Consider the following 72,089-nt stretch of genomic DNA (forward strand, 5'->3'; position numbering starts at 1 on the left):
AGAAGCGCATTCTTACTCCATGGAGAAGCTCGCTATCTACCAGGACAATTGAAGCACTTCTCTATACACAAAGATGGTTGCAGAAACCTATCTCTCTTGATTTCATATGTGACTATGTACCAGATGATAATGCCATCATTGAAGAAGGTAATGGAATTCTCTTCTTATTTGACTTAAAATTTATATAGTTGAATGAATCCAGTTAGAACTGTTTGTCACTTGAATGAATCCAGTTAGAGTTTCACTTGAATGAATGCAGTCACCTTTTACATATCATGATTGAATTCTTATTTGACTTAAAATTTCTATAGTTGTCATTTCTTTTGCATATCATGATTTATGGTTAGTGGAGTTGCAAACTTGCAGTCAGTTGCACTCAGTTTCATTATCTATGATTATTTAATTGCTTAGGGCTTGCATATGAAGATTAAAGAGAAAGTGGTTGATACTTGATTCTTCAAGTTGTGTGGTGCTGGTCCTTTTTATGTTACTTTTATAATCCTTTTCCTTTTTATGGTACTTTCTGTATTCACTCATTCCCTGTCCTTTTTGAACTTGGAGTTTCAAGTTGTGTGGTGTACTAGTTGTAGACACTTGACGTACATTACCCATGATGTGACGAATTTTGATCTGACTTTTGAGTTTTTTTCTTTGCAGACATTTTGGGAAAGGATGAGGATTAAGGGGATTATTGGCTTGAGAATTTGATGGATGGACTGGACTCTGGAGTCTTTTACTTGTCTTCAACTCTTCGTGCTACCTTCTTATGTTAAATTTTAAGACTATTGTGTGTATGTGTGTTTGATCTTTAGAGTTTAGACTCCTTGCTTTTGGACTTCATTATGTGTGTGACACTGTGTTTGATCTTTAGAGTTTAGACTCTTATCGAACGAACCTGTTTAATCTATTAAGTATGGTAAGCTGTTATTTCTTAAGTATGGAATGGAAGTACACTGTACAGGTGCAGGTACAAAATCTATCAGAATTTCTGACAGATTAATTTATGGTTAAAACCGAACCGAATACTATTGAGTTCGGCTACGGTTTTAAATGTGCTAACCGCACTATAAACGGTTAGTTGAACGGTTTTACAACTAACCGCACCGAACCGAACCGTGTGCAAGCCTAAGAAAGACTGATATAATTTGGAACAAAAAGTCTCGATGTACCGCACAGAAACAATGTAGGTCTTGCTTTGGCTAATTGTGAAACAAAAGGGTAGTGTTGCTCAAAGGAAGGTGAGATGAGAAATCTGTCAAGTCTGCACATAACCGGGTTTTCTGTCCATTAGACCAAGTATATCTAGCTCCTTTTAGAGGCAGATCAATAACATCGTGTTCAATAACAAACTCGTTGAACTTTTTCATGCTGCTAGTAATCTTATTGCATTTTTTCTTCTCATCACACTTGGTTATAGTATTGAAATCACCTCCGAGACACCGGGGAATATTGTTCCAGTATCTACAGATGTTGTCCAGCTCCACCCGAAATTCAGTTCTTTCAACCGGTCTATTTGGACCATATACATTTGTGAGAATCCATTTGAAGTTATCCATCTTATTAGCGCAGAGAATGGAAAGAGTGTACTCACCTACAAGAGAGTCACTTACTTCAACAAGATCTCTGTCCCAGAGGATCAACATACCATCCGAGCTTCCTATAGATTGTTGTAGAGTCCACCCAACATTTCTATACCCACATATTTGCCTTATGTCCCATGAAGAACACTGCATCATTTTCGTTTCTTGTAGAATAATTATTGGAGCTTTTATCATTTGTATCATCTTGTGAACAACCGTTCTTCTAATGTTAGAGTTTAGCCCTCTAACATTCCAAGTAAGTATCTTAAGACTCATTTGTAATCGTAACTACCCTTTGAAACAGTTTCTCTTCTAGTTCTTGCTTGTGGAGAAGTTATAACATCTACAGTGATTCCCAATCTTCTTAACTCTGTTGGATTAACTTCAACATAGAAGTCACTAACAAGCTGGTTAGGACAAGATTAGGAAACTGATGTAATCCTTAGGGAATTAGAAGTCATCTAGTTCTAAGAAAAGGAAAGACATGTAATAAGGTAATAAGATTAGGAAAAGGAATTCATAGTTCTATATATATATGATCACCGAAGTTGTGGTTGATCATACGAGCAAGATTAGAGCTTGTGTTTAGTTTTGAGAGATTTTCTAAACATCAATAAAGAGAGTTGTCTTATATAAGCTAAGTTTCATCTTGCAGTTGCCATTAAAATCATTCTTCAACTTAAGTGGAATGATAGGTTGTATGTCAGAACACGCATCATCTGCTATGTCTTCAAGTCTAGGTTCAAATCCAGGTGGATAAACCGGTGTATCCGTGTCTGTACTTGTGGTTGAAGAACAAGTAAAATCATCATTGGCAACATCCGATAGAAAAGAATCTTCAAGGCCCATTAAAGGAACTGTCCGTTGTTTTTCCTCATGTACAGACAAGATTTCCATTCCATCAATAACAATTGTTCTCTGCACAGCAAAGTCCTCATGTATCTGTTTCTTAAGTCGTAGAATAGGAATTGGCTTCAGGATGGGTCCTGTGTTGGCAATTTTGGATATTAAGAATTTTCGAGAGTGGTTTGGCATGGAGGAAAAGCCTATGCCAAGGGTGATACCAAGATCAAAGAGACGATTTACTTCCTTCCATATCCAGGGTTGGAGTGAAAAATGCAAAGGTTGCTTTCTGCAAGTTAAACTTGCGGTCTGCATAGGTGCTTGTAATTGGTAATCTGAGCTGGTAAGTTTAATAAGAGGCTGGTACGAATATGTTTCAGGTTCAGGTGATGAAATTTGTATAGAAGGAGGGACACTGGGGTTTTGGGATAGGTGATTGATTATGGATGTGATTGTAGGGTTTTCAGTGATTGTTGAGGGTGGTGCTAGCACAGGTGATTTAGGGCTTGGGATATCAATAGAATTTTCTTCAATGGAAATCCTGAAAGAGGTGCATGAACTTCTACATCAGCTTGATGACTGACTGCATCAATCTCCATGTCAGCTGCCACGCTAGCTGGATAAGTGGCAGAAGTAACGGAAGAAACCGAACAACTATCCATATTTAGTTTTTCCACACGTTGCCAAAGTTGTTGAACCGAGTTTGTTAAGGATTTGGTCTTTCTTTTTTTCCTGGGCTTCCTTTTCTTCTTCTTATTCTTCGATCCAATTCTGACATCGTCAAACTTTCTCGAACAGATATTGTTTCCCGTAGAATCTGCTGGAGAAACTGGTGATACAGTAACGGCTTTGCATGCAGCAGTATTTCTGGTAGGTTGAAGAAACTTTCCTTTCTTCGTTCTGGGGCTTTCCATCAAATTAGGCACTAGAGCTACTCTTTTAACTGCGAGATCCAAATTTATAGGTGGAATAATAAAGAAATTACTTCCAACATTTGTACACATTTCTGTAACGTTGACATGAGCCATAATCATTCGCTTGCCTGCAAAAATCTTAATTATCCTTGGAATTGAGTTGATGTCGTTCTTATTTCTAATCTTCATGCGCATTGCACGCAGATTCTGTAGCTTTAGTGTTGCAGTATCAATAACCAACAGCTCACCGCAAATGTTTCCCACAGCATGAATGACTTTAAGAGACCATAACTGGAACGGGATTCCAATGACTTCAATGTGAAAATCATAGTAATGAGATACCGGAGAGCTCCAAATATGATTATGCCATCTGAAAATAGAACAAGTGACCTTATCTATAATGAACTTGTATTCCATATCCGCATGTGATTTCTCATCCACATGAAAGATAGCTTGAGTGGAATTTATAGGAAACAATTCAAAAGGTGTCAGGATTTGGAGTTCTGTACATAATAAATTCCCAATATGCTGCCATGATTTTACCATTTTGGACGATGAGATGATGAAGGAATTTTCCCAATTACCAATATCTGCGTATGCATGCTCAAGGTTAATAAAACATCCAAATTTGGAGTTTTTTGCCTGAACAGAACATGATGCTGCATATGAATCACACAAAAATGGGGAATTGGATAGTTTTGGTATCGGTTGCAGGCTTGACACTTTGTTTTGAGAAAACAATGATTGTGCATATGATGTTCCGGGAATGGTATAGGACTGGGTAGATTGTTCGATTGGGTTTAAGGATATAGATTTGGGTTTTGTTAAAGATGATGAGAAAGCTAAGATTGATTCCATAGCAGCAGCAATGGCGAACCAGCCCTCAAAACGAGGTCCAGAGGGAATATAGAAGGAAGACGGGTAAGATTTGGGACTTGGTCTGGAAAGCGTAATATGCAAATAATACCCATTTGCATTACAGAGCTTCGTAGCACAAAACCACTGTTGATTGTCTTCATGCTTCCACAATCATTTTCCAAGATCACCATTTTTTGCAGCATCAAACAATAGATTATGTAGATTTGTGGCTAGGTTATAGGTGAAGGAACCGATTAGCTTTCCATGAGAATGAAATTCATATAGGGTAATATTTGAAGAAGGAATGGTTTTGCTGCAGGATAATCGAAAAAAATTTCTCTCAATGGACACATACCTATGCTCAGAAGACATGGATTCTAAATCTAGTGGATCTAAAGAAAACTAGGGGTTCTATGGGATCTAGGTTAAAGGAAACTAAGGATCTAATCACTAATAGGTTAAAGGAAACCAGTGGTTTGGAGAACGGAGGAAAGAGAAACTCTCATTGTTTTTTTTTTATTGTCTCAAGTTACCGCACTATCATTCAGCTCTACTATGCAAGTTATGCTGTTATTAAAAGTACCAAATCTGAGGAGGAGGATTTTTACGAGACAAGGATAACTAAGGTCAATCTTCCTCCAATAAAAGAAGACCACGTTGAACATGATGTTATAGTTGATTCTTGTAATGGTTTGCTTGGCAATTCCGCATAAAGGATCTTTTTGCGGTCCTGTCTACATCTGCTATCCTTACACAAGTGAATACACAATTCTCCCAAGAGCAAGCACCATCAAATATTGGGTTGGTGATATAGTGAGTGGATTCAGTTACCTTCCTTCAACAGAAGAATACAAAGTTGTAAGGATCTTGTATACTTACAATGTTGGGTGCAATAATCAAAAACAAGGAAAAATCAAATAAGCAAAAGTTATTGATACTTGGCTCCTTTATAATGGAAGTGATCGATTTGATGAAACGGACGAGCTCCCCATATCTCCGCAACAGCAACAAGGCAAAACTTTGGAAAAACAGAGTGAGTCACGTGTTCAACACGTTGCCCTTAAGACATTAGCGCCCGTCTACACTCAAGAATGATGCTATAGCCCTCACAAGACGGATATCTCCAGGATAAAACACCATACTACACCTACTACTAGCATATGTAGTAGATGCTCAACTTGAGCTTGGCAACTCCGAAAAAACCATAAAGGAAAATCTCGAACACTTAGAGAAAACAATATAAATGTTTTAGTATAAAAGATGGGGAAAAAGAAAGAGGTGGAGAAGGAGAAGGATTCTCTATTGATCAGTATTCACTTGGTTACATGGACATAACACATATGTATACATAGAAAGGTGAAAACCAGAAGACACCAAATCTGGACCGCACACCCATGGGCATGGGCCCTTTAACACTCCCCCTTGTGCGGTTCAATAACAAAAATTAATACATAGTGCTTCACATATAGTCCTTCAAATGTTGTTCTCGTTGATAACTTGTGCCGAAGTCCATTGCCTCATTAAAACTTTGACAAGGAAAAAAACCCAGTGGTATAAAACCTTGGTAAAACTATTCACATGTAGTACTTTACATGTAGTTCATCACATGCAATACGATTTTCAAAGATCGACGATTCTAAGTTAATGACTCGTTAAAACTTCGTCAGGAAAACCCAGAGGGACAAAAACCTGAACTAAAGAAAATAGTACAATATGAAACAAACTTAGAACATAGTTGGACTCAAATATGTTGCCTCATTAAAACCTTGACAAGAAAAACCCAGTGGGACAAAACCTTGACGAAGGGAAAAGAGTACAACGTGATAGATACAAGTAAAGGTGATCTATTGCAGTTGATCACTTTGCTTCGTTGAAGTTGATTAGCTGCTTCACAACTCCTAAGGAAGAAAATCGTTGTAGGAAAGACAATAGTCTTAGCTGGGAAATTACATTCCAGGTGTTTGTTGTTGTTTCATTAAAAACCTTGACGAGTAACAAAACCCTGTGGGATAAAAGTAACCTCGGTGAAGGAAAATGGTTCAGCACACCATTAGATGCTCCCCTTGATGTCAGACATTTTTCATTAGTCTAATGCATTCAAAAGGAGTTTATCACACTGTACCTTGGTGACTTGAAAGCTTATAAGACCATGTTGTTGATTCTGGAAGTTATGTTGCTTAATAGACTATCGCGTTTCATTTCTTTGATTCGGATATTTTCAGTAATATCAACGCGATCTTTATGCCTTCAACTTTCAACATACTTGATGTTTTAGTGTTGTCTCGCTAAAAACCTTGTCGACTAACAAAACCCTTTGGGAAAAACTATTCTCGATCGAAGGGAAAAAGAGTACAACACAACTTCAATTTCGAAGTAAAATACGCGACATCATATCCTTGGATCCTCCCCCTGATGTCGACATCTCCCCCTGATTACTTTCAGAGTTGTTCCAGATAGTTCCTTTAGTCATATACTTTTCGAAACCGAATATCGGTAATGACTTAGAAAATAGTATACTATATGTCCCCCTGATTATTTTCGTTGGAGAAAAGATTATTGTTCCTTCATAATCAACAACCTTTAGATTGCAGTTCCTTTAGCATTCCTTTTTATGTCTTTGCAGGGATAAAACAAACTCATGTCAATGCTTACTTTTAAGTACATGATTACATTCACTGTACCATTCCAATGACATTGCACTGGCGTTGAGCTATATTTAGCTAACAAGTTCCCTGAGGATGTAAAATTTAATCGAGTATATTACTATACTAAGTATACAACAATGCGTATATTGTACTTAGATATGGGAATTTCATCTCCCAATACATCTTCGTCATCTTCCTTTAGACGAAATGGTCAATTATTTATATTTGAACCTCGACTAATCGTGGGTGTGCTATCAGGATGCATGTCTTTGTTAAATTTCCTGACAACTTTAGACATATGAAAACTGGTGGAATAATATACCACAAGCTCAGTATTCAGTCGATCCTTCCCCGGATTTTTCATCTCAAATTCGGATTTCAAATAGCTTTTAAGGTCTCTTATTACATCAAGAGTACCCATAATAATATTTACCATCGACACAGATAGCTACAATTCCGAATCAAGAACTTTCTTGTGAATACGTAAGGAAAAATAACTTACTTGTCTATCCCCTCCAAATCAAATAGCCACTTAGACGGGTATACCACATCCGCCTGATTGCTTCAATCTAAAAGTGAGCGTTCTATCTAACTATAAACGCACTCTGTGGTTTAGAGTCACTTGATTTGGGAAACAAAAGGCTATCAAGTACTTTTGTAAATATCTTTTATCTCTTGATTCTTTCAGAGATACGTAACAACCACATACATATGCTACATTTCAAGTCCTTTTGCAAGCTAACTAAGTAGCGGAACACTATAAAGTTCATTATAAGAAAACAATTCCAGGGCTTTGTGAGAAACCTCGCACCACAAGGCGAGTCTTTATACTTTAAGACTGCTTTCTTATCGTTATGCTTTGTGGCAAATTAATCATGTATGTCCAATAGGCTTTACACTTGGTTGGTTAGCACTACCACACCAAATACATGTATATTTGTCAAAGAACCAAGTTCTACCTGGATTGTAAAGGCCAAATATGCTCTTCGTTGAAATTAAGCAACAAGGAGCTTGATTCGATCTCATCTTGCTCTATTTCCTTAAGCAAGTGTATATGAAATTAATCATCAATATGCTCGCATGATCTTTCCATTGACTCATGTGCATTCTCATAATCCGTCAGGATTTCATTGTTCTCGAGAATCATTTAAAACTTTGGAACGTCCTCCAGTATTGATTCATGGACATAGTCAGAGACAATCAAATGAGATGATTTCATTAATGATACAAATTAGGTTGTTCCTTACTCATCTACTTCCTTTCTAGGTGAGCACTAATCGAACCTGGTGGTCACTCCATCTTCCTTTATGGAGCCACGGCCTCAACTACACTTCCACCAAGTATAATTGTAACACCTTAGTCTATGGTTGTACCCCATATTGATGATTTCTAACCTTGCAGGAATATTTGCATCTGGTATGTGTGATCTTGTCACTTTAGCGACATCAGTGTACATTCTCAAAATTGATTATTCTTTGTCACTTCATATTTACATTTGTGGAGTACAATAATCAATATGAGACACAGTGGGAACACACCACGACAATTCATGTCGTTCCCTTAGAAAATACCTTTTATTATCTCCCCCTAACGATGGGAAGACTGTCTCATTAAAGTGATAACCTGCAAATCTAGCAGTAAGAGACCTCCTGCCAAAGGTTTTAAAATGCGAATAATTGTTGAGAGTAAATATCCAACAAAATTACTTAATCATTTTTGAAGACCCATCATAGTACAATGTGGAGTCGTAATGGCACATATATCGTGCAACCAAAAATGCGTAAGAACACAAATGTCAGGCTTAAATTCAGTTACCAACTGGTACGCAGAAAAGATTGACTAATATTGGGTTCTAAAAACGAATTAAGTGAGATGTGTGTAATATTGCATATGCCAAAAGTAATAAAAGATAGGTTGGTACGCATAACCTATTCCTTAGGCACCATCTGTAACCTTTGATGGTAGCCTCTGCGAGATCATTGGGTATAAGATGCTCTATATTGATCCTATTAAACAAGCAATATTCATCAAGTCCTTTTGATGTAAATTCTCTAGAATTAACAAGGGTGGTTAGCCTTTGCACTTTGCATTGTGTAATATGTGTTAGGAGTTTTCAAACACAAATTTCTTGGGAACTATCCATCAATCACTTTAATGGTCCGCATTCTGCGTGAATATTTTTCTAAATTTCACCTTGTTTTCTTTGTAATATGGAATTTTTTTACCATTTTCATCTTAGGATGGTCTCGATCCTGTTTTACTGAAGACTTTGTAAAAATGAGTGATATGCTTTCTTACCTAAAAGCATAATGGGTAGGGGGATTGTGCATCTAGTAATTTAGAGAACACTTATTGAGAGATATGTCGTTACTTTGCATTCTGTCAATCTTTTTCCCATTTTCGTTCACTCAAATAAAGTGATATTTGTATGAGTTCTTTCAAAACAATCATCATGTCACAACCAAACACTAGTCCAGAAAGGGTTATAAATGACGAATGGAGTCTGTTATAAAACACGATTTATCACGGTTTTCATCTGTTATTCGAACCGTTATTTATTTAGTGTGACTCTTTGTAAATGACAAACTAAAAACGTCATTAAAATTTGACAAATTAAATATGTGACTTTAAATCACAAACATATTTTGTTATTTAATACCACGGTTCTGATATGTTGAATTTAATAACAGGTGATGTTTGTCCTATGTAAATGCCGTGTCATCATTCAGACCACTAATTCAGACATACGTACTCAGATCCGGCGTATCTGAAACAAAATTTTCAACTAAAACTGGAAATAAAATATTAAATGAAAATATTTAAATTGAACAAAAACTAAATGCGATTTAAAGATGAATTTAACTTTATATTAATACCCAAAATAACATTCAAAACATAGAATTTCTGAAACCGAAAGATAGATTATAGCGACCTAAAATCGCATATTAAGCATTAAAACGGAATTCCATCTACTGATATTGTCACTCTAATATGGTAACTCTCCTACAAGATTTACATAAGTTTTTGGCCATTTAGTCATGTCACCTCTTGCAACATCTCCAAGTACTCCTTCCCTATCGCATTACACAACTTGCATCCATAATTTTATCAAACTTTTGATCATGACCTTCCTGATGAAGGCATTCTGCAATGGGAAAATGCTTGATGTACCCTTCTCAATATCCTTTTCCAATCATCTCAGGGATAAATTCTGCCACCAATTCTTTAAATCACTTGAAGAGGCCTGGTAACCATGATTTCAACCATCTTGCGACGAATCTGATAGTAAAAAGTACAGATGATACAATGATTTCCGTATTCTTACCAATAAGGGCACAAAAGAATCTTGCACACATGAATACATGAGATAATAAGAAATGTTGAAACAGAGAGACATAACTTCACCTCTCAAATCTGGCTAGATTGAGCATAACAGGTTCTCTTGACCTGTTTGTCTCGCTACTTGGTGAATCTAATGCAGAACATCCTCAAGGTGAAGTTGTATGTTGTCTTGACATCATTATGAGCTTCAATCAATGTCTGCCACTTACTTGCAAGAGATCTCAACTGTAAAATCCATTCCCTAAATATCAAACAATTATAAATATACGTATCAAAGTAAATCATGAATAAGAGATGAAATTGTAGATTGTTACTTACCCAGTTGGTAAGAAAATTCTTTCTTTGAACATCCTCAACTTTAAGTCTGAACTTCATGTACGATTGATCCTCATTTCCTCAAAGATCAGCCATGAAACCTCCAACACTTGGTGATTGAGTCCTTCAGAAGCAATCTGGAAAACAAGGAGAACAAGCATTCTATTATTGAAAAACATATATTCAAGGTTGGTAACGGGGTAAATTTATATTAACATATATATATATATATACATATATAGTTAAAATTATTAAGTAAATGAATGAGACCAATGCTCTAAACACTAGGATTTGTAACCATTAGCTTAGATCATTATTCATTGGCAGACTCGATAGTAAAAGAGAATCAGGTGAAAACAATGAAGCTATGTGTTATAGTCATCATGGGCATATCTGAAAGAACAAACGCCTCAACAAAACCACGAGCAAGTTTGCAGCAGGACTTGGTGCCAAAGATTTTAAGCATCACCATTGATTCCAACTCCAACAATGATAAACTTCTTATTACCAAGAAAATCATTTGGCGATTCAGGAATGCCATCGCAATACGAGAACTGAAATATGAGACAAGATGACACCTAAGTTTTCGATCAGATCACCCCCACATCACCACCGTCACATAACCAAAATATGGCATCTAACTTTAAAAATTTGAGAAGAATTATTCAAATATCAGGTGCTTATAAAATAATTCCATTTCGTTGATGCATTTCATCAAACACTTTGCACATATTCATCAGTTTATTCACAGCCAAATCAGATAACAAGAGTTCTACATCGGATTTCTACGTGGAAAACAGAACATATGATGAAATTAAACTTTAAAAAGCTTGATGTATTATTCCTTGTCAATGAGTAGAGGAGCATTGGAAGTGGTACCAACAGATTTGAGCAAAGAAGCCCTATCAAAATTGGTTCTCTAGAGATGGAATCCTGCATTAGGTCACTGTTAAACAAGGAAGATGAAGACCAAATATGAAAATTAAACACAATCAAATAGAGAAGTATCAGAAAGAGTAAATCATGATACGGAATTACTAATCACAAGATGTCATGGTTCCTTAAATTACCCATCTAGACTATCACCTTATCACCATGCACATAAGAACCCTAACTCCCCTCAAATTACCCATCTAGACTATCACCTTATCACCATGCACATAAGAACCCTAACTCCCAAATTTAACAATTAAGAATAAACCATTTACACATCGACCAAACACAGATCGACAACCACATACCTACACAAAAATAACGAGAGGAGACAAGTATTTCCTACTTTCAGTTGATGATTGAAATAGAGAGGGGAGAACTAATTTGGGTTTTTCCTTTTCGGATGAACCGAAGACGAGATAGAAGAAAAAGATCTGAAAAGGCGAGACTTTTTAGGATCAATTGGTTTAAGTGTTGTTGGGAAATAAAATTCTAGATTTAAGTTGATTTATCATTGAGTTTAGGGCTTGATTTACCGGGCCCTTTCCGGACCGGGTGAAAGGTGGTATACGACATATTAGACAGTGGCTTACCCAGTTCTTGAACTTATAAGAACATTGGCCTCATAAAGTGGCTAGCCACTTTTGGGGCGCAAAAAAATTACGGTACTGGGTGTGTATAAACACATTGTATATCCCGGATTCAATCCGTCATTTAAAAGTTTGATATTAAATCACGCATTCTTGTTGTTGTCACGTTTTTAAATGACAGTTCTTATGTGTTAAATAGTGGTCCCTACTGTTTTCAAGTTATATCACGGAATTCGTTTGTGATAATCTACTCACGTACTAAATCCGTCGTAAAAAAATGTGATTTATAACCCTTTCTGGACAAGTGAAAGTTTCTTTACTGTTATGCCCAAAGCTTGTATGAGTCAGCTTCCAACATTTCATCGTCGGAGTCAATATGGATTCAATAATCCAAATATTATAGTGAATTACATTGCACTAGATTGACTCATTAGTGTCTCTAAAATATATTTCCTTCCAAATATATTAGAGACTATAAAAGATGCAATCAATTATATTCTCATCATTTTGATGTTCCACATGATATCCATTTGCACGGGTTACTTGGGAATTTAACAAGGTGTGATTATCTCTTGGTACATCTAGAGATTTTGCGACGTCTTTGTTCTATCTTGAAAAAAAAATGAGCAGTGATGCGCTCGATAAGATAGTCAATTGGCCAGGCAAAGTTCTTGTTGCCATTAAAGTTGATGTGAAAGTTGGTTGTTACTATGATACACGTACACACTACATTGTATATACCAACACCTATGACCAGGTGCATTTCCAACTGTTTTATTTATGATGTGGGCTAAAATTACATTTTAGTTGATCCCATGTTCAATTGATCCCTATACTTTGGTATCATTACTGTTGGAGAAAAAAAAAATTTGTCTCATGATATATACGTCCCTTTTCACATGCTTTATATGAGTCGGTACGTCTAACCCTCATTACTTTGGGGTTATTTCCATTTTCAATTTTGCTAGATTTAGGTTAATTTGAGAAATTTCTTTATCTCAACAAGCCAAGAAAATTTCACTATACATGTCAACCATTTACATTAGGTTGAATATATTACTAAAGATCGTAAATCTCTTGTTTGCATACTTTAACATATACTGGTGCATTAGTATTACAGATGAAATAATAAAAAAAAAAAGAACAAAAAAAAAAGTATAGGGTGCCTTCATATGTATGATTGATTGCTTTTGTGTCTGCCTGCCATGCTTTGATTTTTTATCATTTGGTGCCATCTGTTTCATGTGTGTAGCACTATTTGACTATGATTTCATCATTGCTGTTTAAAAATTAATTTTCTATCAAATGCTTTGATTGTAAATATATTATTATATTTTAATCTGTGATTGATTGTGACATAGAACTATTGCACCATGATTGTATTCACTGTGTAAAATATAATAATATATTTACAATCAAAGCATTTGATAGAAAATTAATTTTTAAACAACAATGATGAAATCATAGTCAAACAGTGCTTACACGCATGAAACAGATGGCACCAAATGATAAAAAATCAAAGCATGGCAGACAGACACAAAAGCAATCAATCATACATATGAAGGCATCCTATACTTTTTTTTTTCTTTTCTTTTTTTCTGTTACAGACAAAAGAATGAACTAAAAAAAAATATGAAAGACTTAGGTATACCTTGATCTTTGTGCGGGTGATTGATTAATGAACCAATAAAAATTGAACTTCTTTATTTTAACGATTTGATGAGAACTGTAGCTTTTCCTTAACAGGTGCCGATCAACAATAGCTTTTTATATTCACATAATGTATCGGTTCTCCAGATTAAAAAACAGAGTGAACAAATATGGAGATCTGCCATCGTGATTGTTGATTTGACGATAATGAACAGAATCAAGAATCAAAGTCCAGGAGATCGCCCTCGAGTTGATTGGTAAAAAGAAAATTAGCAGGGAAGAGCTCGTGCTAATAACGTGTTTTAGTATAAAAGATAGGGAAAAAGAAATAGGTGGAGAAGGAGAAGGATTCTCTATTGATCAGTATTCACTTGGTTACATGGACATAATACATATGTATACATTAAAAGGGGAAAACCAAAAGACACCAAATCTGGACCGCACATCCATGGACATGGGCCCTTTAACAATAAAATATTTTTTTTCTTAGGGGTCCCTCTAAATATAGAGCAACCCCTTTCCCATAGATTTTACAAAAGTAGTGAATTTGTTTATATAATTGACAAATACAACTTAAGAAGAAAAACTCCCCGATGTGGGACTAAAAGGTTTATATAGTTTCTTAAAACTACTAAAAATTAGAAACTCCACAATGTGGGACTAATAAGTTTCATTCACAAAAGAAAACAATAAATTATAATTTTTATTAAAATTTTAAAAAATTATTTTTTATTAATCGTTTTCCAACAATCCCCCACGTGAATGAAAACTCAATAAAACATGAAAACACAGATAGATCTTGGTAAATCAACATCCCAACCTCACGATCCAAACAGACTGATTGTGCAAGTGTTGAAATCATACTAGTCATTTTTACGTCCTCTCCTTCACACAAAAATGTGTTGACCCCAGGGTCATACTATGGATTGCACAAATCATAATAGTAATGAGAGCTTTCATCTTTAGTTCTCACATGGTGAGACTATAGGTATCTTTCACCAAAGTGAAAAAGAATGAACTAGTGAAACCTTAGTGACCTTTAGGTCCTAAGTTCCAGTAATACCAAAACCATCAAAACGAAAATCACATAAAAAGCGCAGGAAGTACCATTTTAGGCAGAGGTGTCCATGAGGTCTTGAACCTTTGCTTAGTGAGATATTACCAGAATTACTTGCTAGAGACAATGAACTATGTCTTGAACTGCTAGCATTTGATGTAATTCGTGATAACAACCACGGGTGATATCTCCAAGGTTGCTGCCAAGCTCGTGCCGTTTTGTCCAATTTGGCCCTGGACATATCATGTTTCTCAGAATGCTCTAGAGAGTCAAAGATCATATTCTCATAGGAAGAGGCCCACTTTCTCATTCAGATAGGTGAGTTTCCATAAAGAGTGTTATTGCTACACCCCACTTCAATCTTAAATTGAAACTATAGAACTCATTAAGACTTCTTAAAAGTCATCCTTCACATGCAGTCACACTATCACCTACACCATAGGGAAGGGACGGAGAATAAAATTCTCTGATAGTGTTTATCTTTACCCACCACAAATTAGTTGTCTCATTCGAAACCTTGATCTTGGGATCTCCAATCAGCAAGGTTGAGTATCCTTCATGGAAAGTTTAATTTATGAGCTTAAGCCCCTTCCCCTCGATGCATTTCTAACTATCTCTTGGGATAAACCTTTCGTCAAAGATTGCGCAATATTCTTCTTGGACTTTATCCAATCAATTGAAATAACGCCGATTGAGATTAGTTCTTTTCATCTTTAGCTATTATAGCTTGGCTAACACAATGTATAGATATAGCTGGCACAGGACTATGCCAGAGTGGAATGTCTTCTAAAAAGCATCTTAGGCACTCGGCCCCCTCTCGTGCTTTATCTAACTCAATACTCTCAGATTCCATAATGAATTGAGCAATATATGTTTGTAAATCTTCCAAAAACAAACCCTCATGCTAGAGTGAAACATATCCTCTCGTAGACTTAGACTCCCCTGAGTCAACTATCCAGTTTACATCACAAAGTCCCTCAAGGACAGCAAGATACCTTTCATAAACCAAATAAAAGGTAATAGAGTATTTTAGGTACCATAATACTCTACTCAGTGCATCGGAATGCTATTGCTATGGACCACAATTATATCTACTTAACTTACTCACAATATAGGCAATTTCTGGACTCTTACAGTTCATTAAATTCATCAGACATCCTATAACTCTTGAGTATTCAAGTTAAGATACTCCATTACCTTTTTTTTCTTGAGTCTACAAGAATAATCGTACAGAGTACAAGCAGGCTTACAATCACATTGATTGTATCTTTTAAGCACAAATTCAACATAATGAGAATGACTAAGACTACATATGTTAGATTATTTTCTAATCCTCATCCCTAATATTACATCAACAGGAACTAAGTCTTTCAAATCAACGTTCTCATTCAGCGCATGTTTTTAGTGGAATTAGTCACATCTATGTTTGTATCAAGTATAAGCATATCATCAACATACAAGCATACAATCAAACAGGCATCCTTAACAAGTTACTTGTAAATATACTTATCAGATTCATTAACTTAAATCCACTACACATTATCACATGATCAAATTTTCCATGTCACTGTTTACGTGCTTATTTTATAAACCATACAAAATTTTGTTCAACTTACAAACTTTGTCATCATAACCTTTTACTACAAAGTCCTCAGGTTGGTCTATGTAAATTTCTTTATCTAATTCACAATTTTAGAAAAGTTGTCTTAACATCCATCTGATGTATCTCTAATTTGTTTATGACAGCAATAACAATTAGTATCTCAACGGAAGTAAATCTCGTCACATGTGAATAAGACTCAAGGAAATATACATCTTCTTTTAGTTTATAGCCTTTAGCTACCAACTTAGCCTAATATTTTTCCAAAGTTCCATATACCTAATGTTTCCTCTTAAAGACTCATTTACATCTCATGGTATTACTCTCTGGAGGTAAACTAGAAACCTCTCAAGTCAGGTTTCGACGGACTGAGTCCATTTCACTAAATGAAGCTTCTTACCAGAATGGGGTTTCAGTAGATATCAAGGATTCTTTACAATTCCAGGGCTTAGACTAAGCTAGGCATGTTATGAAGTCGGCTTCATAATAAGTCTCAAGTCTAATTGTTTTACTTCTCTTAGGATCAACCTTTACTTCATCTACCTTTAAGATAAGTTCTGATTATTTGAAAATAAATCTAGGGGATCAACAACACATCTCTAATGAGGTACAGGTTTAAGAATAAACATGTTCAAAGAACTCAGCATCCCTAGATTATGTAATAGTATTCACAACAAAGTCAGAAAAATCACACCAAAGTATGAAAAATCAGAACACACAACCAAAAATCTATATGTAGAAGTATACTCAGCATACCCTATATGAAGACACAATCAACATTTTTGGTTTCTATCTAGTTCTTTTAGGAAGAGAAATGACAATCTTAGTCAAACACCCCCACACTTTGACGCATTCATAAGAAGGTCATCTACCTTTCCATAAATCATATGGAGTTTCATCTGATCCTTAAGGGTATTATATTCAAGATATACTAGTTAAGAGGACTGCCTCCCCCCACAAGCCCGCAGGTAATCCTGAACTAATCAACATGGCAATTATCATCTTCTTAAGGATACAATTGTTATGTTCAAGGCTTCCAATTGGTTTTGATTTATACATCTTAAGGCTTCTAAGGCATCATCCTTATCCCTAAGAAAGTATACAAGATGGTACCTCGTACAATCATCCATGAAAGTTATAAACCATCTTTTACCATAGTGGTTTTGGGTTGAACTCATGTCAACTAGGACTAAATGAATTAATTCTAAGGGCTTAAAATTACTCTGAACATTTGTGCTAAAAGATTTTATAGCATATTCATTTCACTTTTTTGTTCAAGATCCAAACTAAATTTGGGTACGTAGCCTATGCTAGGCAGTTTATGCATTGACTTATAATTTTACGGTTCCAAGTCTACCATGCAAAAAATTCAAAGACACACAAAAGAAAGCATAAGAATCAACTATGTTCACTTCATCAGATTTTCCTTTAAAATTATACAGACCCTAAGTCCTATAACTGTTGCCTAAAAATCAACGCCCTTAGTTATAACAAGTTTTTCACATTTAATTAAGATCTTCAATCTTTTATCATCTTCAAGAGAACAAGATACAAGATTCTTTCATATGCTCGGAACATGAAAACTTCATTCAGTGTGAGAATATTACAGATATGAGCTTATGCTCGACCTTTCCCTTTTATGCAACTTCTGTCGCAAATGAGTTACTCATATAGAGTTTCTCGACATCCTTTATCCTCTGATAAGAGGTGAACATGTCTTTGTTTCAACAAACATACTTAGTGGCTCCAGAGTCCACCCACCAGTCTCTCACATTGGTTATTAAAATAACTTCCGACATCATGTCAATGAACTCGTTCTAATTTGTTTTAACTAAATTAGCATTAACTTTCTACTTATTAAGGTTTTTATATTGTCTATACTTTACTGCCGTATGACCAGGAACTTTACAAACATAACAATCACCCTTAATTAAAGTAATGCCGGATTCAGTTTTACGAAACATACCTTTCTTATGAAGACTACGCTTAGAGTTGTGTTTGATGTTATCGCCTTTGTCAGCTTTGAAAGACTTGTGTTCATCCACATGCGCCTGGTAGCCATGTTCCTTTTCAATTTCATGTCACAAACTTCGTTTATACTCTGACCACGGACACGGTAATTTCCCAATCACCTAATACAACACATCTCACAAACCTTAGTTCAGATAAAATATGAGTTTTGAAGATAATATCTATATTTATAAACTTCGTTTGAACCACCATATCAAAAAACTCATGGTTACCCCATAAAAACTACTTTAGTTAACAACAAAATTCTGCCCGTCAGAATTTTTCAGGAACGTTTCTCTGTTTTGTAAAATATCAAAAAAATACGTTTACAACTCCAAAAATTCTAAAATTTTACGTGGGTAACTATCAGGATGTCTACTACGTTGTATCAAAAGGGTTCATCGAAATTCCTTCTAGGTTAAGAGATAAACTTGAAAATCTACAGTTGACCAAAAATTCATTTTTGTTTTTCACTCCACAATTAACATCCATGATTCACAAACCAACCAACCATTTTCGATTATTACAAATTTTAATGTCTTAAGATTGTTGGGTGCAATAATCAAAAACAAGGAAAAATCAAATAAGCAAAAGTTATTGATACTTAGCTCCTTTATAATGGAAGTGATCGATTTGATGAAACGGACGAGCTCCCCATATCTCCGCAACAGCAACAAGGTAAAGCTTTGGGAAAACAGAGTGAGTCACGTGTTCAACACGTTGCCCTTAAGACATTAGCGCTCGGCTACACTCAAGAGTGATGCTATAGCCCTCACAGGACGGATATCTCTAGGATAAAACACCTTACTACACCTACTACTAGCATATGTAGTAGATGCTCAACTTGAGCATGGCAACTCCGAAAAAACCATAAAGGAAAATCTCAAACACTTGAGAAAACAATATAAAATATTTTTTCATTAGGGGTCCCTCTAAATATAGAGCAACCACTTTCCCATAGATTTTTTAAAAGTAGTGAATTTGTTTATATACTTGACAAATACAACTTAATAAGAAAAACTCCCCGATGTGAGACTAAAAGGTTTATATAGTTTCTTAAAACTACTAAAAATTGGAAACTCCGCAATGTGAGACTAATAAGTTTCATTCACGAAAGAAAACAATAAATTATAATTTTATTAAAATTTAAAAAATTATTTTTTATTAATCGTTTTTCAACATACAAAGGGTATAAGAGGCCAGCTTCAGGGATGACAAGATCCTGGTCCAAGTATACACTCTTGAAAAAAACAGTAGCAGTGGTTGGAGAAACATCACAGCAGTCCCTCCTGGTTTACTGCATCGTGAGGGCATTTTTGCAGATGGGAAGTACGTCAACAACAACATCAACGGGCTTGTATCTTTTGATTTGGTGGATGAAAGTTTTCAATTGCTCCCAACACCACCGTGTATCCAGTTTCCCAAGGAAAAGTATTCAGTTTATTTTCTAAAGATGTTGGGAGGGCATATGTGTCTTATAGACCATGCAGACCATGATTCAATAGACATTTGGTCGTTTCGAAAGAATAAGCAACATGCAAACGGAAGTAGTTGCGGGGACGTGATAGAACAAGAGTATTACCGCGATTGGATTTGATGCAAGGATTTTAGCGTTGAATGGGAACAAAATGGTAGATTCTATGAACCCTTCGCTCTCACAAAGAACAACCAAGTCTTGATCTGGTCCCAGACTAGTATAAGATGTTATGACCCGAGTACCAAGTCTTTGAATGTGGTTGTTGGAAGAGAGAGAGACTCATCCTTGGAGACGTTCAAAGGAATACTACACATGAACACCCTAGTTTCTCTGAAAGATCTTGGAGTGTCATCAAAGATATTGGTTGGGTTGGAGTCGAAAAAAACACAACTATCTCAAGAAAAATAATGGGAAGTCTTCTACTTGTTATTACAAATTTTCTTTAATCTTATTTGTTTCTAAAAATTTGGGTGGTGCTATTCACATCACAGAACACCACTCTACTCACAGCTCACAACATCTAAACCCTACATTTTTAAAATGGTGTATCTTTTTTTTTACTGTGGGTCCTGGCTGAATAAATTGGACCACTATTTGTGCAACACCTAGCATTTGAGTGGTGGTTAGTGCGGTGAAGAGTGCTTGGAACAGTATTTCCGTAAAATTTTTAGAGTACTAATTAAAACTTTTTTCTATTGTTTTTATTAATTTTTTTTTTTTGATATTTGGTCCTACTTTCTGGCTTTTCTCCTAGTTTTTTTTGTTTTTTTTGCCTGTTACTTTGACCAAAAAAACAGAAAACTTTAGAGAAAGCCGAAACAGAATAGGGTATTACCACGCCTATGGAAACCTGTTTTACTGTCAGAAATATGGCCATTCGTTTTAGCAATTGTGGGTTTGGTTTCTCATCATAAGCAATATGAACTTAATACCCATTTGTTATCTATTAAAACCACCATCATCACAAGTCACAACCTCATCAAACCCATTTTTTGTTTGTTATTTGTGGAGCTTTGTTTGATGACTCTTCCAATACCTAGAGTGATGCATAAATACATTTAACTCTTTTCTTATGTTTCACCGTCCGTCAGAAATCAACAACAAGACTTATTATTCCTCCTCTGGTCATCTCTTATTTCAACGGCAGCAACTCAACTTGGTTTTGTTACATATTTCACCTGGATCTACAAACCAACGATGTTTTACTTTTCTGGTTGCAAAGTCGTAAGGATGTAGAGCGGTGAGATTAAAAACCGTCTTACTTGAAGTTTTCACACAGCTTGTTGAAAACATTGTAAAGCCGGAGCAGCTGTGACTGATGCAATAGCTGGATGAGACCCCTTACAAATATGTTTATGATATGATCTACTTTTGTATAATCTAAAAGAACATGCTTATGTGTTTTCGGTTTTTCAATATGTTCAACTTGGTCTTCACATCAGGACCAGGTAACATATGTTTCATCGTACTTGTTACTGCAATTGGATGGATGATTACGACTCAACTCGGCTCCCCGGTTTGTTTTTTCACCTTGAATAGCCTCACTTGGGGCACAATCGACATTCATGTCAAACAAGGAAAAGTATGAAAAATTGTATGTTGTGGGTTCATGTAATGGTTTGGTTGTGTACTTTTCACCGTATGGTTTGAGTAGCATATGGTTGGAATGTGAACATGGCTTTTGTGACATATACGCAGGCAGAAGTGCAAGTCCATCCCTTCAAACTTGGATAAGCCCAATGTAGAAATAGCATACTCCCTATTTGGCCAGCTGGTTCAATTCTTGTTCTTGTTTCTTACTTGTGTTAATTCTTATATGTCAAGAACTATAGTAACTAATCGTCCTCATTTTCATCTACGACTGACAATGAACTTGTGAAATTTTTTGCAGAAATTGAATTCCCATTCAAGCCCTATCATGTGATTCATGGGCGGGAGGCGTTGCTTGGCAAACTGAACTGAAGTCATCATTTTAAATAAAGTAGTCCCACATTTCTCATCCAGAGAGAATCACATCTGTTTAAATGATGTAAGAAATTAACCATCGAGCAATGATATTACAAGCGCATATGTGGATAGGGTTCCCATTAACTTCAGATTCTTCTGAAGAAAATGCGCGACTATGAGCTCAGTTTTTTTGCTTTTACCTGTTTTACCTCCCCCAGCAGATGCAAATGAAAACATAAGAATGGCACAACCCATGTACTTTCACAACCACTACTAGATCTATCTTCTTCCATGAATGAATCTTTTTTTTAATTGGATCATGGATGTGCAAAGAGGGTCGGTCAATCCTTTAGAAAACAAAAACTGAATTGACACAGTGATATATTTGATACTAGATGTAGGGGATTTAGCAAGTCCCGAACCTGCGACTTTCTAAATAAAGGTGTACATTTATGGTTCACTCTCCCAAGGGGATTCAGATTCAGAAATAGCTATACCTCATTTCATTTCATTTCTTAGTCCCAGACTCCCACACCGACGACACTGCGAAACGGACTCTGGTTTATAGGGAGTGGAATTGGCAAAATGGACACGACCTTACTTGAACAGGATCTGTTCTATATAGGCTGGTACCTCTGTATCCTTGAGTTCTAAGGAGACAGGAACTTCAGTCAGTCCTGATGAACCAGGACCGCACGATCAGAGCGTGATTAATGGTTACAGGCCTATGTTGTAGGCCCTCTGTGGCTGTAGATGATCGTTCTCAGCTTGGCCTTGGCCTGCTGTGATGAGCGTGTTACTATCCACCTTTAACATTAAAGAGACGAAACAAGAGATTGGGTTTTATTTGATTTTGAATGAAATGTAAGGTAGCCAACTTTGAATTATTATCATAAACTCACACGCAACTGCATGAGGCTAGAGTCCGACTTGATGATCTCGTCAGAATGTGTTTGTTGAAAGATGTGGAATTGCATGATCATAAAGTTTTCAAACAAAAAATATTTGACGATAGTTTTCCAAATTTTTATCTTAGAATTCGGCTGTCAGATTAAGAACTAGTAAAGGCAGGAGGCGACAAAAGAAATACTCCCCAATTAGGAAAGAAAAGAAATGGGGAACTAGGAACTCTTCTACAGGAATGACTTGCCTAAGAGTTGTGTATATTCTTTTTAACCCAACCTCCGAGCCTTATCAGGAAGAATAGGACAAGTAACACGCAAATGGATGGGTGTTCTGTTTTCGGTACTCCGAGAATCTTGACCCTATGCAAGAATCTAATAACATCAAATGGATGGGTGTTCTTGGTATCTACACTGCCGGGCATTTTCTAGCATAAGGGAAGGCACTAGGCAACTATGGCTCGTCAAAAAAAAATGGATTATTAGTTTTGAAAAGTGGTGTATCTAGGGATCAGATTGGTAACAAATGGGAGTGCCCATATTGTCGTAACCAGGCTTAGGCTGGACACCCAATTCTCACATAAAATGCAAGTTTTGACCACTCATCATTTCCCATTATCGCCTGAAGGATCATACTTTGCAAATGCAATCCCCATCCTCATTTATTAGGCTCATTTTGGCATTCCCTCCTTTGGATTTGCCAATGTGGAACTATAAAATAGTTAGTGTCATGTTATCAACGATGAAGGATTAGATTTGGCCGTCTTGAGTACTACTGCAGGATTTTCTCCCACGAAAGGCTTATAATCTACTTATCTATCAAATGGTATCTTCATGTTCTGAGAATCTATTTTCTCAAAACATATGAAAGAACCTGAAAAAAGATCCTTCACACAACCACCAAGTGGTTTTAGTTTAGCCATCCTTTTCGCCATCTCCTCAATTTTTGAAAGAGAAACAACAAGATCCTCTTTTGAGCTATCGAGTTGCATCCTCAAAAATTAATCTTATGCTAGACTTTCTTCAAGTATTTTCTTGAGAAGATTATTTTGCAGGATCTTCTTCCGCGCAAGGCTTATAATCTTATTATCAAATTGCATTTTCATGTTCTAAAAATCTTTTTTCTCAAAACATATGAAAGGACCCGAAGAAAGGTCAATTTTTCTTTCTAACCACACAATAACTAGTATTCCTATCGTGGTTCCCAAAGTGGATGTAGTTCAGACATGCTTTTCTCCATCTCCTCAATTTTTTGAAAGAGAAACAACAAGATCTTCTTCTGAGCTGTCGAGTTGCATCCTTAAAGAAATTTCTTGCTTGAGACTTTCTTCAAGTCTCTCTCGAGAAGATTATTACATCGTTCTTTCGACTGAAGTAATTCATCTTAAAGACTAATTCTGTCCAAAAGCGTAGACTAAACAAGAAATCCTTTTTCAGCACTGGAATCATCAACTGCATTTGAAGGATTTGTACTAGTTTTATCATGGATGTTGATAAACTTATTATGCAATTGTCTATTAAGATATCCAGGGGAGACAATTTGTCGAATTCCCTTTAGGGAGGATACCAGATTCTCGAAGAGAGTAATCTCCTTGCCAGTTGTGTTCTTAATTTGGGTAGTCCATACAATGAGTTTTTTCTTGGAAATTAAAAACCATAGTTTGACTTATTGTTTACAGGTTTGGATCCCTATAAACAAAAACTTTTTAGGTACGAATTGAAAAGGAGAACATACCTAGTACACCACCGAATTTTCGTTCCTGAACTTGTATGGAAAATTACTTGTTACAATTAATAATTACAGGTCAACAGAAAAGACTCCTTGTACGTGATTCTAAAATAGGTTTCTTGGACGATCTCAAAAATCAATACTTAAGAACAACCTATGATGTATCCAAGATGTACATAAACCGAATTCCAAGGAGACCAAGTTTTGTGATCTATATTTCAAGATTTATAGGAATTCACAAGAACAAGTCATGTAGGTTCTATACAGTTGAGTTAAAAAAAACTGTTTAGGTTGATTAACTTACTACTTATGATATTTCTATTATAAACCTAAGCAATATAATATGGAAATAAATAACACAAGACCACCAGAAAATTTATTCACGAGAAAACTACAATCTTGTAGAAATATACCTAAACCTAGTCCAGTTAGCACCATACTGCATTAAGACGCTATAACTACTAGCCTACCGTCAAACTTCGGACTGAAATGTAGTTGAGACTGAATTGACTCTCTGAGAAATTCAACTTCAGTCGTGCTCCTTACATCTAGTGGATCCAATGTAATCCTATGCAGTTGTTTCCCCTATCTGACGTCCTTGTACAAGCCTAAAAGTCCCTGCCTCTAACAAATAACCTATTGATTTCTTTTAAAAATATATACAATCGAGATAATGGAAGTTTTTCTGCTTACGAGGGATTCCAAGGATAAGAATATATCAAACAAACCTTAACAATTAGGATAACTTACTCTCTTCAAATGGCTATAGAGATTCCTAATCAATTTCACCACACAAGATCAATCTAAGAGATATTAAACTTGTGGAATTAGAAACTCTGAGACAAATATTTGTAATTTCTATCAATCTTATTTCCTGATCGATGGTTCTTGAATGGTCGGATATCAAATGAGACAAATCCTAGAATTAACGAAAACTTCGATGATCAAGATAAGATTCTGGATATCAAGAACTACTAGATATAAATGATAGTTTGACTGAGATTCACGAATACCTTAGTGAAGAATTTAAATTTTTTAACCTAATACAATTTCACGAGGAAACTTAGTTCTTTCGAGGACAATTTTAGCCGGTACTAGGACTAAGAAGTACCAGAATTGGGATGTTAGTTTGAAAAAAGTATTATATTTATAACGATGAAAAAGGCTAGGTGGCTTACAATCAAAGGTGAGTTCGTGAAACAGTTTCCATGTTTAGGGATTATTTTAACACTAAGTAAGCTAAACTTCGCAATTTAAATAGACCATTTAAGCATGTGAGAAATCTGCATAGTACAAAGAATGATGTGCACCCCGCATATTTATCGTTCTAATTAAGATCGGTGCCCTAAATGGTTATTCCAAGAATAATGGTTAAGTAGTATTTGAACTATCAAGTAATCATGAAGTTCAATAACTCTCAAATACTAAACCAGTTCGTGAACTATCAAAACATTTTCTGAACAATTTTTTTTCTCGGAGTTCAGTAAATTTTCATATCTGAAAACGTTGGGGGTACCAATATACTCCACTAACTTTTTCTTAGGGAACCTGTATGGACAAACTTTAAATACAACTCTGAGAGTTCAACTTAACGAATCTCAATCAAGGAATATTATTTATAGTTATATCTCTTTCTCTCACAGTTAGACAGTTTACAGAGATAAGTTCGTGAACCTGATTTGCATGTGACAATACTTGGATGATTCCAGATATCAATATCCAATAGTCAATCAAGTCGTACACAACAAATAAGGATGGATATATCTACTTTGATTGATTAACGTACAACATGTGATATTTCAATTATAATTAAAGTTAAGCAATATAATTAAGAAAAAAATAACATTGACACCAGAAAATTTGTTAACGAGGATACCGCAAATGCAGAAAAACCCCGGGATCTAGTTCTGATTGAACGCCAAAAAATATTGATCTGATACAAACACTACTCAATTACCAAGTAACTTCAGACTGGAATATAGTTGAAACCGAATCAAACCCTCACAACAGTTCAGTTACATTCGCGCTCCTTATGCTCTTGAATCCCAGCAGGATTTCGCGCAATTAATCCGTTAAATGACGTCTTTACCGCCTAAGAGTTGCTTCAACTCAGTTGAAGACTTTAAACCAATCTTCCTCCCATATATAAGCTTATTTGTGTGATTTTATTTTTGATCGTGGATCAAAATGAGACTAGAAATCGATAGTAATAGACAAAGTCTAGCTAACTTCAAAATACGGACTTATGCTTCCCAAAGAAAAGCCTAGATTATTATTCACCTCACATGTATTAAACTTGTAGAATCAACAAATTATGAGATGACAAGAACTTTTTTATTTCTATCATCTTGATTGATGGAGAAAGCTCAACAATCAAAAAAGATCAGGATACTCGAACTATCAAGATAACGATAGCTAGAACTGGATTCACGAATCCCTATGCAGTATTTTTAGTCACCAAACCCTAGAAGGGTTTTAGGAAGATGACGACTCTAGTTGACAACTAGGACATACAAAAATAGTGTCGGGATTCAAGGATCCCACTTTTTTAAGGTTCCTCTTTTATAGACTTTCAAAGCATAGGTTGCTTTAGCTTTAAGCTAGGATATCTTTGGAACTAAGCAACCAATATTCACCATTAGATGAATCTTTGAAATGTTATTGACATATCAAGATTTACACTCTGGTTAGGTTGAACCGTAACCGAACCATGTACAAAGACATTGGTTATAAACGATTAGATGAAACTAGCCGATTGAACTATATGCTTAATCATTTTCATTGACACTTAAGACTTTTAGTATCTCACATAAATAATTTTATGTGTATCTGAAAATATTCGACATGGTAAGTACGTGTTCTTCAACCTAGTTCGTGACTTATTTGTCATGGTACATATACCCTTAAGACAAATCAAAGTTTCAGAACATACCAAAATAAAATTAGCTTGCGTACCTGGTATGGATATACCACACCAATTTTAGAACCAACAGTTCTTTTTTTGTATGCATACTTGGTATGTGTACCATTCCGAGTTCACGAGTTCACACACTTTTTTTGGTATGTACTGGCTACCACTAAGTCTCTGCCGAACTATATCTATGCCGATACGTGTATTGGGTACATGTACTACGGATACAGACCTAAAACAATTTTCCTAGTTTGTGAAACTGGTATGCATATTGTCCTGTATCCATATTTTCAGTAGTTCTATATTTCTCTCTAATATTAATTCGAAACATTCCCAAATAACATCAATGACACATATCACTATTCAATGATACTTTCGAATGATAATCTTGAATCATAATTTAGATTACGAACAACAAATTGTTCTTAACCGAACTTCATATGAAAGAACTTGAAGAAAGGTTCTTCACACGACCATAAAGTGGATGTAGTTCAGACATTGCTTTTCTCTATCTCCTCAATTTTTGAAAGAGAAAGAGATGTTGAGTTGCATCCTGAAAAGTTTTTCTTATGCGATACTTTCTTCAAGTATTTTTCAGAGAAGACTATTACTTTCCGGAGGATACCGAATTCACGAAGAGAGTAATCTCCTTTCCAGTGGTGTTTTAATTCTGGGAAGTACATACAGTGAGTCTTCTTTTGGAAAATTAAAAATTATACTCATTGTTTACAGGTTTGGATCCCTAAAAACAAAGACATGTTAGGTATTTTTAGTGCTTTCCCATCATACTAATTGAAAAGGAAAGTGTACCTAGTACACCACCAACTTTTATGTACAATTACTTGTTACATTCAATAAGTATAGATAAAAAAAGATCCTTGTACCTGATTGTAAAATAAGTTGCTGGACAATCTCAAAAATAAATATCCAAGAACAACCTATTATGTTCCCGAGATGCAGATAAACCGAATCCCAAGGAGAACAAGTCTTGCAATCTATATTTCAAGATATATAGGAATTCACAAGAACAAGCTTGTAGGTTTTATATAGTTGAGTTAAAAACAAGTCTTGTAGGTTCTATACAGTTGATTCACTTACTACTTATGATATTTATATTATAAACATAATCAATATAATATGGAAAAGAAATAACACAAGACCAACATAAAATTTATTCACGAGGAAACTACAATCTTGTAGAAAAATCCCTGAACCTAGTCCAGTTAGCACCGTACTGTATTAAGACGCTATAAACACTAGCCTACTATCAAACTTCGGACCGTAATGTAGTTGAGAATGAATCAACCGTCTGAGAAGTTCAGCTTCAATGGAATATCAATTGTTATCTGGTTTTAGCAGAAAAAATGTACTCCCACCCAAGAAATTAGATATGTGTATGAATCAGGTGTTTATTTTAAAAGGTAGGGATCAGATGGGTAACAAAAGGGGAGAGCCCATATTGTCGTAACCAGGCTTAGGCTGGACACCCGCCTCTCGCATACAATGCGAGTTTTGACCACTCAGCATTTTCCGTTATCTTCCTGAAGGATCATGGTTTTTACTGAGCATTTTCCATTATTATTTATTATTCTTATTTTGGAATTATAGTGTGTCATGTTATCAACAACAACGGGATCAGATTTGACCATCTTGAGTAGTGCATGATCTTCTTTCCTAAAAGGCTTATAATCTTCCTATTATCAAATTGTATTTTCATGTTCTGAGAATTTTTTTTCTCAAAACATATGAAAGAACTTGAAGAGAGGTCCTTCGCTCGACCACAAAGTGGATGTAGTTCAGACATGCCTTTATCCATCTCCTCAACTTTTTGAAAGTGAAACAACTATATTCTCTCTTGAGAGTTTTTTTTGTGGGAGAATTTCTTCAAGTTTTTTACCGTGAAATTATTTATTCGTTCTTTCTATTAAAGTAATTCATCTTGAAGACTAATTCTATCCAAAAGCACAGAGTAGACTAATTATCAAGAAGTCATTGTTTATAGGTTTGGATCCCGATAAACAAAGACTTGTTAGGTATTTTCAGTACTTTCCTAACTTGATACCAATTGAAAAGGATAGTTTACCTAGTACACAACCAACTTTTTCGTTTGTGAATCTGTATGGACAATTACTTGTTACAATCAATAAGTATAGATCAACGAAAAAGACCCCTTATACCTGATTGTAAAATAAGTTCCTTGACGATATCAAAAATCAATATCCAAGAACAACCTATTATATACCCAAGGTATACATCAAACGAATTCTAAGGATAAAAAGTCTTGTAATCTATATTTCAAGATATATACGAATTGACAAAAACAAGTTTTGTAGGCTTTATACAGTTGAGTTAAAATCTGTCTAGGTTGATTAACTTACTACATGTGATATTTCTATTATAAAAATAAGCCATATAACATAAGACACTCAGAAAATTTATTCATGGGGAAACTACAATCTTGTAGAAAAATCCTCGAACCTAGTATGGTTAACACCGTACTTTATTAAGACGCTATAAACACCACCCTACCATCAAAATTCAGACTGAAATATAGTTGAGACTGAATCGACCATCTGATAAATTCATCTTTAGTCGTGCTTCTTAAGTCTATTATGTTCGACGTAATCCTGCGCGGTTGATTACCTACCTGACATCCTTGTAAAAGCATAGGAGTTTCTGCCTCTGACAGATAACCTATTGATTTCCTTTTAAAAGATATACATTCGAGGTAACGAAAATCTTTTTTCTTACAAGGGATCTTCAAGGATTTTCTCAAAATCTCAAAACATATGAAAGAACCTGAAAGAATATCATTCACACAACCACAAAGTGGTTTTAGTTTAGACATTCTTTTCGCCGTCTCCTCAATTTTTGAAAGAGAAACAACAAGATCCTCTTTTGAGCTATCGAGTTGCATCCTCAAAATTTAATCTTATGATGGACTTTCCTCAAGTATTTTCTTGAAAAGATTATTATTTTGTTCTTTCGAGTGAAGTGACTCATCTTGAAGACTAATTATGTCCAAAAGCGTAGAGTAGACAAAAAATCTTTTTCAACACTGGCATCATCAACCGCATTCAGATGATTCGTACAATATAATGTGAGAAAATAAATAACATAAGACACACCTGAAATTTTATTAATGAGGAAACTACAATCTTGTTAAAAAAAACCCAGGACTTAGTCCGGTGAGCACCACACTATATTAAAACGCTACAAACACTAGATACTGTCATAACTCGAACTGAAATATGGTAAAGACCGAATCATCCCTCCGACAAATTCAGCTTCGGTCGTTCTCCTTAAGTATCTTCAATCCAACTTAATCCTATGCACTTGATTCCCCTAGCCGACGTCTTGATTCCTCCAACAGATCGCTTATTTATTTCTTTAGAAAGATATACAAGTAATGAAAATATTTTTCCTTATAAGGATCTTAAAGGTTAAAAAAGATATCAAGAAAACTTCAAAAATTAGGATATTTTACTCTCTTCAAAAGGTTATAGAGATGCCTAATTTATTTCACCTCATAAGATCATTCTAAGGGACACAAAACTTGTAGAATTACAAAGTCTGAGACGAAGAATACTTTTATATCAATCTTATATCCTGATTGACGGTTCTTAAATGGTCATATATCAGAAAATACGAACCCTAGAATAGACAGGAATTACGATGATCAAGATAAGATATCATGAACTATTATCTAAAATATAGTTTGATCGAGCTTCACGAATCCCTTAATAAAGACTTTAAAATTCGTAACCCAATATAATTTCACGAGGAAACCTAGCTAGTTATTTTGTAGATGACTCTAGCCACAGTTAGGATTAAGAACTGTCAGGATCGATATGTTAGTTTGCAGAAAGTCTTCTATTTATAATGATGAACAAGGCAAAGTAGCTTACAATCAAGGTGAGTTCGTGAACTAGCTTCCATGTTTAGGAATTACTTTGACACTAGGTAATTATAACTTTCCAATTTAAATTGATCATATAAAAATTTAAGAAGTTTTCATATTACAAAGAAGAATGTACACACGCGTATTTATTGGTATAAGATCGGGACAACAAATGGTTATCCCAAGAAAAATGGTTAAGTTTTCATGTACTTAAGTTACACAAAGTATCCAAAAACCTCTTAACATCAACAATTTCACATACTGACAAAATCAGTTCATGTAGTTGAGAATTTAAAAGTATCCAGGAATATCTCTAAGTAAACCCAGTTCGTGAACTGACCAAATCAGTACATGTACATGAGATAATAAGAGATATAATTTATCAAGTATATTATCAATAAACTCATTTTTTTCACTTACTGAATAAGTATGTGAATGTGAATATAACTCGATGTCTCATATGATCTTCTTACGCAAATACGATAAATTATTCTCAACCTATTATGCGGTAATCTTTTTATAGAACTTCTGTTGCATGTAATATAATTCGAGAATACTAGCTTGAACTCGAAGTTTCTAACTTTGGAATTTTCCTCTTAATATTAAAGTCATACGACATTGTCTCAGTATATATAATGGTATGAGTAAATATGATAGTCAATCTTCATATAATGTACCTTTATTGATGAAGTCCTCGTATATACTTTGTTGTTCTTTAGTCTTTAATATTCAAGTTAGATTGGTGAATCTTAACTACCATGCTTTATTTCTAGTCTGAAACCGACTTTAGTAGACCATAAATAAAAATATATTTTTGACGAACTAAATTTCTCATTGATATTATTAAAACTTGTGAGTTTGATCGAGCGATGCCGATGCCCTAACATTATACAAGAAAACATAACCGTACAATAGATATCCGTAAATCTTCTTATGCTCAAAATATATATAAGTTGTGTGCTTAACTAACACATGAGACACATTTTTATAATTTAGTTAATATTAGTATATGATAAACAAGTCATCGATTTTTATCATGATATTTTATAAACTATTTATTGTAGTTCATATATATATAATGATATTATTTCTCTCAGTCAGGAAAAAACGAGAAGGTCATGAATTATCAGAGTTGTGGATGTACTGTAAAGGAAGCTCTTCCAATTCTGGATTCAGAGCACAGGTTCGATGAGAATGCATTTAGTTTTTGTTACCGAGGTCAATGATTGTGGAGGCATTATTGAAACCCACGATGTTCTTGTCTTGAGAAAGTGGATCACAAATTTGAAGAGTCCAAAATTGATTAGATTATCTGTGAAACCACCGGAGAGTTCCAAAGAAATCTCAAGAATCCTTTTATCTAATAGGTCTTCAGCCATTATTTTTAAGATTTCAAATCAACATCTTCATGTAGATCTGGTTAACCTTTCTCAGAAAGCAATAAAATGAATTTTGTAAAAAATACGAAACAATAAAATAGATCCATAGAAAACATAGGATTTCATTATTCAGTGAAGCTTGAGAAAAAACACACAGATACATATGGATGATGTCCTTATCGGTATTCTTTTTTTATTTTTTTAAAATAGCCTACTAGTATTAAAGTCCTTTAATTCCTTTTTATAAGACCTAGAGATAACACATATAACATAATATTTCTTTTAATTAACATTTATCTACATCTTCAACAACCTAAACAAAAATTTAATTAAGGATTTGCAAATACCCAAACTTGTTTATGTATGGAAAGATTTGTTTCAAATGTTATATATGTTATATATTTTGGTGTTTCTATACAATCTCTATTTTTACTATAATTTTTTGCAAATTGATATCTTTTTTACATATATGTTTTCTTTTATGATAGAAGATTTCTTTTATGCCAATAAAAATTTTCTAGTCATATATAGATAGAGACAATGTAAACCCTAGAAATGTAATAAGACCTGAAATTTTTTGTTGCTTCTATGACGTGAATGAATATATATATATATATATGAAAGTTTTTCTTACGAATTTGGGTGGGTGGTAAAAAAAATTGTGATTGGGTGGGTCTAGATTTAGGTGTATAATAATCTGATTGAGGAGATTAAGGAGAGGTTTTATCTATCTGATTTGATCACCTTATAACCCCTGAAAACCCCCCACCCCCTCTATCTTTTTTTTTTTGGTATAGAGCGTTAAACAAAACAGAGAAACAGAATTAACTGTTGTTTACAAAGAGAGAAGCAATCCAAGCCGGAATGATTGAACTGGTCCACTTGTGTTGGACGTTGTGAGTGAGACCATACGTTGCCAGCGAATGGGAAGCTTTATTTGCTGGTTTCGGGACAAAGCTGTAAGCACCACTATTGTTTAGGGAGGCCATCTTGTGGGTAATATCATCCTTAAGACTCCAAAATCTCCATGGGATTTTCCGCAGTTCTCCTTTTAAGGTCTTTACGACCATCTGGCTATCTCCTTCTATCAATATGTTGTTCAAATTCAACCATAATGCTAAGTCAACAACTAGCTGAAAGCCAGTAGCTTCTGCAAATATAACTGAGTCTGATCTTTCCAGCATAGTATCAGCACCATGACAGTAACCAGTGTTGTCTCCAGTAACCGCTGCGCAAGCAAAAGCTCCATCTCTCCAAGCAGCATCGACGTTAATCTTGATGGTGGGATGGTCCGGAGGAGTCCAGGTTAAATTGGTCGGTACAGCTGCAGTCTGGTGGTTCCTTTCCATCCCATTAAGTTCTTCTTCCCCAATGTAGTTATGATAGAGATTGAACCAGTAAAGAGCAATTGTCAGAGCATCATGATCATTCATGTTCTTTTGATCAAAAACTTTTGCATTGCGGCATTTACAAATGGCCCAGCATATGGCCATTCCTAGAGCAAGAGAAGAGTTATTATCATTTGCTCTGAATAGAGATTCCATGAGACTTGTGAGGGTCAACTGATTGCTTCCTTGAAGTCGGAGGCCAAGAGGAGAGGCGAACCATACATCTTGGGCGAAGCTGCAGTGTAATAAAAGGTGGTCTATTGACTCTTCATCATTATTGCATATGCTGCAAAAGGTTGAAACTCCTTCGATGAATCTGTCGATTCTCTGAGTCACGACCAAACCTTTATGTATAGCTCTCCACAGGAACGTCTTGATTTTTGGAGCAACATTCTTTACTGCCCAAAATTTCTTCCAAGGGAAGTTATTTTCACCAGATGCATAAGTCTCTCCTTGGTATTATTTGACCATTTTATGGAAAGACTGTGGTGTGAAATCACCATGATTAGTGAACTTCCAAATCAGTTTGTTAACAGAATGAGGATTGGGGGAGATTTTTTTGACCTAATTGCAGGCATAATGATCTGTGACATTCTGAAGAACAGTTAGGTTTCATTAGCCTGTGGAGCTATCATCTAGATCACTTACCTTCTTGTGCTCGTTATTTCCATCTACAAGCTTCTCTGGCACAGAGCCAGGTAGAGTATGAAGCCATGGATCTGAAAAAATATTGATAGATTGACCGTTTCCCACGAGCCAGATGCAGCCTTTCTTTAGTTGTTCTCTACTGTCAAGAATTGCGGCCCAAGTTGTTGAACAGTTAGTTATCTTCTTTACCTCCCAAAAGAATTGTCCCTTAGGTATTTCGCACCTAGAATTTGAGCCCATAGTGTATCTTGTTCTTTAAGGAACCTCCAAGCAAGTTTGGCTACAAGAGCTAAGTTAAGCTCATAAAGAGATCGTAAGCCCAAACCTCCCTTCTCTTTTTGCAGATTGAACCACTCCCAATTTAAGTGATGTATTTTCCTCTTCTTTCTGTCGTGACCCCACCAAAAATTCCTGATTATCTGTGTTAACTAGTTTAAGACGGTTTTTGGTATCATTGTCGTGGCCATGTAAAAAACTGGGATGAGTGCAAGTACTGACTGAATGAGCACTGTACGACCAACATGGGATAAATTGTTCTTTCTTCTTCTTGCAAGAGCTGTATCAAATTTGTCAATGAGGAAGTTAAAGTTTGATACCATTTTTCCTTGTTGTCGAATATGAACTCCGAGATATTTCTCTTCTTCTTGCATTCTCTTGACCCCCAATTTTTGAATGATCTCTTCTGTGTAAGTGTCTGGGACACTTTTACTGAAGTGAATGGAGATTTTTGAGTAGTTAACCAGCTGGCCTGAGATGTTGTAATACTGTTGTAAGACTGAGGTGATAGAGTTTATTTTTCTAGTATTAGTATTTCCAAAGAGCATCACGTCGTCTGCGAACATTATATGTGAGATGCTTGGAGCCCATATATTGATCTTGTAGCTGCTGCCGGTTCCTTCATCTTCCATTTTATTGATAATGCGTGACGAAAAGTGAGCACAAATGATAAATAAATATGGCGAAAGAGGGCAGCCTTCCTTATGCCTCTCTCCCCAACTAAAAATCCTTCAGGCTGGACATTAAGGATTATTGAGAAGGAAATAGATTTCACGCAATTCATAATGAGATCATGTGCCCTATCTGTGATTCCAGAATTCGAGAGAGCTTTACTCAGGAAATGCCAATCTACTCTGTCATATGCTTTGCTCATGTCCAGTTTCATTGCAAAAGACCCTTGGGAAGTGTTGGAGTTATTCATGGAGTGAAACAGTTCTTTAGCCACCACGATATTGTTTATAATCTGTCTCACAGGTATAAAGGCCGACTGGTTCTTTTCGATGAGGTTGTCAAGGAATGGACTGAGTCTGTTTGTGATAATCTTTGTAACCACCTTGTAGAGAACGTTGCAGAGAGCAATTGGTCTGTAATCTGCAGCAGTTTCAGCGTGTTTCTTTTTGGGAATCAGCGCCAGATACGTGTGGTTTAAGCCGGGAGGGATAGTCGAATATCTGAAGCAGTCTTGGATTAGATGCACTACCTCTTGGCCTACAGCTTCCCAACATTTCTTGAAGAAAAGGGTTGGATAGCCATCATGGCCAGGCGACTTCAACGAGCCCATCTTATTTATCACGTTGAAAACTTCCTCAGCACTGGGAATTGAGCTTAAAAACCTGCAATCATCTCGACTCAATTTATTAGCATTGACCACAGTTATGTCTGCATCAGATACATTTGTATCTTTTGCAAACATATCCTGGAAGTGGTTTATAAGATTGTCTCTAATCAGCTCAGGGTCAGAAATCCAGTCACCATTAGAATTTTTTTAAATCAAAAATCTTGTTTTTGCTTCTTCGATGGATAGTGGAAACGTGGAATACCTGAGTATTTTTATCAATAGAAGGAACCCATTTGGATTTGTTTCTTTGTTGCCAGAACATTATGTCTCTTTTCTCAAGAGTTATTATGTTGTCACAGATGGCTTTCTCCTCTTCTCTGGTGTCTCTCTGGTGTGAAGATGATTACAGATCAATCATCTTTTGTTTCTCAATTTCTATCTCCCTTCTGGTGTCTCCAAATGTTTCCCTGCTCCACTTCCATAGACTATCGCCCAGAGTTGTTAGACTTTCTATTGTATCTCCCGTAGAATTGCCCCAGCTGTTCTGCATAACCTCTTTGAACTGTGGATGGTCAGTCCAGTAAAACTCAAACTTGTAATTTGGTTTTCTTTTAGGAGGTTTTCTCATGGTGTTGATTAAGATGGGGGCATGATCACTTTCGATTCTCGGTAAGTGAAGTACTGCAGCATCGGAGAAGAGGACTCTCCATCAAAGATAGGAGTATTTTGAGAATAATTATTAGACCAAGTGAAGGCAGGTCCAGCATACCCTAGATCAATGATATCTCTCTCCCTTATCATAGCTATGAATTCATCGCAACTAATATCTGTGGTTGATGAGCCGCCTTGTTTTTCATATTGGTTCATAAGAGCATTTAGATCACCAATCATGCACCAAGCGCCTTCAATATTTTCGAGAGCATTATTCATATGTCTCCAAAAAGCACTCATTTGTTGGTGTGCTGGTGATCCGTAGACACAGAAAAGCTCCCACCTTGGTAGCGACAGATGAAGTTCAATGACACAGTGAATGCAATTAAGAGTTTTAGGTAATATGGTTACGTCCACAGTGTCATTCCAGATAAGTGCAAGGCCTCCACTTCTGCCAATAGCAGCAAAATATGCAAAATGCTTATAGTTTAAAGAACTGCAAATCCTCTCGCTTTTTGAATCATTAAGTCTTGTTTCGGACAAGAAAAGTATGGAAGGATTGCAGCTGCGCGGGAACGAGTTTAATGTCAGAAATGTCATCTCGTTCCCTAGACCATGACATTTCCATGATTGTATTAACATCTATCCTGCGAATTTTTGGGGCAAGTCGCCACAACCTCTGAAGTAGTACAACATTGTTGCTTAGATGGAGGATCACAATCCATTGTTTCTGTTTGTCTTTTACTGTCGCAGTGGATAGTATCTTCAGGAGAGTCCGATCCTTGGGAGTTTCTTGAAAATATTTTCCATTGTCTCATGTTTTTTAGGTTGGTTTGCTCGAGCAAAGTGGATTCTGGGGAAGGTTTATCTAATTGTGGGTTTAGGTTCAGTGGATTTGGCAGAATGGTTTGGTGCTGAGGGAGTGGGTTTTGTTTCTTTGGTGGGATGGGTTTATTCACTTCGACAACATAGTGAATGGGTTTGGCAGGGTTTTGGGATGAATGGTTCTTTTGGTGGATGGGTGGTTTTTTTTGGTGAGTGGGTGGGTACTTTCTCTTTAACCACTCCCGGTTTTTTCTGGGTATATTTAGGGTTTTCCACTGCTTGAGATACTGCATTAATAGCAGAGATATTCGGTGCCTGATTCTCTTTATTATTGATATTGGGGGAATTTTTGGCAGTTACCGTGAGTAAATGGAGATTATCTGCTGGTGAGGTATTTTTGGGACTTTCTAGTTACATGGCTTTTTCTGAGGTCAGAATACAGGAGGAAATATTGTTGGTGGGTTGACTTGAATGAAAAGTAGGGATTTCATGCCTGTGTTCTTTTCCATTGTTGAGATTTGGAGACTCTCGGCCGAACCTTGAAGCTGGCATGTTCTGATTTGGATTAGGTTTATAGTTCGCATTGATCTCCTCAGTGAGTCTTGCAACTTTCATGTACTGCATCTTTTCCATGAAGGTTTCTGGGGAAAAAAACCCCATTTTCTCACATTCCCTGGACAACTCTGGGCATTGCTTCATGATGTGACCAAACATGCCACAGAAAAAACATACTCTGGGTAGCCTTTCATACCTCAGCATGGACTTGCATTTTTTCTTGGATGGTAGTGTGAAATTTAGCTCTTGTCTGAGCTTTTCTATGACATCCAGTTTAACTCTAACTCTAGCAAAACTCCCCCATTTAGCACGATTAGCTGAACTTATAGGGTACGAAATCCCTATCTTACCTGCAATGAACTCAACCATCTTGATCGTTTGAGAGCGAATCGGAAGTCCATGGACCTGAACTGTAAAATCTGCTAATCTGAACTCATATTCTTCTGGAAGCTTATCAGGATCACATATCTCCGTGAGAAGAAGATCTCCATTGAGTCCCCACGGCGACCTAGTAAGGACTGTGTTGTAGTCACAACCCAGTTCAAAATGAACTAGGTATATTGCCTTCCCGAAGTTTGATATTTTCATATTACCAGATGATCTCCAGGATCTGATGAGCATATTGTAAAGGATGTTAATCCCATACTCTCTTCTGGTGATAGTGGTTATGACAAGAGAGTATATGTGTGATGATGGGGTTTCAACTATGTCTTCCGGCACCTCAAAAACTTCTTCTTCTTCATTATGTGATAAAGCCGCCATTCTGTGTGCTAGATCTTCATATGCTGGATTTGAGGATTGAGATGAAGAAGCCTCCATGTTAACCCTTTTGAAACACGCCAAGTTGTACAGAAAGAGATAAACAAAAGAACTGATTAACCTGCAAATCAAAACAAAAACACCAAGAAAAAAAAAGATGAATTAACTGAAGGATTTAGAATGAAAAAGATAATCGTCCTCTGATGAGAAAAAAATCATCATAAAGATGAGAGAAAATCATCCTAAAAATGAGAGAGAATATTTTTAGTAGTAAGAGATTATTTTGTGTTTAGACAAATTTTAATTTTGTTCTAATTTTGTTCTCGATTATTCTAATTTAAAAAAAAAACCCCACCCCTCTATCAGTCACTATCTTCTCGATTATCCTAATTTTGTTCTTTAGACAAATTTTATTTTGTGTTTATACTATAGAGATGTCCAAATACTAAAATGACTTAAATATCCCTTTTAATTTTACGCCCCGGGTTTAAGAAAACAATTCAGGATCATCTCGATAACGCTTCATTCCCCGTTTTCTCTTTACGCCCCAGGGATTGCCGATTCTAGATCGTGAGATGACTCGGTAGTGCTTTATTCCACGTTTTCCGACAAGAAGATGTACGGTTATGGGTAGATTCAACATCGTGTCCAAAGTCGTTAACATTCTATTTCCACTTCTTTTATACTTCCCACAAAAAAAAAACGTCTGGACAAAAAACTGATTTCAGTCATGAGAGTCTCATCTATGAGTTTATAACGCTTCCCTCATGGTCTTCTATTCTCTTTCCATCTTTATGCATCCAAAGTCGATAAATTCCTTTGAGAATTTCTCATCCCGCATTATATGGAGGTTGAGTCAATCCCACAATAAATATTTTTACTGGTTACATATAGAAGGTTTATAGTCTTAACCTTCCTCAAGAGTTATTCGGGTGGCCTATACGAAACCTTAGGCGTCAGAAAAAAAGTGTATATCCTAATTAGTAGGTGGGATATCTTTGGGAAGTGAGAAACTTTTGCGCATCTAGTAGTCGGGGCATCACAATATGCTACCTCACACGTATTTCTAGTTGTTAATTTCTTTTTAGGCCAAATGATATCTGGTTTTATTTTACCAAATGATATCTCCATGATCCAGCAAGGTACTCTCCAGTAGGACTCATTATTAAAATTACGACCTCACCTTTCCCACAATCATCTTTGCTCCTAACTTCCTAACTGAGACACCATGTTTTAAAAGACACGTCAAGCTTGAGTCATGAACGACTTAGCTAGGGTCACGGATAGATTTTGGTCACGAAAAAACAATTTTGGATAGCCAAATACGTCTTAGGTCATAAAAAAATATTGAATCACGGGACAAACTGTATGCATACTCCTCGTGATCTGCGAGAAAAGTTATACTCTTGGTTATGTTAAGACACACTACCTGCAAGTAGTGATCTTAATTAGGTTTTGCATATCTGTATGATTTAAAATATATATATATATATATCAGTGATACGTACTACGCGATTTTCATCTATATGTGGATTACTAAAAGCTCTCATATAAAGCATATATATTGAATATTTGAATAATTTTGAGATAAAAACATATTTTACAAAATTTGTTTCATATTGGAAATAAAATATAAATTTAATCTTCATTAAGTTTTAATTCTAAAATCGATTTTTCGATAGGTTAGCCAAAGGCCTATTGGATTGAAGAACAAGGTATGGGAAAGCTATCAAATTTTTTGAGATTAGAAGCTCGGCTTATGTTTTACAGTTAGTTACTCATCCCAATTAAAGTTAATTTGGTTTTCATCCTTCAATTTTATTGAATGTGAGTATTCTATAAAGGAAGAATTCATTAATAATGGTTCTACAATAGAAGTTGAATATTTATGATTGTGAGACTTAGAAGGTTAAGGATTGTCTCCCCATTGCTTTAGTTTATTGTCTTAGTTTCCCAGCGAACACCAAGGAAAGGAATGTATGCAAAGGGAAAAGAAATCATGAATTTTGAGTATCCACAAAGGGATAATAAATCCAGAAATTGAACACCTAATTGATGATGAATTGTTTAAAGAAATTGTCTTTCTTAAATACATTACTGGACCGTTATAATACTCCTATTAACATGATAAAGGTATTATGTAAACCATTAAGTTATAGGTAGAATTGGTTACTCGGTATACTTTTTCCTAGCCAACACCACTACAACACGCTGTTGCATATCTATCGCCTTGAATGATTCAACCAATCAACATCATCCATTGTTGAAATACCAGCATTACCTTACCTCGGTATAAAGTCCAAAACTTCGCTTTAAAAATTGTATCACCTCCTTGCCATTGCAGACAAACCGAAGTATAATGCATCGACAAACACAGCCTTCGAATCATCAAACGGAAAGTCTAGTTCCATCACTGCATTCTGCATACTTCTTTTCCACAAAAGCAAACAACTGGATGATGAAAAATTATTGGACAACTTCATGTTAACGAACATTAGCTTCGTCAACAACTGTACCTTTTTGAAAATCCCAACAAAATCTGCTAAACCAACAGCTTGAGCTAGGTAGTGAACGATCATCTTGAATATCGTGGTTAACCGGTTATCTTCACCCTTATCATTGCCAAGTCCCTTAGAAGTGGCGGAAATGTTGCGTTCATCTTCACTACTATAGTACCGTCGTCAACCCCATAGTCGGGAAGGTAGGAAATTGTTCCATCTGAAAATGTCTTGCCTTTTCAGATATAAGTGACTCCAGATTGGGTGTTAGTTACTACTACATCAGAGTTTGGCACATTGTTATCGAAGTCTTTTCAGACACTCGTATCCTGCCCATGACTCGTATACCTAAGCCGGAGTAAGCTAATACTTTAGTCCCACCTAGACTAGTTAAAGCAGAAGAACGGAAACGAGACTGTATAAAGCAAGAAGCTTAAGAATTGAACAAGCATATCTTTCTCGGCCTTTTGGCTAAGATCAAGTGTAGTATCTGTTCTTATCAGTTTAATATCTGATATGTGAACCATCGGCTCACGATATTAAATTAATTTTTTTCAAGGGGGAGTTCCCACACAGCAGCTTGCTCACGCGTCGCCTTTGTGTTGCACTACTGCATAGGCCGGCACACCCCAACCAAAACTAAGATAAAAATTATGTTCCCTAACCTGGACCCTTTGACCAGTTCCGCAAATCTCAGAGCAGTTAGCTCTTGAATTTGGTGTTCTTGCCACGGGTTTGGCCTTCAATGTGAACCTGTATCACTTTGGGAAATCCAATCTGAAAATGTCCAAATTCACCATTGCTTCTAGAAACGGTGGTTCCAAATTCACCAATAAAAGCTCTTGGTAACACTCCACCAAGGTCCAAGTAAGATCTTTGTTCTTATAGCCCACCAAAGGCGCACTGTTTTGCAAGAAGATTATAGGTCTACAATCTACATAGCCCAACCTCTCCCAACGCTTGGAGTTATTGCAGAATGAAGATAATAATAATCCCACATTAATTAGAACATAGAAAAGATGAGGAAAAGAAGCCTATAAGACAAGCTTGTAATGCTACTAGGAATCATACTTACCTGGGACGGGGTCTATGACTGATCATGAAGGGTCATGGCCTAGGTTAGTGACTTCCATTGCACTTTGGAAGGGCGCTCGCCTAAGATCTCCCCACTGAGGGAGAGTCTACGTCATAATTTGTTCCTGAGGGGGAACGCGTCCGCGCGGCCCCTGCCAATCTTCCAAGTCTAAATTTTATCTACGGTTGTATTATTTAGCGTTTGCTCTTACCATAGTGCAGTTTGCTTGATCCGAACAGGATCTGTTATTTGAGCTTGATCTGCAACACTTGATGATCTCGTCAGAATGTGTTGGACAATAAGTTTCTCTGAAAAATATGGAATTGCATTATCTTAATCATCAATTTTCTTCGCAAGAAAAAAAAAAAAAACTTCCGACTGTAGTTCCCCAATTTTATTTTATTTTTGATAATTTTCCGTTATGGCCTGTAACAAGCCCTTCTGTTAAAACATGGCTGCCCAAATACTGAAGAGGCTTCTCCTTCGGTGGTTTTTATTAAGGACCTTGAATTAGCTAAGACCTCGTCAGGCAGAAGCACAAATACTGAAGAAGTTCTTACGAAAGAAGAAGAGGAAACTGCGAAATTAAGATTAAATTAAGATACTATTAAGAATATTAAGAATTCTATATGGATGTTATATATTTTATGAATATTCATATAATAAAACCGAAGGGTATTGGTTTATTTTTTTCATTAAGATCCAATCCAGTTAGAGGATTGTTGTTTCTATTGATTAGATACGGAAACTGAATGCATCGCCCTATTCTATTTTTTTCCTTGTTCTAGACTTAATGGATTTTATTCAATGCCTTGAATTGAGAGAAACCCTTACATATAACAATCCTAGGGTTCTATCCCCAATTTACCATTTTTTAGTCCGTACTACCTCGACCTGCAACCCGTCTCCCCAAAAAAGAATCGGGTTATGAAATTAAAGCTCGAAGTCTTAAAAGAAGAATCTAGAATATCGGTCTTTAGTACTTGACTTGAAATGGGTCCGAAAAGGCGGGAATACTTATTAATGTAATAAAAATTAGTTTTAAAGTAAGACCAACCACTGGGTTAGCCTTCATGCAAAAAAAGATTTATTTTGAACGAGAACCCTACACAACGAAGTATATCACAATGGGAAAGTAAGCCGAATCCTAAATAATTTACAGAATAAACTTCTTCTAATCGAATCGCGCTTTATCAAATCTAATGATATTTATTGTAGAAATTCTCGGGATCGAGCCATCTGCTCCTTTATCCGAGAAAAGATATTCTTTTTTGCATGGTCCAATCATTGATCCCGAGAATTTCTACAATAAATTAGGTAGGTTACTAGTATAGTTCCCTATCCACGATTCTGCTATTGTAATGAAATAATTTTACTGGAATGGAATACATGAAGAGTCTCTGGGATGGGTATAAATATAAAAGGTGAGTAAGATTTTGAATGCTTTTTTTGTGTATGTACAAACAAAGTAAAAAAATTATGATTTGATTAATATCGGTGAATCAGTCTTTAGTCATTCATTGAATAATAAATCACTACAAGTGACGGAGATACGCGATTTAAATAACGGAAAATCCAATATTTTAAAAGTGTATCTAGAATGACTGGGAAAGTGGAAACAAGACCAGATATAATTTGATCATTATGATAAAATCCAAAATCCTTTGAGATAGAGCCAATCATTAGTTCCCAACCATGAGGCGAATGGAATCCGATACATAAATCGGTTAATAAAAGAATAGAAAAATCTTTTATTGTGTCACTTAAGTTATAGAGGAATTCTTTCACCCAAGAATTAAGAACGAGAAGTTCTTCGTTACCTAGAATAGAATAACCACTTAGAATATCGAAACATATTATATTTGTCGAGAAGTGCAAAATTCTATGAATATGACCTTCATTGTGCATCTTGACCAATTGTATCGTTTCTTTGTGGATTTCTATACGGAGCTTTTGTATATGTGTCTCCGGGCACTCCTTTATAACTTCGTCCAAAATGAAAAGTTCTTCTAATTCTATTAATTTTTCTAGAAGATTCTTTTATTTAATATCATTCAAAAACATTTCGGGTTGCCTAGTTTTCCACCAATTTGTAACCCAGGATTTCAGATTTTTATTAAATGAGAGAGAAACCCACCAGGGTAAAAATAAAATAGATGCAAGATATGTGAGGGTAGTGAATGTTTTCTTTTGTGGCATTTTAAATATGTAAATTACTAAGGAAACCATATCTTTCGTCGACTCTATCCGATCGAAAATTTCTATGAAGCATGAGTTATATAAAATGAAGATTCCTTAGTTCTGTTCCTTCCCCCCATGCTAACAAAACATTAATTCTTCGCAGTTCATTTCAAAATACTTCAATTGGTACGCGCAAGAAATAGGCCAATTCCGCCGCTTTTTGTTCAATTTCTTGTGGAGTCAGATTCTCATCAGTACGAGTCAAGGGAATGGCTCCCTGACCTCTGATTTCCATATAAAGGAAACGACGAGGAAAAAGACCCTCTTTAATTTCGATTCTAATCGACTGGACATCTCTCATAAGGAATCGAAGGAAGATACGACGATTTATTCCAAGAAATACCCAACGAAAAATACACAATATTCCTTCTTTTCGATCAAATCGGTCATAACCACTACCTACATTCCACGAAATTGTGCACCATAAATAGGAGCTAATGAACAGACCCGTGATCCCATAGAAAGACATAACGATGCCTTGTGGAAAAAAGAGGATTTCCTGAGACGGGAATAAGGATATCAGATTCCTACCAAGATAACTAGAAGTTCCAACCAATAAGAACCCTAGTGAACCTAAAAGAAGGATACAGGCCCAGCAGAAATTACTTGTTTTTCGAGACCCTGTTATAAGTTCTATCCATATACGCTCTGAGCGCCAGTTCATACTAGATCCAGTTGCATTTTATTCGAATTGAGAGAATAACCCAAATGAATTTTACTTTACTTTTTTGTTCCCGAAGTAACTCTCATCAACTAGCACTATTATGATGTGAACCATTAGAAATAATTCATCAAATTGGTTAAATATAAAAGCGTCTGCTTCATAGGAATCTAGACAATCTTATTTTTTTGAACATGAAGAAATAAAGAAGCCATTGCAATTGCCTGGAAAACTAGGCCCACTAAAGGCACAAAAATAGAGGGTAAATCAAAAGTTGTCATAGAATGGATACCTCGATTTAAAATTTGTACCTGTTATAAAGATATCTTATGATAAATATATCTATTTATTATAAGTATAGAATAATAAGTGCAAGGAATGTAGAACTAAATATGAGTTCTCACGGGAAATATTGAAATATGCACGATTTCTATTCTATTATTTTATAGATTTGAATTTTTCTATATCTATAATACGTAAGAGGATAAGATGAAATTCTTTTTCTTCATAAAATTTTGCTAAAACAAAAGAAGAATGTATTCTTTTATCCTGTTGATCGAAACTTCCTGATTACTAATCAGTAATATAGCACCAATTATAGGTATAAAATACATATCTGGAGGAAAAAAGAAAAAGTAAGTATCCGAAACTTCTGATTCTTTTTACAATATAAATAGATCTTATGCCCGTAATGAAAACGAACTCTTCTTTTTTTCTTTACCAATAACTAAAAAACTTCTTTGCCGCAAATAAAATAACTGAATTGAATGCTCTACTTGATTGAATTTTGATTTAAGGGAAAGAAACCGTGAAGCTGAAATAACTCACCCAGAACACTTTTTAAAGGATTACGTTGTACGATTGAGTCCAATAAGCCCTTGTGGAATAAATACTCAGCCGCCTGGGAACCATCAGGTACTGTCTTATTCAATGTTTGTTCAATTACTCTTTTACCCGCAAATGCAATGTAGGCATTAGGCTCGGCAATAATGATATCTCCCAACATACCAAAACTTGCAGTCACCCCACCGGTTGTAGGAGATGTAAGGATTGATACATAGAATAACTTTTTATTTGATTGATAATTATATGAAGCGGAATATTTTAGCCATTTGCATCAAGCTCAAACTTCCTTCTTGCATGCGCGCTCCTCCCGAAGCACAAACTATAATAAGAGGTAGAGCTTTACGAGTCGCATGCTCGATCAAACGGGTAATTTTCTCGCCTACTACGGATCCCATACTGCCCCCCATGAACTGAAAATCCATAACCCCAATAGCTATGGGAATACCATTTAGTTGACCTATGCCTGTTTGAATAGCCTCGGTTAACCCTGTTTTTCTTTGATAAGAATCGATACGATCTTTATAAGGTTCCTCTTCTGAATGAAATTCAATGGGGTCCATAGAAACCATGTCTTCATTCATAGGATCCCAAGTGCCCGGATCAACCGAAAGCTCGATTCTATCTGAACTGCTCATTTTCAAATGATATCCGCATTGTTCACAAACATTGAGTTTTGACTTAAAAAATTTCTTATAATTTAACCCATAACAACTCTCGCATTGAACCCACAAATGTCTGTATTTTTTATTTATATCGAGATCATTATATCTTCTTCTCATATTGAAATCACTTCTATTTGTGCTAATTCGTATACTGGAACTCTCGTTGTCACTACTATTTACACTTTCATTACAAATGTAACTATACATGTAACTGTCGCTGTAATTGTAACTATCGCCTGAAATGTAATTATCAATACTGATTTCAGAACGAAGATAACTATCAATGCAATTAAAAATGTGATTATTCCAACTATATTGAGTATCATACATATAACGATCGTAGTAGTGATTGTCGCTTTGAGAACCATTATTCAGATAACTATAAAAGGAACTTTCTAGTTCATTCATAAAAGAGCGATCGTTGTCAATCTCGAAAATAAAATTTTCAATATTAAAATATATCGAATAACTGTTACCATTACGATCCCTAACTAAAAAGATGTCATCAGAGATCAAACTCCGAATGTCCCTGACATCGAAAAAAGTATCCATATTATTAGCACTGGAATTATCACTATCGTCCCCACTATCAATATTTTTATCCCTATCATATATAACGGGATCTTCACTTCCACTGGTATTTTCAATAGGACCAAGACTATCCATTGATTTACTTAGCCCAGACCTATGTTTTAATTCCTCGTTAAACAACATCGAATGGAACCACCTTTTTTCCATAGAGCTTGTCTGCCCCCCTATTTGAATGTAAATACAATAGATGAATAGTCATTCGATGTAATAATTTGAATATATCCTCTCGGAATAAGCATATAGATCCAATAGAATAATTAACTAATCACGGATGAGTCTTGAAAAAAAGGATTCTTTTTTTGTGGGAATCTGGATATCACTTCACTATCAATCTATATGATGGAACCCTTTCTTCAATTAGAATAGAAAGCGAGGGTTATCCCGTGCCGTGTACAAATTCTAATCGAAAAGATTTGTTCTCTCCTAGGAAGAATTCTTTTTTGGAGAATAATAAGTTTCTATTGCAATGCGGAAGGAAAAGGGCAATATACGGGACGGGGATAAAGCGTTGTGACCATTGGCTCGATTCGACCATAGTCCGGATTAAGGGGTATAGAAAATATTCTACTAATCCCATCTCAAGGATCCATAGGATTAATTATGGATCCAACAACAGAAGGATTTGAATTGTTGAGTCTTAGATCTTGTATTTAATATTTTGTATACCGAAATCCAGTATGTATATATGCCTGGAAAATGAAATAGGAACCTTATTCGTTATTCGGCTCAATCCTTTTTTAGTAAAAGATTGGGCCGAGTTTAATTGCAATTCAATTAAAGGAACGAATGGTAATTACTGGATTACAAAGTATCCATTGCTTCAAATTCGAATTTGATTTCCTTCCATACTTCACAAGCAGCTGCTAGCTCAGGGCTCCATTTGCAAGCTTCACGGATAATGTCATTACCTTGACGAGCAAGATCACGTCCCTCATTACGCGCTTGTACACACGCTTCTAGGGCTACTCGATTTGCTACAGCACCCGGTGCATTACCCCAAGGGTGTCCTAAAGTTCCTCCACCGAACTGTAGTACAGAGTCATCTCCAAAGATCTCGGTCAGAGCAGGCATATGCCAAACGTGAATACCACCTGAAGCCACAGGCAGAACACCCGGTAGAGATACCCAATCTTGGGTGAAATAAATACCACGACTTCGGTCTTTTTCAATATAATCATCACGTAGTAAATCAACAAAGCCCAAGGTTATTTCTCTTTCCCCTTCCAGTTTACCTACTACGGTACCAGAGTGAATATGATCTCCACCAGACATACGTAATGCTTTCGCTAGTACACGGAAGTGGATACCATGATTCTTCTGTCTATCATGCATTGCGCGGTGGATGTGAAGAAGTAAGCCATTATCTCGGCAATAATGAGCCAAGCTAGTATTTGCAGTGAATCCACCCGTTAAGTAGTCATGCATTACAATAGGAACTCCCAATTCTCTGGCAAATACAGCCCTTTTCATCATTTCTTCGCATGTACCTGCAGTAGCATTCAAGTAATGTCCTTTGATTTCACCTGTTTGCCTGTGATTTATAAATTGCTTCGGCACAAAATAAGAAACGGTCTCTCCAACGCATAAAGGGTTGTGAGTTCACGTTTTCATCATCCTTGGTAAAATCAAGTCCACCACGTAGACATTCATAAACCGCCCTACCGTAGTTCTTAGCAGATAACCCCAATTTTGGTTTAATAGTACATCCCAATAGGGGACGACCATACTTATTCAATTTATCTCTTTCAACTTGGATACCGTGAGGTGGTCCTTGGAAAGTTTTAACATAAGCAACAGGAATTCGCAGATCCTCCAGACGTAGAGCACGAAGCGCTTTGAACCCAAATACATTACCCACGATGGAAGTAAACATGTTAGTAACAGAACCTTCTTCAAAAAGGTCTAAAGGATAAGCTACATAACAAATATATTGATTGTCTTCTCCAGCAACGGGCTCGATGTCGTAGCATCTTCCTTTGTAACGATCAAGGCTGGTAAGTCCATCGGTCCACACAGTTGTCCATGTACCAGTAGAAGATTCGGCAGCTACCGCGGCCCCTGCTTCCTCAGGTGGAACTCCAGGTTGAGGAGTAACTCGGAATGCTGCCAAGATATCAGTATCCTTGGTTTCATAGTCAGGAGTATAATAAGTCAATTTGTAATCTTTAACACCAGCTTTGAATCCAACACCTGCTTTAGTCTCTGTTTGTGGTGACATAAGTCCCTCCCTACAACGCATGAATTAAGAATTCTCACAACGACAAGGTCTACTCGACATGAATTAGCCGTTAATGAAACCTTTAACAGGAATCTTTCACAAAACTCTCAACAAATATTATCAACTAATCAGAATGGTTGGTTGTTAGACCACGGTATTTGATTCGCCAAATACATCAACATCATTATTGTATACTCTTTCATATGTATGGCGCAACCCAATCCCTGTTTTTCAAGTTTCGAATCCCGTACTTTTTTTAATCTAAATTTATCAAAAAAAGGAAATTCACTCTTGACAGTGCTATATGTTGTATATGTAAATCCTAGATGTAAAACTATCCGGAATTCGTCCCTAAAAAGGTAGAGAAGAGGCGGAAAAATATATGCTGAAATAAGAAATAATGGCCAATGTGAAAAAAAATGAATCATAAATAGAGTTCAGGTTCGAATTCCATAGAAAATATGGGTGGGATTGTCTATAATGCTAGAGAACTGAAACGCTCCCTCATGGTTTTTATCCATCTACCTCATTTTTTAGGTTGTGAAACTTGAAAATTAACTCATTGAACGAGTAAACAATCGAATTGGAGTCGCTTGAATGGTACCAACGAAATCAAGTACTAACTCCTATTTATTATTGTATTGAATTAACCGATCAACCTGCTTGCTATCGGACATTTTTTCTTCGGTTTACAAAATGCAAAGAATTTCTACATATTTCACTTTATCATTATTATGAAAACAAATCCTACCCCTTCGGGTCTCGGGGTTTCCGCACTTGAAGAAAAAAACCTGGGGCGTGTCGCTCAAATCATTGGTCCGGTGCTAGATGTATCCTTTCCCCCGGGTAAGATGCCTAATATTTACAACGCTTTGGTAGTTAAGGGCCGAAATACTGACGGCGAGCTAATTAATGTCACTTGTGAGGTACAGCAATTATTAGGAAATAATCGAGTGAGAGCTGTAGCTATGAGTGCTACAGATGTCTGAAGGAGGAATGGAGGATTGACACGGAGCTGCTCTAAGTGTTCCGGTTGGGGGGCTACTCTCGGACGAATTTTCAACGTTCTTGGAGAGCCTGTTGATAATTTAGGTCCTGTAGATAACTCGCACAACATCTCCTATTCATAGATCCGCGCCTGCCTTTATACAATTAGATACAAAATTATCTATTTTTGAAACAGGGATCAAAGTAGTTGATCTTTTAGCTCCTTATCGACGTGGGGGGAAAATAGGACTATTCGGGGGAGCTGGAGTGGGTAAAACAGTCCTTATCATGGAATTGATCAACAACATCGCCAAAGCTCATGGAGGCGTATCTGTATTTGGCGGAGTGGGTGAGCGTACTCGTGAGGGGAATGATCTTTACATGGAAATGAAAGAGTCTGGAGTAATTAATGAACAAAATCTTGCAGAATCAAAAGTAGCTCTAGTCTATGGTCAGATGAATGAACCGCCGGGAGCTCGTATGAGAGTTGGTTTGACTGCCCTAACCATGGCAGAATATTTCCGAGATGTTAATGAACAAGATGTCCTTCTATTTATCGACAATATTTTCCGATTTGTCCAAGCAGGATCCGAAGTATCTGCTTTATTAGGCAGAATGCCTTCTGCTGTGGGTTATCAACCTACCCTTAGTACAGAAATGGGTACTTTGCAAGAAAGAATTACTTCTACCAAAGAGGGGTCTATAACTTCTATTCAAGCAGTTTATGTACCTGCGGACGATTTGACCGACCCTGCCCCTGCCACAACATTTGCACATTTAGATGCTACTACCGTATTATCAAGAGGACTAGCTTCAAAAGGTATCTATCCAGCAGTAGATCCTCTTGATAGTACGTCAACTATGCTCCAACCTCGCATCGTTGGTGAAGAACATTATGAAATTGCGCAAAGAGTTAAGCAAACTTCACAACGTTACAAAGAACTTCAGGATATTATAGCTATCCTTGGGTTGGACGAATTATCTGAAGAGGATCGTTTAACCGTAGCAAGAGCACGAAAAATTGAGCGTTTCTTATCACAACCCTTCTTCGTAGCAGAAGTATTTACGGGCTCTCCAGGGAAATATGTTGGTCTAGCAGAAACCATTAGGGGGTTTCAATTGATCCTTTCCGGAGAATTAGATGGTCTTCCTGAGCAGGCCTTTTATTTGGTAGGTAACATCGACGAAGCTACCGCGAAGGCTGTGAACATAGAAGTGGAGAGCAAATTGAAGAAATGACCTTAAATCTTTGTGTACTAACCCCGAATCAAATTGTTTGGGATTCAGAAGTGAAAGAAATTGTTTTATCTACTAATAGTGGCCAAATCGGTGTATTACCAAATCACGCCCCTATTGCCACAGCTGTAGATATAGGTATTTTGAGACTACGCCTTAATGACCAATGGTTAAAAATCGCTCTGATGGGTGGTTTTGCTAGAGTAGGCAATAATGAGATTACCATCTTAGTAAATGATGCGGAGAAGGGTAGTGACATTGATCCACAAGAAGCTCAGAAAGCTCTTGAAATAGCTGAAGCTAACTTAAGTCGGGCTGAGGGCAAGAGACAAACAATTGAAGCGAATTTAGCCGTCAGACGAGCTAGGACGCGAGTAGAGGCTATGAATGAAATTTCATAAAAAATAGGTGCGCCCCAATAAAAAAGGAAATTCTGTTTATACACCATATTTTGGTTCTGCGGATTGAGTCGAATCAACTGTAATGGCATTTCTTATGCAACTAAAATAAAAGGGAGGGTGGGTAGAAAAACTTATTAGATACTAATTACTCCGGTATCTAATAAGTTCTACCTACTATTGGATTTGAACCAATGACTCCCGCCGTATGAAAGCAATACTCTAACCACTGGGTTAAGTAGGTCATTTATCATCACAAAGAGAAAGAAAGGGGCTTGTCATATCGATGAATTATAGATGCAATCTTATTTCTAAGCAATACCAATTCTTGGCAGGAAACAGATCAGAAGCTATCATGTTGGATCATAGAAGATTCATCTTGACAAGAAATTATTTCCATGATAAACTATCTATCACAAGGGCTATAGCTCAGTTGGTAGAGCAACTCGTTTACACGCGCGCCAATGTTTTTCAGGGGAGTCCATCATGCAATCAACAAAATTGATCTTATTGATAAATCGGTGTCTTACTCTATATATTCAAGGGAACAATAGCCTGACAAATATTTGGTTCGGTCCGCTTTGGGTGCCAATTTAGGCTCCAAAAAGAACCCATCATTGATTCGATAATTGATAAGGTGAATACACAGCCCATTCAATGCTAGGCATAATGAGTATAAGGACCTCAAAAAAATATCTTTTCGTACTATGAACTTTAAGGTGTATGAAGTTTCATATTTGACTCTTTGAGCAGAGCGATAGAGACTCCATTTAACTTAGGTTAATCTAGGCCAGAGGCAGACCTACGTCAAGGTAACTCTTCTTTGAAACACTTTGGTATTGCTCCTGGATCATAATCTAAATAATGAATCAGAGCACGTGGAGCCATCTCGTTATCTTTCTGTTAAGAAAAAGTATGGCGGACTATCTGATATTTATATCAGTTGATGAAAGAGCCCAATGCAAAAAAAATGCATGTTGGGTCTTTGGAACAGTTCGAATCATTTCGATAATAAAAAGTTGGATCTGTTTTACCGAGAAGGTCTACGGTTCGAGTCCGTATAGCCCTAAAAATTTGTATAGTTTTCATTTCCTCAATCTTGTTTGTTGGTTGTAGTCGGACGGTCGTTTGGCCCATCGAAATAGAATAATTATCACATGCTCCGAGCAACCCCCGTGGGTGAGCATGAAGCGGAAAAAATTCATTTCAGTGGGCCCAATCGGTATTTTTTTGATCTCGGAAAAAAAACCCGTCCTTTCTTCTTTGTGGATGAATTACACACAAATTTTTCCTGTTTTCCTATCCAGGATCAAAAGGTTTGTGATATTCCTTTTCTTTTTGTACAAAATATCTTTTTATAGATCTCAATATACCCCAACCCAATTGCTCACCATTCCAATTCTACCGATGCTGACTTTATGCAAGAAGGTTGAGGTCTCCTTTTTGCACTTGGACGAGTTAAGAAGCCCCCAACTCATCGTTTTTTCGGGAGCAGAACTCAATTCGTTGTTTCAGAGATAATGAATGTTTCCTAACTCTATTAGTGTTTGCATCCCTGTCTATTTCCATGAGTTGTTTGGGGGATTTGGTCTGTCGAAACAAACACCAAGAAAAAAAAGATGAATTAACTGAAGGATTTAGAATGAAAAAGATAATCGTCCTCTGATGATAAAAAAAATCATCATAAAGATGAGAGAAAATCATCCTAAAAATGAGAGAGAATATTTTTAGTAGTAGGAGATTATTTTGTGTTTAGACAAATTTTAATTTTTTCTAATTTTGTTCTCGATTATTCTAATTTTTTTTAAAAAAACCCCACCCCCTCTATCAGTCACTATCTTTCTCGATTATTCTAATTTTGTTCTTTAGACAAATTTTATTTTGTGTTTATACTGTAGAGATGTCCAAGTACTAAAATGACTTAAATATCCCTTTTAATTTTACGCCTCGGGTTTGCGAAAACAATTCAGGATCATCTTGATAACGCTTCATTCCCCGTTTTTCTCTTTACGCCCCAGGGATTTGCCGATTCTAGATCGTGAGATGACTCGGTAGTGCTTTATTCCACGTTTTCCAGACAAGAAGCCGATGTACGGTTATGGGTAGATTCAACATCATGTCGAAAGTCGTTAACGTTCTATTTCCACTTCTTTTATACTTCCCACCAAAAAAAACGTCTGGACAAAAAACTGATTTCAGTCATGAGAGTCTCATTTATGAGTTTATAACGCTTCCCTCATGGTCTTCTATTCTCTTTCCATCTTTCTGCATCCAAAGTCGATAAATTCCTTTGAGAATTTATCATCCCGCATTATATGGAGGTTGAGTCAATCCCACAATAAATATTTTTACTGGTTACATATAGAAGGTTTATAGTCTTAACCTTCCTCAAGAGTTATTTGGGTGGCCTATACGAAACTTTAGGCGTCAGAAAAAAAGTGTATATCCTAATTAGTAGGTGGGATATCTTTGGTAAGTGAGAAACTTTTGCGCATCTAGTAGTCGGGGCATCACAATATGCTACCTCACACGTATTTCTAGTTGTTAATTTCTTTTTAGGCCAAATGATATCTGGTTTGATCTTTACCAAATGATATCTCCATGATCCATCAAGGTACTCTCCAGTAGGACTCATTATTAAAATTACGGCCTCACCTTTCCCACAATCATCTTTGCTCCTAACTTCCTAACTGAGACACCATGTGTTAAAAGACACGTCAAGCTTGAGTCATGAACGACTTAGCTAGGGTCACGGATAGATTTTGGTCACGAAAAAACAATTTTGGATAGCCAAATACGTCTTAGGTCATAAAAAAATATTGAATCACGGGACAAACTGTATGCATACTCCTCGTGATCTGCGAGAAAAGTTATACTCTTGGTTATGTTAAGACACACTACCTGCAAGTAGTGATCTTAATTAGGTTTTGCATATCTGTATGATTTAAAAAATATATATATATCAGTGATATGTACTACGCGATTTTCATCTATATGTGGATTACTAAAAGCTCTCATATAAAGCATATATATTGAATATTTGAATAATTTTGAGATAAAAACATATTTACAAAATTTGTTTCATATTGGAAAAAAATATAAATTTAATCTTCATTAAGTTTTAGTTCTAAAATCGATTTTTCGATAGGTTAGCCAAATGCCTATTGGATTGAAGAACAAGGTATGGGAAAGCTATCAAATCTTTTGAGATTAGAAGCTCGGCATATGTTTTACAGCTAGTTACTCATCCCAATTAAAGTTAATTTGGTTTTCAGCCTTCAATTTTATTGAATGTGAGTATTCTATAAAGGAAGAATTCATTAATAATGGTTCCACAATAGAAGTTGAATATTTATGATTGTGAGACTTAGAAGGTTAAGGATTGTCTCTCCATTGCTTTAGTTTATTGTCTTAGTTTCCCAGCTAAGACCAAGGAAAGGAATGTATGCAAAGGGAAAAGAAATCATGAATTTTGAGTATCCACAAAGGGATAATAAATCCAGAAATTGAACACCTAATTGATGATGAATTGTTTAAAGAAATTGTCTTTCTTAAACACATTACTGGAACGTTATAATACTCCTATTAACATGATAAAGGTATTATGTAAACCATTAAGTTATAGGTAGAATTGGTTACTCGGTATACTTTTTCCTAGCCAACACCACTACAACACGCTGTTGCATATCTATCGCCTTGAATGATTCAACCAATCAACATCATCCATTGTTGAAATACCAGCATTACCTTACCTCGGTATAAAGTCCAAAACTTCGCTTTAAAAATTGTATCACCTCCTTGCCATTGCAGACAAACCGAAGTATAATGCATCGACAAACACAGCCTTCGAATCATCAAACGGAAAGTCTAGTTCCATCACTGCATTCTGCATACTTCTTTTCCACAAAAGCAAACAACTGGATGATGAAAAATTATTGGACAACTTCATGTTAACGAACATTAGCTTCGTCAACAACTGTACCTTTTTGAAAATCCCAACAAAATCTGCTAAACCAACAGCTTGAGCTAGGTAGTGAACGATCATCTTGAATATCGTGGTTAACCGGTTATCTTCACCCTTATCATTGCCAAGTCCCTTAGAAGTGGCGGAAATGTTGCGTTCGTCTTCACTACTATAGTACCGTCGTCAACCCCATAGTCGGGAAGGTAGGAAATTGTCTCCATCTGAAAATGTCTTGCCTTTTCAGATATAAGTGACTCAGATTGGTGTGTTAGTTACTACTACATCAGAGTTTGGCACATTGTTATCGAAGTCTTTTCAGACACTCGTATCCTGCCCATGACTCGTATACCTAAGCCGGAGTAAGCTAATACTTTAGTCCCACCTAGACTAGTTAAAGCAGAAGAACGGAAACGAGACTGTATAAAGCAAGAAGCTAAAGAATTGAACAAGCATACCTTTCTCGGCCTTTTGGCTAAGATCAAGTGTAGTATCTGTTCTTATCAGTTTAATATCTGATATGTGAGCCATCGGCTCACACGATATTAAATTAATTTTTTTCAAGGGGGAGTTCCCATCACAGCAGCTTGCTGCTAGGGTTCTCACGCGTTGCCTTTGTGTTGCACTACTGCATAGGCCTGGCACACCCCAACCAAAACTAAGATAAAAATTATGTTCCCTAACCTGGACCCTTTCACCAGTTTCGCAAATCTCAGAGCAGTTAGCTCTTGAATTTGGTGTTCTTGCCACGGGTTTGGCCTTCAATGTGAACCTGTATTCCAATCTGAAAATGTCCAAATTCACCATTGCTTCTAGAAACGGTGGTTCCAAATTCACCAATAAAAGCTCTTGGTAACACTCCACCAAGGTCCAAGTAAGATCTTTCTTGTACCCGCTCCAAATTTATTAGCAAACAATGTAAACCATGTCATTCCAGGCTCAGTATCAAGCACCAAAGGCGCAGTGTTTTGCAAGAAGATTATAGGTCTACAATCTACATAGCCCAACCTCTCCCAACGCTTGGAGTTATTGCAGAATGAAGATAATAATAATCCCACATTAATTAGAACATAGAAAAGATGAGTAAAAGAAGCCTATAAGACAAGCTTGTAATGTTACTAGGAATCATACTTACCTGGACGGGGTCTCTTGACTGATCATGAAGGGTCATGGCCTAGGTTAGTGACTTCCATTGCACTTTGGAAGGGCGCTCGCCTAAGATCTCCCCCTGAGGGAGAGTCTACGTCATAATTTGTTCCTGAGGGGGAACGCGTCCGCGCGGCCCCTGCCAATCTTCCAAGTCTAAATTTTATCTACGGTTGTATTATTTAGCGTTTGCTCTTACCATAGTGCAGTTTGCTTGATCCGGACAGGATCTGTTATTTGAGCTTGATCTGCAAAACTTGATGATCTCGTCAAAATGTGTTGGACAATAAGTTTCTCTGAAAAATATGGAATTGCATTATCTTAATCATCAATTTTCTTCGAAGAAAAAAAAAAAAAAAAAACTTCCGACTGTAGTTCCCCAATTTTATTTTTTTGATAATTTTCCGTTATGGCCTGTAAACAAGCCCTTCTTAAAACATGGCTGCCCAAAATCAAATTGAAGGCTACTATTCTAATAAGGTGAATTCGTTTGGATAGCAGGTGATCATCAGCCCTTGTGTTGTTAAAGGCACTTAAGATAGGAGGGGGACTCAATAGCACTTTAAATATGGCCACACAAATTGACTCATGCATGTGGCTTGAAGATAAGATATGAAAAGGCCACATCCAAGAAATTTTACAGTCAATAAGACTAGTGGAGGTGGTGTTTACTCTAAATAGACCGATGATGGTGGTGTTGGGTTCCATTCATCATCACTTGATCTCTAAATCCACAATAATAATCTCAGCAAACATTTCTTCCTCTTCTTCTGTGAACAACTCACAGAGATTGTTCCTCACAAGGAGGAATTCTTCAATATTAGCTACTTCCTCAATTTTATCTTCTTTTCTACATTTGGTGTCTTTTCAGTTGGCAAATGCTCGAGTAAAAGAAGAAACACCTCAGCGCCAAGAAGAACGAGTCGTTCAGGTATTCGAAAAGGCTTCTCCTTCGGTGGTTTTTATTAAGGACCTTGAATTAGCTAAGACCTCGTCAGGCAGAAGCACAAATACTGAAGAAGTTCTTACGAAAGAAGAAGAGGAAACTGCGAAAGTCGAAGGGACTGGTTCTGGTTTCATATGGGATAAAAGTGGACACATAGTGACCAATTATCATGTCATAGCTAAGTTGGCAACTGATACGACTGGACTTCAGCGTTGCAAGGTATTTATTGAAGATGCACACAGGGAAAAGTTCTCCAAGGAAGGCAAACTTGTTGGTTTTGATCCCACGTATGATTTGGCGGTTTTAAGATCGATGTCTCCGAAGGAAATTTCGATCTCAAACCTGCTTTTGGTACCTCTGGTGATTTATGTCGTATCACCAGAGGTACCAAGAAGAGAAGGTACCAAAGTGAGTATCCTTCTCTCATCTGTTTTAAGAGATTCCCAACATATCATAAGATTCCCGTTCTTGGAAATCCGCACTTTTCCAAATCCAAAAAACAGATGGAATTCTAGGATTATCCTTGGGGCAAATACTTTTATGCATACCTCTCTGGCTGATCCACACCATACTTGATGCAGCGGATATTAGAGAAACTAGAGAAAGATAAGCGTTGTTCAGACTTCAAATATTCCTAGGAATATCGACTATGAACGTTGATTAATATCTAGACTTCGGTTTCCCAACTTTAGATAAAAATCGATTAAACTTGAACAAAGTTTGATAAAGAAGATATATATTCCAAAAAAAGTTTCCCTAAACAATTTATGATGGACTCTTTTATAGACTTGGGAAAACCCTAACTTGCTAGTCAAGAAAGGATGAAAAAAACCCCCTAAACCGACTCAGACCCTAATTTGCTATTTTTGGCAATTTTGGTCGACCTAAAATAATGAAAGTACTCATAAAATAAAACAATTCGCCTCAAACGGCGGCCTAAACAGACTCCTAACGAAAGAGTTATTAACAAAATAAAAACTTTCCTAAAATAGCAAAAACGTATGTTTGATGCCTAAACGATGGAATTGGCTAAATTCTGAAGACCAAGGTAATCCAGATTCCTGTTCCTGTTCTTTGGCTTGTTCCCATCGAAATGGACCCCTAAGGATCTAAATTACGACACTTGGATTTTTAGCCTCCAAATAAGGCTATCGCTGCTCATTGCCTCATTCTCTCGGGGTTGGGAGAAAAATTCGCCTCGAATTTGTCGATCATCCTCAGAATTATCACCACAAAAAAGCACTAAGTGTTTGACATTAAAAACATCAGAAGTACGGATGTGACTTGGAAGCTTCAACTTGTATGCATTGGAATTAATCTTTGCGACAATTTCCAAGGGACCAATCTTGCGCGCCTTCAGTTTGTTGTACTCGCCAACTGGAAAACGATCCTTTGTCAATATTGCCCAGACAAAATCCCCTACTTCAAACTCGACAACTCTGCGTTTCTTATCTGCCGCCTCCTTGTACCTTTCATTAGCTCGAAGCAACTGTTCTTCGGCCAACTTGTGAACTTGCTGCAGCTGTTGGATACGTTCTTCAGCACGAATTCAATTCTCTTCAAATCAGGAACACGAGCTAAATCTATTGGTTCGTGGATTGTATCCATAAACAACCTCGAACGGACTCATACCCAGGCTACGGTTGACTGAACGATTAAATGCAAATTCAGCTTGGCAAAGTTTCTGGTCCCAACTTTTCGGATTGTCTCCAACCATACACCGTAGTATATCACCCAAAGAACGATTCACAACTTCTGTTTGGCCATCACTTTGAGGATGATACGCACTACTGAAATTAAGTCTTGTATTAGCCAATTTCCACAAGGTTTTCCAGAAATAACTAAGGAATCTTGTGTCTCGATCACTGACTATTGAACAGGGCAATCCATGTAGACGATACACTTCTTGGAAGAACAATTCAGCTACCTTCAGTGCATTAGTAGTCTTCTTGCAAGCAATAAAGTGAGACATTTTTGAAAAACGGTCGACAACAACAAATACTGAATCATGCCCCCTGAGTTCGAGGTAAACCCAATACGAAATCCATGCTCAAATCTGACCATGGTTGGCTTGGAACTTTTAGTGGTATATATAACCCTGCATTGGTTGCTTTTCCTTTTGAAACTTGACAGATTCGACATCTGTCCACGGAATTTAGCAACTTCACACCTCATTGTTGGCCAGTAATATGATTTTGAAACAAGCTGGAAAGTCTTATCTCTACCCATGTGCCCCTCGTCATGTAACTCCTTAATAATCTTCAATCGAAGACTAGAATCGGGAATACACAATTGGTTACCTTTAAAGAGAAATCCTTCATGCATAAGGTAATCACTTCGTTTTCCTAGACTGATATTATCCACAATCTCCACAAAGTGTGGATCGGTTAGAATATGTTCAGAATACGAATCAAAATCTATTACCTCAGTTCGCATGGTGTTGAGTAACATACTTCGACGGCTTAAAGCATCAGCAACTTGATTCTGCGACCCAGCTTTGTGCTTCAGTACAAAAGTGAACTCTTGCAAATAAGAAGCCCACTTACCATGTCTAGATGAAAGCTTCTCTTGCCTATTGATATTCCTTAAAGAATCATGGTCAGAAAACATAATGAATTTGTTATGAATTAGATAGTGTCGCCAATGCTTCAAGGCTTGAACTATGGCATAAAACTCCACATCATAAGTACTGTAGTTGGTCTTAGCACCATTCAACTTCTCACTAAAATATGCTACAGGTCGTCCTTACTGACTCAAAACAGCTCCAATTCCCACCTTCGATGCATCACAGTGTAATTCAAATGGCTTGCTGAAATCAGGTAACACCAATAGTGGTGCGGTTATTAGTTTTGTCTTGACTGCTTCAAAGGCTTTGTCAGCTTCCTCAGACCATGAGAACTTTCCTACTTTCATGCATTCAGTAATGGGTGCCATAATGGTGCTGAAGTGATGAATAAAACGCCGGTAAAAAGAAGCGAAACCATGAAAACTCCTTACCTCGTGCAGTGTAGTGGGTGTGGTCCAATTTCTTACAGCTTCAACCTTGGAATCATCTACCTTTATTCCATCCTTGGTTACGACATAGCCGAGAAATAGAATTTGGTCAGTCATGAATGAACACTTCTTGATGGCTGCAAATAATTTTTCCCGACGTAGAGTTGAAAGCACTTCTCGAAGATGTTGAAAATGCATGTTCATATCAACACTATAAATAAGAATATCGTCGAAATAAACGACCACAAAAGTACCGATAAAGGGCCTGAGAACTTGATTCATTATACGCATGAATGTACTAGGCGCATTGGACAATCCAAACGGCATAACCATCCACTCATATAACCCTTCTCGAGTCTTAAAAGCTGTTTTCCACTCATCACCTTCTCGAATTCTGATCTGATGGTACCCACTCTTCAAGTCGAGTTTGCTAAATACCTTCGCTCCACACAACTGATCTAGCAGTTCATCCAATCTAGGAATTGGAAAACGGTATTTTACTGTGATTTTGTTGATGGCTCGACTGTCAACACACATTCTCCACGTTCCATCTTTCTTTGGAATCAACAAGGCCGGTACAGCACAAGGACTTAGGCTCTGTCGGATCAAACCTTTCTGTAACAAATCTTCCACTTGACGACGAAGTTCTTCATGCTCCTTAGGACTCATTCTATAATGCGCTTTGTTTGGCAAGCTTGATCCAGGGATGAGATCAATATGGTGTTGTATATCCCGGAGAGGTGGTAGCTCGTCTGGCAACTCGTTAGGGAAAACATCAATAAATTCCTTAATTAAAGGTTGAGTTGCAATAGGGATACTACTTTCATCCGGCTGTTGGTCTTTGCTAATCAACACATACAGTTCTCCTGCATCTTCTGCCTCAACTTCAAACTGCTTAAACGACAAGAGATTGGTAGTTTGTCCGGTAGATGGTTTAGGTGCAATTTCTTTGCTGGGTACAAGTACTATACGTACGTCGTTCCATAAAAAGCTGTAGGTATTTTTATGCCCGTCATGACTAGTTTTCCTGTCAAACTCCCATGGTCGACCCAACAACAAGTGACAAGCATCCATACTAGTAATGTCACACCATATTTTATCTTTATATTTGTTACCAATCGAAAAAGAAACCAAGCAACGTTTGTTTACTTTCACCTCATTCCCTTTCTTAAGCCAAGAAAGTTTATATGGATGCGGATGTGCCTTGGTTTCCAGCCTAAACCGTTTCACGACCTCTTCGTCAATAATATTCTCGCAACTTCCAGGATCAATAACTAAACGACAAACTTTCCCCTCGATCGTACATGTCGACTGGAATATATTATTACGTAACCAGTTGTCGTCCTCATCTGTACGTGGAGTGAGAAAACTTCTTCTTGCTACAAAGTTCACTCTTGTAACTACTTCATCACTAGGTTCAGAGTCATCCTCTGGATACTCATCATATTCAGGTACCCAATCATCTTCTTCACGATTGTCTTCATTGAAAAGAACCTTGTTCACACGTTCTACTTTGCGACAGTCAGTTCCTTTGTGCCCAGTTTCACCGCACTTATTACACTTGCCTCCAAAATAGCTGATTGGAGTTTTACTTGGGGTCGAAACCGAATTAGGTTTGTTAACAGTACTAGTTGTTGACGTACTACGATTACTTGTTGGGGAAGATGCTACATTGTTACCCCAATTTGAACTTCTACGCCCCACTTGTTTCTCTACCTTCCTTGCTCTATGATGTGCATCCGATATAGAACAACAGTCAAACATGTTAAGTGTATCTTGATATTGCTGAGGAAGACCACCTACATAACGTGCGACTCTTTGCTCATCTGACTCCGACAAATCGTTAAGAGAAAGTAATCGATAAAATTCCTTCGTGTACTCGTCTATAGAACGTGTTCCCTTGCATAGGTTTTGTAGTTGCTGGTACATCAAGCTGATATAGTTGTGTGGTAAAAATTCTGCTCTCATATGTTTCTTCATCTTCTCCCACGAGACTAACTTCTGCTTCCCTTTACGAGAGCGTTGTAGTTTGTGTTGTTGCCACCACGAATTAGCTCTTCCACGAAACATAGTTGCTACCAGCTGAACTCGTTTGTTATCTGGTACATCCTTAAATTCCAATACTTCCTCAGCTGTGTTCAACCACGAAAGAAACCTCCGGTTCTAAACCTCCATAGAATTCTGGAACCTCCACTTTTATTCCGGCCTTCCAGCGCTCAGAATCGTCACGTTGGATTATCCTACCTTCACGGCGTCCTCTACCAAAAGGGTTGGTATAATCCCCTTCTTCGTTGGTATTATCCCCTTCTTCCTCGTCTCCTTCTTCATGATGAATGTTATTCTGACCCATCATCACTCGGATTTCATTCAATAATTCTTCCTTCATCGTATTATAATCAATTGGATCAACTTCTTGGCCTCGAACACGACCTCGACCACGACCTCGACCAACTGGTAACCTTGGCATATTACTAACCCTGGAATCGAACTGGCTCTGATACCAACTGATGCAGCGGATATTAGAGAAACTAGAGAAAAGAGAAGCGTTGTTCAGACTTCAAATATTCCTAGGAATATCGACTATGAACGTTGATTAATATCTAGACTTCGGTTTCCCAACTTTAGATAAAAATCGATTAAACTTGAACAAAGTTTGATAAAGAAGATATATATTCCAAAAAAAAGTTGCCCTAAACAATTTATGATGGACTCTTTTATAGACTTGGGGAAAAACCCTAACTTGCTAGTCAAGAAAGGATGAAAAAACCCCCTAAACCGACTCAGACCCTAATTTGCTATTTTTGGAAAATTTTGGTCGACCTAAAATAATGAAAGTACTCATAAAATAAAACAATTCGCCTCAAACGGCGGCCCAAACAGACTCCTAACGAAAGACTTATTAACAAAATAAAAACTTTCCTAAAATAGTAAAAACGTATGTTTGATGCCCTAAACGATGGAATTTGGATAAATTCTGAAGATCAAGGCAATCGAAGATTCCCTTGTCCTGTTCTTTGGATTGTTTCCCATCGAAATGGACCCCTAAGGATCTAAATTACGACACTTGGATTTTTAGCCTCCAAATAGGCTATAGCCTGCTCATCTGCATCAATACTCTATTCTCGTAAGATGATACACACTAGCTAAGAGTCCGCCTGGTGCTACATCATAGGCACACTGAGAGCGTAGATAATTGTAACCATATACATATGACATGACAGCAATGGAATGCCAATCCTCGGGCTTTATTTGTAAAGTTTCGAATCCTTGGTAATCGAAGCCTAAAAATCTATGAACTAACCCATGCTTGACTAGCCAAGCAGACAAACGACCCTGCATTTTTTTAATCTCTCCCGGATTTTCATTTGTATAAGTAGTTCACGTTTACTACGAAATTTTGGAAATTGAAGTGAAGGGCATTTGCTATTCTTCTGCACAAAAAAAGCAGTATCCCTAATTCACTAATCATGGGAAGATAACTGAACTTTGGTATTTAAAAGTTTCATAGGTATCTCGAAGTAGATCGCGATTGATAGAGTAATCCTTGATCATAATTTCCAGTATGCGTGCTACGTCCAACATAAAACTTGTGAGTGGTAGTAAAACATCGATTATTTGTTGAGACCCAAATTTATCTTAGTAGATTTCTCGAGATACCTTCTTACGAAGTTTTGTTATAGCATCGATAACTTCCTCCGGTTTAGGAGGGAAACCTGGCAAATAAACATCCACAAGAATTAGCTTATCAACTCTCTCGAATAGTACTATAAGAATCAGTACTGAACATCCCTCCTGTAAGTGCAGGCTCCCATAACAATTACATGTGTTGGTTCAGGCATTTGCTCATATAATCTTACTAAAGAGGGAGCCATTTTCATTGTTACTGTGCCGGCTGTTTAAAATTAAGTCCGCTTGCCTAGGACTCGATCTTGGTACCAAGCCATAATGATCAAAGTCGAAGCGCGAGCTTATTAATGAAGCAAATTCAATAAAGCAACAATCGGTACCATACAGAAGCGTCCATAAACTGGAGAGTCTTGACCAATTTGAAAGATCATTTGATGTAGTTGAAATAACTGAATTTTGGGTTGTTTGATCAAGTACCCCGGAAACTCAATGGAATTCATAACTGTTCAATGTCATTTTTTTTCTTATTTATCTGAATATTCAGGAGCTAAGACCATTCCAACGCTCATTTTCTCCATGCATAAACTAAACCAACAATTAGGATAAGCACGAAAATTACAGCTTCTATAAAAACGGATACACCCAATACATCGAAACTCATCGCCCATGGGTAAAGAAAACCGTTTCAACATCAAAAACAACAAAAACCAAAGCAACATATAATAACGAATTCGGAATTGTAAACAAGCGCGCCCATTGGTTCTATGCCTGATTCATAACTAGAAAGTTTTCCGGTCCTTCGAGAGTCGGGGCTAAAACCCCGGAAATGAAAAAAGCCAAAATAGGAATAAGACTTGATATTATTAGAATGCCTAGAAAATGTCATATTCGTAAAGAAGAAACATAGATGCGCTCCTATGAATGTGGAAAAATATATTACCGTATTCCTCGATTCGATCTGAATTTGAATTAAGCTATAACTGTTTAGTCGAAATACCAATGAATTTTGATTGAACTCCCCAGTTTTTTTTGCTGTGGGTCATCTTGTTTCAAGGTTCATCGAGAGGAGTCCTATTTTCACTTCTTTCAATTCCATTCGATATGCTAGAGACATATTATGCTCTTATTACAACTTATCGTTTTTATCTTGTCTCAATTTTCTCTAAAAAAAAGAGAATAAGAATTACATATTTTTTTAGTTATAATTTATAGAAAATTTTTATTAAGATTAAATTAAAGATACTATTAAGAATATAAATTTTATATGGATGTTATATATTTATGATATTCATATAATAAAACCGAAGGGTATTGGTTTATTTTTTTCATTAAGATCCAATCCAGTTAGAGGATTGTTGTTTCTATTGATTAGATACGGAAACTGAATGCATCGCCCATATTTTTTTCCTTGTTCTAGACTTAATGGATTATTATTCAATGCCTTGAATTGAGAGAAACCCTTACATATAACAATCCTAGGGATCTATCCCCAATTTACCATTTTTTGTCCGTACTACCTCGACCTGCAACCCGTCTCCCCAAAAAAATCGGGTTATGAAATTAAAGCTCGAAGTCTTAAAAGAAAAATCTAGAATCGGTCTTTAGTACTTGACTTGAAATGGGTCCGAAAATGCGGGAATACTTGTTAATGTAATAAATTAGTTTTAAAGTAAGACCAACCACTGGGTTAGCCTTCATGCAAAAAAAAGATTTATTGAACGAGAACCCTACACAACGAAGTATATCACAACGGGAAAGTAAGCCGAATCCTAAATAATTTACAGAATAAACTTCTTCTAATCGAATCGCGCTTTATCAAATCTAATGATATTTATTGTAGAAATTCTCGGGATCGAGCCATCTGCTCCTTTATCCGAGAAAAGATATTCTTTTTTGCATGGTCCAATCATTGATCCCGAGAATTTCTAAATAAATTAGGTAGGTTACTAGTATAGTTCCCTATCCACGATTCTGCTATTGTAATGGAATATTTTACTGGAATGGAATACATGAAGAGTCTCTGGGATGGGTATTAAATAAAAGGTGAGTAAGATTTTGAATGCTTTGTTTGTGTATGTACAAACAAAGTAAAAAATTATGATTTGATTAATATCGGTGAATCAGTCTTTAGTCATACATTGAATGATAAATCACTATAATGACGGAGATACGCGATTTAAATAACGGAAAATCCAATATTTTAAAAGTGTATCTAGAATGACTGGGAAAGTGGAAACAAGACCAGATATAATTTGATCATTATGATAAAATCCAAAATCCTTTGAGATAGAGCCAATCATTAGTTCCCAACCATGAGGCGAATTGAATCCGATACATAAATCAGTTAATAAAAGAATAGAAAAATCTTTTATTGTGTCACTTAAGTTATAGAGGAATTCTTTCACCCAATAATTAAGAACGAGAAGTTCTTCGTTCCTAGAATAGAATAACCACTTAGAATATCGAAACATATTATTTGTCGAGAAGTGCAAAATGCTATGAATATGACCTTCATTGTGCATCTTGACCAATTGTATCGTTTCTTTGTGGATTTTCTATACGGAGCTTTTGTATATGTGTCTCCGGGTACTCCTTATAACTTCGTCCAAAAAGAAAGTTCTTCTAATTCCTATTAATTTTTCTAGAAGATTCTTTTATTTAATATCATTCAAAAACATTTCGGGTTGCCTAGTATTCCACCAATTGTAACCCAGGATTTCAGATTTTATTAAATGAGAGAGAAACCCACCAGGGTAAAAATAAAATAGATGCAAGATATGTGAGGGTAGTGAATGTTTTCTTTTGTGGCATTTTAAATATGTAAATTACTAAGGAAACCATCTCTTCGTCGACTCTATCCATCGAAATTTCTATGAAGCATGAGTTAGATAAAATGAAGATTCCTTAGTTCTGTTCCTTCCCCCATGCTAACAAAACATTAATTCTTCGCAGTTCATTTCAAAATACTTCAATTGGTACGCGCAAGAAATAGGCCAATTCGCCGCTTATTGGTTCAATTCTCGTGGAGTCAGATTCTCATCAGTACGAGTCAAGGGAAAGGCTCCCTGACCTCTGATTTCCATATAAAGGAAACGACGAGGAAAAGACCCTCTTTAATTTCGATTCTAATCGACTGGACATCTCTCATAAGGATCGAAGGAAGATACGACGATTTATTCCAGAAATCCCCAACGAAAATACACACTATTCCTTCTTTTCGATCAAATCGGTCATAACCACTACCTACATTCCACGAAATTGTGCACCATAAAGAGAGCTAATGAACAGACCCGTGATCCCATAGAAAGACATAACGATGCCTTGTGGAAAAAAGAGGATTTCCTGAGACGGGAATAAGGATATCAGATTCCTACCAAGATAACTAGAAGTTCCAACCAATAAGAACCCTAGTGAACCTAAAAGAAGGATACAGGCCCAGCAGAAATTACTTTGTTTTTCGAGACCCTGTTATAAGTTCTATCCATATACGCTCTGAGCGCAAGTTTCATACTAGATCCAGTTGCATTTTATTCGAATTAAGAGAATAACCCAAATGAATTTTACTTTACTTTTTTGTTCCCGAAGTAACTCTCATCAACTAGCACTATTATGATGTGAACCATTAGAAATAATTCATCAAATTGGTTAAATATAAAAGCGTCTGCTTCATAGGAATCTAGACAATCTTATTTTTTTGAACATGAAGAAATAAAGAAGCCATTGCAATTCCGGGAAAACTAGGCCCACTAAAGGCACAAAAATAGAGGGTAAATCAAAAGTTGTCATAGAATGGATACCTCGATTTAAAATTTGTACCTGTTATAAAGATATCTTATGATAAATATATCTATTTATTATAAGTATAGAATAATAAGTCCAAGGAATGTAGAACTAAATATGAGTTCTCACGGGAAATATTGAAATATGCACGATTTCTATTCTATTATTTTATAGATTTGAATTTTTCTATATCTATAATACGTAAGAGGATAAGATGAAATTCTTTTTCTTCATAAAATTTTGCTAAAACAAAAGAAGAATGTATTCTTTTATCCTGTTGATCGAAACTTCCTGATTACTAATCAGTAATATAGCACCAATTATAGGTATAAAATACATATCTGGAGGAAAAAAAAAAAGTAAGTATCTGAAACTTCTGATTCTTTTTACAATATAAATAGATCTTATGCCCGTAATGAAAACGAACTCTTCTTTTTTTTCTTTACCAATAACTAAAAAACTTCTTTGCCGCAAATAAAATAACTGAATTGAATGCTCTACTTGATTGAATTTTGATTTAAGGGAAAGAAACCGTGAAGCTGAAATAACTCACCCAGAACACTTTTTAAAGGATTACGTGGTACGATTGAGTCCAATAATCCCTTGTGGAATAAATACTCAGCTGCCTGGGAACCATCAGGTACTGTCTTATTCAATGTTTGTTCAATTACTCTTTTACCCGCAAAAATGTAGGCATTAGGCTCGGCAAAATGATATCTCCCAACATACCAAAACTTGCAGTCACCCCACCGGTTGTAGGAGATGTAAGGATTGATACATAGAATAAATTTTTATTTGATTGATAATTATATGAAGCGGAAGATATTTTAGCCATTTGCATCAAGCTCAAACTTCCTTCTTGCATGCGCGCTCCTCCCGAAGCACAAACTATAATAAGAGGTAGAGCTTTACGAGTCGCATGCTCGATCAAACGGGTAATTTTCTCGCCTACTACGGATCCCATACTGCCCCCCATGAACTGAAAATCCATAACCCCAATAGCTATGGGAATACCATTTAGTTGACCTATGCCTGTTTGAATAGCCTCGGTTAACCCTGTTTTTCTTTGATAAGAATCGATACGATCTTTATAAGGTTCCTCTTCTGAATGAAATTCAATGGGGTCCATAGAAACCATGTCTTCATTCATAGGATCCCAAGTGCCCGGATCAACCGAAAGCTCGATTCTATCTGAACTGCTCATTTTCAAATGATATCCGCATTGTTCACAAACATTGAGTTTTGACTTAAAAAATTTCTTATAATTTAACCCATAACAACTCTCGCATTGAACCCACAAATGTCTTATTTTTTATTTATATCGAGATCATTATATCTTCTTCTCATATTGAAATCACTTCTATTTGTGCTAATTCGTATACTGGAACTCTCGTTGTCACTACTATTTACACTTTCATTACAAATGTAACTATACATGTAACTGTCGCTGTATTGTAACTATCGCCTGAAATGTAATTATCAATACTGATTTCAGAACGAAGATAACTATCAATGCAATTAAAAATGTGATTATTCCAACTATATTGAGTATCATACATATAACGATCGTAGTAGTGATTGTCGCTTTGAGAACCATTATTCAGATAACTATAAAAGGAACTTTCTAGTTCATTCATAAAAGAGCGATCGTTGTCAATCTCGAAAATAAAATTTTCAATATTAAAATATATCGAATAACTGTTACCATTACGATCCCTAACTAAAAAGATGTCATCAGAGATCAAACTCCGAATGTCCCTGACATCGAAAAAAGTATCCATATTATTAGCACTGGAATTATCACTATCGTCCCCACTATCAATATTTTTATCCCTATCATATATAACGGGATCTTCACTTCCACTGGTATTTTCAATAGGACCAAGACTATCCATTGATTTACTTAGCCCAGACCTATGTTTTAATTCCTCGTTAAACAACATCGAATGGAACCACCTTTTTTCCATAGAGCTTGTCTGCCCCCCTATTTGAATGTAAATACAAGATGAATAGTCATTCGATGAATAATAATTTGAATATATCCTCTCGGAATAAGCATATAGATCCAATAGAATAATTAACTAATCACGGATGAGTCTTGAAAAAAAGGATTCTTTTTGTGGGAATCTGGATATCACTTCACTATCAATCTATATGATGGAACCCTTTCTTCAATTAGAATAGAAAAGAGAGGGTTATCCCGTGCCGTGTACAAATTCTAATCGAAAAGATTTGTTCTCTCCTAGGAAGAATTTTTGGAGAATAATAAGTTTCTATTGCAATGCGGAAGGAAAAGGGCAATATACGGGACGGGGATAAAGCGTTGTGACCATTGGCTCGATTCGACCATAGTCCGGATTAAGGGGTATAGAAAATATTCTACTAATCCCATCTCAAGGATCCATAGGATTAATTATGGATCCAACAACAGAAGGATTTGAATTGTTGAGTCTTAGATCTTGTATTTAATATTTTGTATACCGAAATCCAGTATGTATATATGCCTGGAAAATGAAATAGGAACCTTATTCGTTATTCGGCTCAATCCTTTTTTAGTAAAAGATTGGGCCGAGTTTAATTGCAATTCAATTAAAGGAACGAATGGTAATTACTGGATTACAAAGTATCCATTGCTTCAAATTCGAATTTGATTTCCTTCCATACTTCACAAGCAGCTGCTAGCTCAGGGCTCCATTTGCAAGCTTCACGGATAATGTCATTACCTTGACGAGCAAGATCACGTCCCTCATTACGCGCTTGTACACACGCTTCTAGGGCTACTCGATTTGCTACAGCACCCGGTGCATTACCCCAAGGGTGTCCTAAAGTTCCTCCACCGAACTGTAGTACAGAGTCATCTCCAAAGATCTCGGTCAGAGCAGGCATATGCCAAACGTGAATACCACCTGAAGCCACAGGCAGAACACCCGGTAGAGATACCCAATCTTGGGTGAAATAAATACCACGACTTCGGTCTTTTTCAATATAATCATCACGTAGTAAATCAACAAAGCCCAAGGTTATTTCTCTTTCCCCTTCCAGTTTACCTACTACGGTACCAGAGTGAATATGATCTCCACCAGACATACGTAATGCTTTCGCTAGTACACGGAAGTGGATACCATGATTCTTCTGTCTATCAATAACTGCATGCATTGCGCGGTGGATGTGAAGAAGTAAGCCATTATCTCGGCAATAATGAGCCAAGCTAGTATTTGCAGTGAATCCACCCGTTAAGTAGTCATGCATTACAATAGG

The 72,089-nt window shown here is 36.4% G+C and overlaps 1 protein-coding gene, 1 long non-coding RNA gene, 6 other non-coding genes and 1 pseudogene across 10 annotated transcripts; 5 read left to right on the plus strand and 4 right to left on the minus strand.

Annotated features, from left to right (window-relative positions):
• Window positions 1–9,664: 9,664 nt before the first annotated feature.
• On the minus strand, window positions 9,665–11,968 carry LOC113284126. Of its 3 annotated transcripts, XR_003327936.1 has the most exons (4): window positions 11,739–11,968; window positions 10,501–11,443; window positions 10,246–10,423; window positions 9,665–10,119 (listed from the first exon to the last, which is right to left on the minus strand). It is a non-coding gene; the product is annotated as an uncharacterized LOC113284126 (long non-coding RNA). The 3 variants fall into 3 exon arrangements; XR_003327935.1 differs by having other exon boundaries at window positions 9,681–10,119; window positions 10,246–10,407; window positions 10,501–11,941; XR_003327934.1 differs by having other exon boundaries at window positions 9,681–10,119; window positions 10,501–11,940.
• A 10,384-nt stretch (window positions 11,969–22,352) lies between these two features.
• On the plus strand, window positions 22,353–22,569 carry LOC113285082. The gene has a single exon (XR_003328585.1). It is a non-coding gene; the product is annotated as a small nucleolar RNA U3 (small nucleolar RNA).
• A 601-nt stretch (window positions 22,570–23,170) lies between these two features.
• Window positions 23,171–23,277, minus strand: LOC113284957. The gene has a single exon (XR_003328480.1). It is a non-coding gene; the product is annotated as a small nucleolar RNA Z279/snoR105/snoR108 (small nucleolar RNA).
• A 5,450-nt stretch (window positions 23,278–28,727) lies between these two features.
• LOC113284961 lies at window positions 28,728–28,835 on the minus strand. Its single transcript, XR_003328484.1, has one exon. It is a non-coding gene; the product is annotated as a small nucleolar RNA Z279/snoR105/snoR108 (small nucleolar RNA).
• Window positions 28,836–33,407: 4,572 nt separating this feature from the next.
• Window positions 33,408–34,859, minus strand: LOC113280430. Its single transcript, XM_026529051.1, has 2 exons — window positions 34,620–34,859; window positions 33,408–34,298 (listed from the first exon to the last, which is right to left on the minus strand). The coding sequence occupies exons 1-2, from the start codon at window positions 34,857–34,859 to the stop codon at window positions 33,408–33,410; spliced, it is 1,131 nt and encodes a 376-aa protein (XP_026384836.1).
• A 7,053-nt stretch (window positions 34,860–41,912) lies between these two features.
• Window positions 41,913–42,095, plus strand: LOC113284680 (annotated as a pseudogene).
• Window positions 42,096–42,529: 434 nt separating this feature from the next.
• Window positions 42,530–42,692, plus strand: LOC113284968. The gene has a single exon (XR_003328490.1). It is a non-coding gene; the product is annotated as a U1 spliceosomal RNA (small nuclear RNA).
• Window positions 42,693–56,792: 14,100 nt separating this feature from the next.
• LOC113284672 lies at window positions 56,793–56,990 on the plus strand. Its single transcript, XR_003328311.1, has one exon. It is a non-coding gene; the product is annotated as a U2 spliceosomal RNA (small nuclear RNA).
• A 475-nt stretch (window positions 56,991–57,465) lies between these two features.
• On the plus strand, window positions 57,466–57,627 carry LOC113284935. The gene has a single exon (XR_003328458.1). It is a non-coding gene; the product is annotated as a U1 spliceosomal RNA (small nuclear RNA).
• The last annotated feature ends 14,462 nt before the right edge of the window (window positions 57,628–72,089 follow it).

Source organism: Papaver somniferum, chromosome 5 (genome assembly GCF_003573695.1).
Source record: "Papaver somniferum cultivar HN1 chromosome 5, ASM357369v1, whole genome shotgun sequence".
In the NCBI taxonomy this organism is placed as follows: domain Eukaryota; kingdom Viridiplantae; phylum Streptophyta; class Magnoliopsida; order Ranunculales; family Papaveraceae; genus Papaver; species Papaver somniferum.

Bases quoted from the DNA above. Each gene is read 5' to 3' on its own strand.
- LOC113280430 (XM_026529051.1), bottom strand. From the start codon at position 34,859: ATGGGCTCAAATTCTAGGTGCGAAATACCTAAGGGACAATTCTTTTGG. The intron at 34,299-34,619 runs GTAAGTGATCTA...GTCGTGACTCAG, and splicing joins GAAATAACGAGCACAAGAAG to AGAATCGACAGATTCATCGA.